This window comes from Podarcis tiliguerta (genome assembly GCF_965153285.1).
Source record: "Podarcis tiliguerta genome assembly, chromosome: 12".
Classification (NCBI taxonomy): Eukaryota; Metazoa; Chordata; class Lepidosauria; order Squamata; family Lacertidae; genus Podarcis; species Podarcis tiliguerta.
In genome coordinates, this window is record NC_139545.1 from 9,589,185 (window position 1) to 9,657,775 (window position 68,591).

At 44.0% G+C, this 68,591-nt stretch overlaps 4 protein-coding genes across 8 annotated transcripts; 2 read left to right on the forward strand and 2 right to left on the reverse strand.

The window, feature by feature from the left end:
* Nucleotides 1-262: 262 nt before the first annotated feature.
* On the reverse strand, nucleotides 263-5,797 carry LOC310661210 (small ribosomal subunit protein uS2). Of its 2 annotated transcripts, XM_083406968.1 has the most exons (7): nucleotides 5,679-5,797; nucleotides 4,392-4,558; nucleotides 3,132-3,250; nucleotides 2,682-2,927; nucleotides 2,035-2,163; nucleotides 627-798; nucleotides 263-412 (listed from the first exon to the last, which is right to left on the reverse strand). In XM_083406968.1, exons 2-7 carry the CDS (start codon nucleotides 4,522-4,524, stop codon nucleotides 318-320), a joined length of 894 nt encoding a protein of 297 aa, XP_083263094.1. In that variant the 5' UTR covers nucleotides 4,525-4,558; nucleotides 5,679-5,797; the 3' UTR covers nucleotides 263-317. The 2 variants fall into 2 exon arrangements, 1 of the variants encoding a protein (XP_083263094.1); XR_014503832.1 differs by lacking the exons at nucleotides 263-412; nucleotides 627-798 and adding an exon at nucleotides 1,285-1,397 and having other exon boundaries at nucleotides 1,811-2,163.
* Nucleotides 5,798-9,734: 3,937 nt separating this feature from the next.
* SLC25A38 (solute carrier family 25 member 38) lies at nucleotides 9,735-24,655 on the reverse strand. 3 transcript variants are annotated; one of them, XM_083406970.1, is made up of 8 exons: nucleotides 24,320-24,618; nucleotides 23,489-23,863; nucleotides 19,548-19,669; nucleotides 18,726-18,810; nucleotides 17,782-17,961; nucleotides 17,480-17,648; nucleotides 16,061-16,227; nucleotides 9,735-13,315 (listed from the first exon to the last, which is right to left on the reverse strand). In XM_083406970.1, the coding sequence occupies exons 2-8, from the start codon at nucleotides 23,555-23,557 to the stop codon at nucleotides 13,193-13,195; spliced, it is 915 nt and encodes a 304-aa protein (XP_083263096.1). In that variant the 5' UTR covers nucleotides 23,558-23,863; nucleotides 24,320-24,618; the 3' UTR covers nucleotides 9,735-13,192. The 3 variants fall into 3 exon arrangements, with proteins under 3 accessions (XP_083263096.1, XP_083263097.1, XP_083263095.1); XM_083406971.1 differs by lacking the exons at nucleotides 23,489-23,863; nucleotides 24,320-24,618 and adding exons at nucleotides 20,319-21,321; nucleotides 22,685-23,038 and having other exon boundaries at nucleotides 19,548-19,917; XM_083406969.1 differs by lacking the exon at nucleotides 23,489-23,863 and having other exon boundaries at nucleotides 24,320-24,655.
* Nucleotides 24,656-27,366: 2,711 nt separating this feature from the next.
* LOC310661209 (CX3C chemokine receptor 1-like) lies at nucleotides 27,367-41,078 on the forward strand. 2 transcript variants are annotated; one of them, XM_083406966.1, is made up of 3 exons: nucleotides 27,367-27,430; nucleotides 27,823-28,048; nucleotides 38,589-41,078. In XM_083406966.1, the coding sequence occupies exon 3, from the start codon at nucleotides 38,602-38,604 to the stop codon at nucleotides 39,652-39,654; it is 1,053 nt and encodes a 350-aa protein (XP_083263092.1). In that variant the 5' UTR covers nucleotides 27,367-27,430; nucleotides 27,823-28,048; nucleotides 38,589-38,601; the 3' UTR covers nucleotides 39,655-41,078. The 2 variants fall into 2 exon arrangements, with proteins under 2 accessions (XP_083263092.1, XP_083263093.1); XM_083406967.1 differs by having other exon boundaries at nucleotides 27,408-28,048.
* A 14,307-nt stretch (nucleotides 41,079-55,385) lies between these two features.
* On the forward strand, nucleotides 55,386-60,392 carry LOC310661208 (C-C chemokine receptor type 4-like). Its single transcript, XM_083406965.1, has 2 exons — nucleotides 55,386-55,497; nucleotides 58,104-60,392. Exon 2 carries the CDS (start codon nucleotides 58,118-58,120, stop codon nucleotides 59,192-59,194), a length of 1,077 nt encoding a protein of 358 aa, XP_083263091.1. The 5' UTR covers nucleotides 55,386-55,497; nucleotides 58,104-58,117; the 3' UTR covers nucleotides 59,195-60,392.
* The last annotated feature ends 8,199 nt before the right edge of the window (nucleotides 60,393-68,591 follow it).

The following is a 68,591-nucleotide window of genomic DNA, read 5'->3' on the forward strand; positions in this document are numbered from 1 at the left end:
CACCCCCTTTTCCTAAGCCGCTAAACCGCTAATAGCCTTTTAGCAGCTAATCCGCTAATCCCTTAAGCCTTTAATAGCCGCTAAACCGCTAATAGCGCTAATCCGCTAATAGGGTTGCTTCGCAAGACGGAAAAACCGCTAGACGAAGAGACTCGCGGAACGAAACGAATTAATTTCGTCTTGCGAGGCACCACTGTATATGAGCTCATGGATCTCAGAGCACACCAGGATAACACTGCATATCAGAAAAGCAAGCAAAGCCTTGTATTAAGAAAGATCTTTATTTTTCACTGTACTCATGAATTCCTGTAGATGTACTAAGACCATTCCGTGGCAGTCCCTACCCACTCAGTTGCCTGAGCAGTGGGGGCTGCAGACCAGTCTTCAGTGGCAGGCTGGGCACTCCAGTCCTCTGGAAAAAAACATACGTAAAACCACCATCAGAAATATTAAACTCAAGCAAACACCCCCAACCCTCCCTTGTCACGTTTGAGAACTAATAAATCTTGAGATTTTATCAGAGAAACCCCTGTTGGAGAAGATGGAAACACCACTGATGCAAGTGCCAAATAACTTTACAGTTCGCTGTCATCAAGAGATGTAGTTTCATCTTTCAAGATACTTACCAGCTGGGAATGTTGTCTGTATTGGCACAGACGGCACTTGCACTCCTTCAGACCAATCAGCCACCTCAGGCTGCGGAGGAGCAGTGAATTCGGGTGCAGGCGCAGTCCATTCGCCTTGGAATTCCTCCTTTGTAACCGCCTTCTCAGCTGCAGCCTGCTCCTCCTTTTCAATCTGAGAGAGAGATTAACGCAAGCTAATGTTACAGATATCTTCTGCGACGGACAAGCTATGGGCCTGCCTCCTGGTGACCCGGCAACCAATGAGAGCTGGAGAGACCCAGAGCCAATCAATAGAGAAAGCAGTTAGATGCAGAGCTTTAAGAGTCACAATAGAACCACAGAGTTGGAAGGGACCCTGAGGCTTATCCAACTCCCTGCAATGCAGTAATATGCAACTCTCCCGTACCGGGATCAAACCTGCAACCTTGGCATTATCAAGCACCATGCCCTAATCAACCGGGCCATGCACCTTTCAGAGAGGGCAGACACGGATTGTCTACAGGTTAGACAGGGATCTAGCAGATAGGTATTTGACTCTCCCTGTAGGAGTTGGGCTGTCAGTGTGAGCAATTGGGGTTTGAACCATCTGAGTGGGGATGGCTAGACAGGGCAACCCAGCTATGATCCCATCAGAGGAAATTAAATCCCAGAAGGGGCTGAGTGGGTGTTGCTGGTTAGAACACTGATAGCCATTCTAGCTGGAAAAGGTCTACCAAAGACTTGGTTCAGTAGGGCTGTTGAAAGGTTCCTCTAATGAGTTTATGTATGTGACTGACTTTGGTGCATAAAGAAGGACCATAAAGAAGGCTGATTGCCGAAGAATTGATGCTTTTGAATTATGGTGCTGGAGGAGACTCTTGAGAGTCCCATGGACTGCAAGAAGATCAAACCTATCCATTCTTATGGAAATCAGCCCTGAGTGCTCACTGGAAGGACAGATCGTGAAGCTGAGGCTCCAATACTTTGGCCACCTCATGAGAAGAGAAGACTCCCTGGAAAAGACCCTGATGTTGGGAAAGATTGAGGGCACAAGGAGAAGGGGACGACAGAGGACCAGATGGTTGGACACTGTTCTCGAAGCTACAAACGTGAGTCTGACCAAACTGCGGGAAGCAGTAGAAGACCGGAGTACCTGGCATGCTCTGGTCCATGGGGTCACGAAGAGTCAGACACGACTAAACAACAACTAACTTTGGTACCCCACTAGTGAAACCATCAAGTGTCAATCACACCTAGTGTAAACGTCAAAGAAACATTTTGCTCCAGAAGTGCCTCCTCATACTTTGAACCTCTGGGTAGGGACTGAGCGGACAGGGTACGGGTCATGCTGCTTTGCCAAGGCCATGCTCTCCTTTTCCTTCCTCGTCCTAAAACCCCAACGCAATACTGTGTGCCAATCCGAGCTTACCTCTTCAGGATCCCGGTAGAAGTAGAGATCAGGCATAACCTCCCATGGGTGCTCACGGGAAATAGTACCACGCATACGCAAGACCTCACGAGCCAACATCCACCACATCAGGCCAACTGAATGAGCCCCCTGGAGCACAGATTAGATATTTATCCATTAGGACCAATATTCTCAACAACAACAATAAAAAGAATCAGGAAATAGGGTAAATTGGCAAAAAAACCATATTTTATTAAAAGACACAGGCAATCAAGTTTTGGTAAGACTGCTCAGCAAATTCAAAAGCAGAACAATGGGGTAAAATACATTAAAAATGAGGTAGGTACGTCCCTCTATCATTTCTCATAAAGGTGTGGCAAGAATCACTATCAAACTCCACTCATTGGACTATGAAAGTCCTTATGGCGTTAGCGAAAAATCCTGCCAAGATTGATGTAGCACAGTTCCTACACTCAGGAGTTCATTGGCCAGAAACTGACCTCAGCTCTGAGCTCTAACAATGTGCACACGACCTGTTTCCCCCCTCCAAAACTAGTCGCTGCCTTCTATCAAAACAGAGCAGTAAGCTTTCACTGCAAACTTTGAAAATCACACTCAGAAAATGCCTTAAAAGAAAACCACAGATAGACATAAAATGTATACACTACCTTGTTGTTGCATGGAATTGCAATATCCACATAGCGCAGGGGAGAATCGGTATTACACAAGGCAATGGTAGGGATGTTTACATATGACGCTTCAGTCAGTGGCTGGTGGTCAGCTCTTGGATCAGTGACTACCAAGAGGCGGGGCTCACGGAAGGCAGCCTGGATCTGATTGGTGAAAGTGCCAGGAGTGAAACGGCCAGCAATTGGTGTAGCTCCAGTTGCAGCAGCAAATTTCAGAACGGCACGCTACAGTGGGGAGATAATAAGCAGGCTGAAATAGTTGCATTTCTTCTAGAATTTATGTTGCATTTTCAACAGAGACCTGGCTTGCATGGTTATTTTGAGACAAGTGTTGACACATTTGCAAAAACACTAGAGCCAACCCTATCATGATACTATGCATTTTCCTGAGAAGCTACTCAAATTGCATTCCTTGACATACTCCCATACCTGTCCAGTATTCCTGGAGGAGATAACGCTCACATCAGCCGGGTTCTCGATGGCAACAATGGCACGAGCTGCCAAAAGCAGCTTTTCCCACGTTCTCTTCAGATTGATGATGTAAATACCTACATAAAACGCAACAGTGTTTTAAATAATAGAAACCGGCAACTGGATGCACTTGTATTGAATCTTGTTTCCTGACTGCAGTTGTTTGCACTCGTTCTTTCCCCCTTGTTAGAATGATACGACTGCATGAGAATGAAAAACGGCTCCAAAAAGACATGGGGAAGTACTGATTTCATCCTCTGGTTTGCCTTCATCTGAGAAGTGACGATTCAAAGAAATGTGCAAGTGGCATGAGGGTTCCTACACTTACTGTTTTGCTGTGGTTACACTTCAGAGGACAATTTTGCAGAAGGGGGTGCTTACCTTCACACTCATAGTGCCTCAATAGTAAATGTAGAGGTGCACGTTTACAAAGTATTATTAAACATGTCCCTTCACTTTATCAAGCTTGGCATGGATGTGGCAGTGACTACTATCAAACTCCAGTCATAGAGCATAGCTCTCCTGGCGTTAGCGAAAATCCTGCCAGCGTTTACTGTAGCACACTTCCGACACTCAAGAGTTCATAGGCCAGAAACTGACCTCACCTCTGAGCTTTAATAGTGTGCAGCTAAAACCAAACATGTAGATCAAGCTGCCTGAAATATATCGAATCTTACTCAAGCCACCAAAGCTATTCTTTGTGACATGTCTCCATGATAAACATCAGAACACAAAGAAGTAAAGCAAAGTACAAAAAACCTGTCCTGAAATGTAAAGAACCCATAGATGTCAGTTTACTCCTAGAGTACTGCAAGATAGGCCAGGACAAGGAACAGGGAACCTGTGACCCTTTCCACATATTGTTAAAAGAGTCCTCCCATCAGCCCTAGCAAAAATGGCTAATAAACAGGGATGGTGGTAGTTGTAGCCTAATAACATTTGGAGGGCCAGAAATTCCCAGCCCTGGCTTAGACATAGAACAATTGACAAAAGCAATTCACTTATTTGAATAGGCAAGTTCAGCATGTGCATTCTTGGCAAGGAATAGAACTAAAGGAAGTGAAAAGCACTAAGCAGTAGTATATAGACTGAATATATAAATAACTGAACAGAAAAATGTAAAATCCAATGCTACTTTGCACTCATAAGCCACTGCTGAGTCTAGCATCGCCACACAGGCTATTAAAAAATCACCCTGACATTCTACAAGATTCTTACCATCACTTTTTCTTTTATAAATGTACTGTTCCATCTGAAAGTCAAGATTGGTGCCTCCCAAGTGGGTTCCTGCAGCAAGGAATTTGAGGACATCTTCCTCCTTCATCTGCAGAACATCAAGACCTCCGGACATTGTGAAGTTTCCTTTTAAAGCAACGACAGGAAACCTAAAACAGAATCAGCTTATATTAGTATGGGACAGGAACATCACTGTCAGGTCTCCATGCCAATCTATAAAATGGGAGCAATAGTGAACTACTGTCACTGCAGAGGCAAATATATGATTGCAAAGTCTTCTTCAATACAAGAATGATAAAAAAACCTTGGGTTCTGCATGTGATTTACAGTAACTTTGTGATTTAAGAAAGATCTTAAAGGTAAAGGTACCCCTGACCGTTAGATCCAGTTGTGAACGACTGGGGTTGCGGCGCTCATCTCACCCTATAGGCCGAGGGAGCCAGCATTTGTCCACAGACAGCTTCTGGGTCATGTGGCCAAGCCGCTTTTGGCAAACCAGAGCAGTGCACAGAAATACAGTTTACCTTCCCGCCGGAGGGGTACCTATTTATCTACTTGCACTTTGACGTGATGTCAAACTGCTAGGAGGGCAGGAAAAAGATCTGATATAGTGGCAATTGAAGAGGCAACATAATCACATTTCTGGCCTAAAACTGTTATCTAACAGCAGCCATTAGGCTGCAGCAGAGGCAGAGATTGGAAACTATGTAACGACGTCAGGATTCAGAATTGCTTCAGCTAGAGGTGAAGCAAGGAGAGATCGCAGGCATCCATTACCTTTAGGCACCAAGGAAAAATTATTCCTATACTCCATGACTTTTGGCTAACTGAACCGTCCAGGGCCATTTAAACAGTGTTCGGGTGTGTTATTGCTCTTGCTTGCAACGGGTTTGTGTTCTATATAAATATGTGTGATATATATATTTATATTTGTGTTATTAGATAGATAGATAGATAGATAGATAGCAAAGCGCTCTGCGGATGAAGGGCGGTACGGAAATCCAGTGACAGCAATGTATATATTCCTGATCTGGGCTAAAACCTCAGCACGGGTTGGGCTCGGGGCCTCTCAGGGCGCCCCTAAGACTGCGTTATTACGCTGCAGCTGCGAGGCCTCGAGCGAAGGGCCCACCATCGGAAGGGGGACCAGCCCCGTCCTCTCCCCCCAAGGGCCCCCCACGCTGCCGCCCCGGCTCCCTCTTCCTCCTCCGAAGACGCCTTTTCGCTCCCCCCCCCCAATTCCCCGCCCGCTTCCCCGCGCCAACTCACGCGGCTACAACGCCGTATGGAGGCCTCCCTGGGGTCGGAGAGAAAGAAGGCCGCGGCGCCTCGTGACGCCTATATATAGTCGACCTGCCCGCCAATCGCGAGGCGCTTCCGCCGGGAAAGGGGTGACGTCACGACCTCGGCGGGGGGAAGCGGGACGCGCCAGGAGGGAAGAGTTCGGCGACGAACGCGGCGCCGCCTCTCACTTCCGGGGCTCTGTTGGAGCGCCGCCATGTGCGGGGAAAGCGGAAGAGGGCGCGAGGCGTCGCTGAGCCACGCAGCTAGTCACCCTCCGAAGCTTTTGCGCTCGTCGGTGCCTTTTGCTGTTCATAGGCAGCACTCAAATCCGCGCGCTGGAGGAATTATAATGGGGCATTATAATTTAATTAAATTTGAATTTAATTAAATTTTAAATTATATTACATTTAATTGTTAAATTATATTACATTTAATTAAATTTTAAATTAACTCAAATTTTAAATTATATTTTATTTTATTAAAACTCGAGAGCATATAGACGCACCAGGCCCTAGGGGATCCCAAAGTTTGCAGAAGGACAAAAAATAAAAATTGCAGGGGAGTCTAAACAATCCAGTGAGGACTGAGCATGCTCTGGCCACAGAATGCTGACTTGGGCGGGAAGCGGAATGGAGTATCCTGGAAGAGGGCATGGGCAGCTGCTCAGCCCCTGAGAAACGTTTTGTTGCAAAAACCCCTTACATATTTTGTATCTCTATAGTTTAGCAACAGCATTGAGTCTAGTGGAGTACTGTACCAGTACTAGCCTGTGAGTGTCAGCAGAGGCCACTTGTTCGCCTTCCCAATATTTACCATTGCAAGTGGTGCTTCTTCTCCCATCTTCCACATCATTTAAAGAACAGCCTTGAATAAAAAGGAGCTGGCGTTTTTTGGTAGGCAGATAAGACTGCAATCCTACAGGAAGCAAGTCGTATTGAAGTCATAGATTGTGTGTGGGCAAATATAATGACATTTGGAAAGCATTTATAAAAATAAATAGATGTATATCTGTTAGAATAATAATTTCACTTACATACGTTTGTATTTGACAGGTATGTGAGGAATTTTAGTGGAAGGCTTTTGTATTTTTAAAGCACTCTTTGTTTCCCTTTTTTAAAAAAACAAAATCACTTTTAACTAGAATATCTGCTATAAAATATAAATATTTTTAAAGGGCATACGTCTGAATAGCCATGTGTGGGTCCTATTCTGTGTAGATCATTCATTTGGTAAGGCTTATTCCCAAACAAGTGTGTGTAACCTCCAGTGCTGGATTTACGTATAAGCTAAACAAGCTATAGCTTAGGGCCCCATTCTCTTGGGGGCCCCCAAAAAATTAAAGGAAAAAAACACCTGGATGTACATTTCCAAAATATAAGATAAAAACAAATAAAATAAAACCTACATACAGCAACAGTGTTTTGTGCTGTGTAGGCTCCTGTGATGTAAGTAATGGGCATAGCCTGCTCCCTAAAATATCACAGGTTTGCTCATTTCTATATATAGGGTGCCTACATTCTGCATGCACTGGTTGAATGGCAACATGTGCAAATGGCTTTAGATACCTATTAGGTCCATAAATTACCATATAGCATATACTCAAAACAAAAAAACAGTGACAATTTGTTGTTCACAAAGGACAGCTGGACATATAAAGGGCCCCGTTACCTTCAGTCGCTTAGGGCCTCGTCAAACCTAAATCCGGCCCTGGTAACTTCAGAGTGATGTGGCCCAATCCTAAAGCAGAAACAGGCTCCATTCACTCCTGCATTTAGGACTGCAATCTTCCCGACCACCTGATTCTTCCGCAGGTATATTTACAAGGTGAATGTTCCTCATCCCTTCAGCACATGCTGTGAACAAAGCGGGTGCCAGAATTCATGTTAGTTACTGTCTTACAAACCCAAGATCCAACGGGAAAAACATGTTTGGATCCAGTAGATCTTGGGCTTTCTCAGGTGTGCTGTGGCTACACCAGCAAAAGTCTAGGACCCTTGTACCTACGGGACCGCCTCTCCTGGTATGCCCCACGGAGAGCCTCAAGGTCCATAAATAACAACACCCTAGTGGTCCCAGGCCCTAAGGAAGTTAGATTGGCTTCAACCAGAGCCAGGGCCTTTTCAACTCTGGCTCCGGCTTGGTGGAACTCTCTGCCTCATGAGACCAGGGCCCTGCAGGATCTGATTTCTTTCCGCAGGGCCTGTAAGACAGAGTTGTTCCGCCTGGCCTTTGGCTTGGAGCCAATTTGATTCCCTCCCCCCCTCTCTTTCTTTTTTCTTTTCCTTCTCCTGCGATGAGGCTACATTTTAATATTTTAATGTTCCATTATTTTAATGTTGTATTTTACTTTTGTTTTTAAGTTGTAATCATTCATCTTGTTTTTATTATTGCTTGTAAGCCGCTCTGAGCCTGGCCTTGGCTGGGGAGGGCGGGGTATAAATAAAAAATTATTATTATTATTATTAAACGTCCATCACCTGGGTTCAGCCAGGGCTCAGCTAGCAGAACGCACACCACCGTAACCTGCACCAGCAAAGTCCAAAAAGTGGTGTCCGTGGGCAGAACAGGCAAGGAGAGATTTACACTGGGTCAGGTGACCCAGGGCCCAGTCCTCAAAACACGAGTCAGTGCTGTGGGTTAGTTTGTCTGGCTGTTAACCAGAAGGAACTGCTGTGGGCACGATTCCTGCATTGCAGGGGGTTGGACTAGATGCCCCTCAAGGTCCCTTCCAACTCTACAATCCGGTGATTCTTTGATCATGTCACACTCGCCAGCCAATGGTAGCTTTTCCCAGAGACTCCTGAACGGAGTTTAGAATAGGGGCACCTTAAACCTGTGTAAATTATGCCAGTTTCCTATAGCTAGGATTGCTCTGTCTGTACAAAGTTAAGAAGCAGACCAGAAAAGGTCTAAATTTTGCATCGTTGTTGTGCATACAACATCAGTAAGGGGCAAACATTTCCAGCCTTTTCTGTGTCTGTGATGAGCAAAAAGGCCTTAAACAGCCTTGCTCAGAGAAATAACGACTCTCCAAAACAGGGGTAGGCAACCTAAGGCCCGGAGGCCGAATGCGACCAATTCGCCTTCTAAATCCGGCCCACGGACAGTCCAGGAATCAGCGTGTCTTTACATGAGTAGAATGTGCCCTCTTATTTAAAATGCATCTCTGGGTTATTTGTGGGGCCTGCCTGGTGTTTTTACATGAGTAGAATGTGTGCTTTTATTATATTTGTGGGGCATAGGAATTGGTTCATTCCCCCCCCCCCAAAAAAAATACAGTCCGGCCCACCACATGGTCTGAGGGACGGTGGACCAGCCCACGGGTGAAAAAGGTTGCTGACCCCTGCTCCAAAAGAAGCTTACGCAAATCAGCATATAAAGGTATGTGAAAATAAATGCTGAGGCAGTCTGCTAACTGCAACAGTTCTGCTGTGTAAGGAACAAGCATGTGTCCTACAGTTTGCCACTCAAAAAGGACACACAACACAGGCTGCATCTTTAAAGCACATTCAAAACACACACGGTCCATGGGGTCACGAAGAGTCGGACACGACTGAACGACTAAACAACAACAACAAAACACACACACACACACCCCAAATCTGGGTACTGTGGTTTCTTAAGGGTTGCTGGGAAATTTAACTCTGTGAGGGGTAAACTAAAGTGCCCACCATTCTTTGGGATGGGGCAAATGGCTTTCAAGATATAGCCACAGGTATACTCCACTTGCCCCAATCTTCCCCTCAAAAACACAGGATATTCCATTAGGTGCAAGGTGCTGTTTTGACTGTTTGTTGCTATAGCCTCTCCTGCGGTCTGCGGCTGTTTGGGGCTGATAAGCAAAAAGCATCTCCACCCAACTTCCTTCTGATAAGACAGATAAGACAGCCTGTTCAGCAGCTGCCCCTAAGCAGAGCAGAGCTGGATTAAGACCTTTAGAGGCCCTAAGGACTTAAAAATATTTTGTTGCCCCCATATATATCGACTTCAAAATATAAAAAGTAATAAACTTTTGTTTTTTTGAAATGAAACAAAACCTAGTAAGATGGAAAATAATGATTATTTTTGTATACTTCCACTTTATTTACATTTGAAAAACTTCCTCCTACTTTTTCCTAATTGCAAACTGTTTGCTCAGATCCTCAAAACTAGTATTACGCACCGCCTCTGCTTCTATACTTAAGTCGAGATAAGGCGTCCAGCCTGCCTTGTTGCTGTTCTGTTGGGATTTTTAATTTGATCCCAGAATGTCCCACTTTTCGGTAGGAGGCCCCTATATTCCTTGGAGAAATGTCAGAGGATATGGCATGAAGCTCTTAATCCCAGGCATGAAAAGAGCTGAATACATCATTACCATCACACAAGCACTGTTTCCTCAACAGTATGCTAGCAACCATCAGCTGCAGTGCAGACTGTGTTTGAAGCTTTCTTTACCCAATTCAACTCCATGATCACCCAGTTCTACAACAATCTACTAAGCCCTTCCCATTTCAAATGTGTGGTTGGCACTTAAGCAATTTATGAACACATAAAGCACAGGTAGAACCTGCAAAGTCAACCACCACGCGTCTCTTGATTACACTAGGGCTGTTTTGATGTAAAAACGCTATAGAAGTCCTAGAATGGCAGAAATGTAGCGTTGGAGGGGACCCTGAGGATCATCTAGTCCAACCCCCTGCAATGCAGGAATATGCAGCTGTCCCATACGGAGATCAAACCTGCAACCTTGGCGTTGTCAGCACCACACTCTTAACCAACTGAGCTATCCATTGTTTCATCTATGAGACAACCACAGGCAGATTTTCTCACCACTTAGAATAAGATTGAACCACATGAACCGGGTGGTGCACATGAACTGGCAAAATCAATGACTCATTTCAGCAACGTAGAGAGCAGTTACAGCAATATAGCCTCATTCATGTTTTGCATGGATAGCCAGAAACAGACAGCAGAAGCAAAAGAGAGGGAACGTCTAGGATTCTAAGCCCTCCAGCACCTAGTTCCCTAACCACATACCCCCAGCAGAGACTGGTATCAGACACATCACGGGGCATTTGTTTCCCCCAACCCCAGAGAACGACTCCATGCTGTACATGCAGCAAGCCCCGAGTTCAAATCCACAGCGCAACCCCACTCTATACAATGTATAGGAGAGGGAAGGCTGCGAAGAGATAATCTTTATCTATTATAGTATTGCAACTTTTGTTTGTTTTGAAGTATGGTTGTGATTTTTTCTCAATTGTATTGTTTTATCTTTTTGTAAACTGCTTCGAGGTATGTTTTTTTAACAAGCAAGCGGTGTATGAATTTCATGAAAACAAATAAATATGCTGATATGTGGGCTTTGTTGCTATTTCTATGGATGTGGCTTCCATTTTAAGATTTTCCAAGTTTTGCATTTTCCACTCCCTTCTTTAGACTGAGCACGTATAGAACACAAGAGCGCATCTTTCCCTGCAACCAATATAATAAACTCCAGATTGATTCGATCTTGTCATCAGAGGCATGGCTCATATCTAGGAAGCCGTGCATTTAGTATTGTAGGCCCAACCTTCTAGAACTCCCTTCCAGTTGAGGTCAGACAGGCACCCTGGGCCCAGCTGAATCTCCATTGCCTATTGAAGACATTTTTTTAAAACTTCAGGAGGAATTTTAACATAAGTTTGATTTTTATAGTTTGATTTTATACTGTAGTTTTATTTTTATAGTTTTAATGGATTTATACCTTTTCTGTACTGTTGTATACCACATGCAGATTATTGTATTTAGACCATTTATATATTGTTGAAATGAATAAAATAAATAATTTTGTTCTGGAACTCAAGTCCATGAGACCTTGATGAGATATTTAGTTGTGAAGACTCACTTGATTTTTCACATCTGGAACATACATTTTCTGACTGCTAGAGCTTTGACTTATCCATGCGCATTGCTGAAGGCCAGATGAGTCTTTGAAAGTCAGCCTTAAGCCCAATTAAAATTACTCAGTCTCGCAGGTGATTCACAGGTTTACTACTAATCTGTTTAGGGCATTATAACTGTCAAACTTTTAACTGATGAAGTATTGGAACCACCAAAACTAAACTAGAAGAATCTAAGTTGGAAAGAAAATTATGCTTGCAAGCTTTTTTCTTTCTCTTTTTAATCAGCAATTTAAAAATTCAGTGCTTCCAATAATAAAATAATTGGCCAAAACAAGTTTCTCCAAGCACTCCAAAGTCAAACACAGTCCTTCCAGAGGCCAAAGAGATCACCAAGTCCTTTCAACATGCTTCCAAGGCCACAGATCTTTGGACCAGGTTTCTTATGAACATGGAAAGTACAGACATATGACAACACAAATATATTTTAAATGCCATTCTGTCCCCAGTTTGCTTTTCACCCACTCTAATTTATTCACACAAAAGACAACTGCAGCATGGCATCCCCGATGCTGATCGCTGGAGCAAGGAGTGCAAAGAAGGGGAAAAGTCAGGCAATACTCAGCTAGGAGAAAGCTAAATAACAGCAAGATAGGACAGCCCCCTTTGCTGAAGGCAGCTGGACTAACAGCAACATTTAAACAGATAGCTTAAGAGGGATTTGTCCCAGCATCTGACTCCTGAGTTGTGCCTTAAGTAGATTTGTTCTTCCACTGTTTTGTACACACAGAGGAAGACTGAAGAGACACAGGAGTGCTTAATGGCAACCATTTAAACTCACAGACTACAGGGTTTGGCACACTAAAGCAATCCCACAAGGCAAGGATGGGCAACCTGTATCCTTCCATCAGTACTATCAACTCCCATCAGCCTCAGCCCACACTGGTAATAAATAGTCAGGTTTGTTTTTTCTGGCAATAGTTGATGATGGGATATGTAGTCCAACAAACAGCTAGAAGGCTACAGGCTCCCTGCCCTTATTATACGGAATGCTGAATTTCTGCGTCCCATTGTTGCTTTCCAGCAATGGCACTGTTCTTTCTTACCAACTGCGCCAGACAAGCTCTGAAACAGACACGCTTCCTGTCACCTCTCCTCTTTACCCTGTTTTTGTTGGGCGTACAAGCAGAACGCATTGCTCGAGGAGAGCAGGCAGGAGAGTCAGCACACAATTTAGGAGTCACCGGTTTGGGATGCTAGGTTCAGCCACCCCAACACCGCTTTCTTGAGAGTCTTTCCTGTGTTCTCTTTGGAAGCGGCTCAGGCTGAAGAGGACTTCTGGAAAAGGGTTCTTGGGAAGAAGGTGGGCCTTAGCAGCACGTCTGACACATGCACCGGACACCCAGATGTGCAATTGTATGGCAAAGTCTCCCCTGGAATGCTCTTCCCGTCGTGACCAGAGCAGTATTTTGCTCCCCTCAGTCTCACTTATAAAAGCCTGGTCCACAGGCTTGGACGGAGTTTCCCCACAAACGGGTGCAAGTCACCTCCCATATGGATCAGACCACCAGTTTCACAAAGCAACTTCAGCGAGTGGAAGAACTAGATTAGGCCGCTTTGTTCTCCGGCAGAACTCACTCAGGATTTTAAGCCCATTTTAGACATCATCTGTTCATAGACAGTCCATGCCATGGCCGCCATCAGTGTTCGTCGCAAAGCTCTTGGGACGGCACCTCGGAAAAAGCCTATGAATCCGTAATCCTGTAGGAGGAGAAAGAAGCAAGTGCCGTTGATACTCTTAAGCATGCAAACCCTTCAGCAAGGCACATTGATGCTGCAGCAAATGTTCAGCAAGTTTGATTTTCAGTTAGAAATTAAAGGTTAGGGTGGTTAAAGGCTTTTCTAAGGAAAAAACCCCAAACCTGAATGAATAGTCAACGTTTTCCAAAGCTGTCACAGCTGCTACCATTTCTCCTATCTGCTTCTGCATCAGGGGTTTTTATTCTGTCTGGAGACTCTCCCTCTTTGTAAAAAACCCCAGAAGCTTTCCTTTTGGGAATTATAGGGAGAGAACTACCCAAACTGTATAGAAATTTATTAATGTATGTGACTACAGTGGCAAGAATGTTACTTGCCCAAAAATGGAAAGAAGTGGTCCCAGCAAAAGGAGAATGGATACAAAAACTTATGGAATACGCAGAAATGGGAAAACTTACCAGAAAAAAAAAGAAATCCAGATAACAAAGTTTTTATAAAAAAATGGAAATGGTTTGGTGAATATTTACAAATAAATTGTAAAGAGATAAGAACATTGGCAGGATTACTGTAATAACCTGCAGTTTTATAAGAGTATATACTTAAAGTATGTAGATGAATAAATGAGTAAATTAAGTTAATTTGGATATGCAGAAAATATTAAAAATAAGTTTAAGGAACCGCAGAAAGAGGAGGAAGGAAGTCAAGTTTTGAAATGTCAAAATGGTTATAAAATTATTGAAATATATAAAATTGAAAAATCATAAAAAAGAGACACTCCCTCTGTTACCTATGGGTTTAGCATTAGCTAGGCAAGGATCACGTAATGAAAATTATCACATGGTACTAGGTGTTAACAACGCTCCACATTCCTTTCCCTGGGTTTCTTACTAAAGCTGGATGAAAGAAATCTGGGGGGTGCTCAAACTGTTTCAGAAGCGTGTTTAAAGGAAATCCAGGTTTCTGAAACGGAGTTGTGTATATTTTTGTCAGGGTTAAGAATGGTCAATATTATTATTATTATTATTATTATTATTAGGAGCAAAACAGCAGCCAGTAGGCCTGGTCTTTATTCAAACGACTGTTGCAACAGGACTTCCACGCACCCCACAGAAACAGCAGGAAGAAGCCAGAATGGTCAATATAATTATGACCCTAGCCAGGCAGGTGAGAAGAAAGGAAGGAAATTCATGTGTGCATTCATTAAGCAGGTAGTCCTTTGAGCCAACCCTATGTCTTGCTCTTGTTCCCTTAACCTAGATAGCAGTGTGTCTGCACCATAACATCAGAGTCCCAAGTAAGGTATTCTCATGTTGCAGGATGATAAGCAAAACATATACCAAATGCTTACAAAAAAAGGGGGGGGCAAGCATTTGCCTTATGGACACAACAATGCTTAGGCACAAATGCTGATGAAGGAATTTGACAGATTCTCTCGCGAAGACAAAAACATTTTGGATGGCTCCAGCTGATCAGCATAGAAACCTAACAAAAGAAACTGTTCAATAGCTACTTTTTGAACGATGCTAGGAATTATTCAACAGGATATACTTGTGCATCTAGACTCAAGTGCATCATTCGGTGATACCTTAGCTTAATGAAATATTTCTAAACTAAATAAATTTCTTGGGAAGGGTTGTGTGATCTTTCTCCCTTTTAATTGTGTGTCCAAAGGACAAAGATATGGTTTACAACCATTTGTTCCCAGAGCAGAGCTAGCCCAGAATTGCTTCTATCTGAAAGCAAGCCAAGAGTGATAAAAAAAACCTGAAAGTAGCACATCCAGATCCTATAATTTAGCTAGTTCATGAAATTATATCTGTCATCAAAGTACGCTCTGCCAGTTTAAGAGCCAAAGTACTCTTTCAGACCTGGTACAGTTGTACTTCGGAGGTCAAACGGAATCCGTTCCAGAAGTCCATTTGACTTCCAAAATGTTCAGAAACCAAGGCGCGGCTTCCGATTGGCTGTAGGAAGCTCCTGCAGCCAATCAGAAGCCGTGCCGGGTGTTCGAGTTCCAAAGAACATTCGCAAACCGCAACGCCAATTTCCAGGTTTGTGGCATTCGGGAGCCAAAACGTACGAGTGCCAAGACGTTCAACTTCCAAGGTACAACTGTATTGTAGTGGGCAATTTCTCTACAGGTAGGAAGATGTCAGGGATACACAAAACAACACTCTCACAATTTTGCAACACCAAAACAAAGTTGTAAAGTCAGAACAACGTGTGCTAAGTCCAAAAGGTTGATGTGCAGTGATTCTATATATTTGTAAAATTCAGTATAGTTTTGGAGGGGAGAGTGAGGAGATAGCAAGCCTAGAGAATGGGTTACAATGTGTGAACAGGGTTTGTATGTAAAAGTTCCCAATTTCAGTACCTAAACAATACTGAGCTCTAGGTCCAATGGTCAGATATAGTGGTATAATGCACCTTTCTGGGAAGAGACCTGCTCACTCACTAGCAGTTTTGGGGGGCTACAGATAAGAACAAGCTGCGAGGCCAAAGTCTTATCCAAGCTCAAACTGCGTTTCTGAGAATCTGTTATTATTCTGCCTTTTCCCCCTAAAAGGGACTCAAGGAGGCTAGCAGATAAAAATAAGAACAGCTGATGACGCCAGTGTGTGTGTGTGTGTGTGTGTGTGTGTGTGTGTTTGAGACGCCTGCCTCAAACATAGCTGGAAAGCCTTCAACGGCTTAGAAAAAAATAACAGTATAAAAATGTGATTAGTTAATGAGCAAACTCAACCTTACCCTGAAGATGAAGGCAATGGCTTGGCGCATCCGGAGGTGTTTGTCGGATGACACCTGCACGTGGGTTTTGATGACGTCAGCAGGCTGAGTTGCCAGCGATGCCAGAATTCCTGCAAAAGTCCCACAGCCAAAGTTCACTAAAGGTGAGAGTGCCGGGTCCACTTGGTCTGGAAAAGAACAAGCAAAAAACCATTTCACAATTAGCTTTCGGCAGGAGAAAAGAAGGATCACAAAGTCTTACGCCAAATCTTTCTTAATCAACTTAAAACCTCAGTAACAGCCACTTATTCCACCTAAAAAGTACTTGGGTAAAAGGAGATTTCAGCTTCCTTAAGCAACTTGTCACATTTGCCTAACTGTTCCCCCACTTAAATCTAGCTTCATTTTATATACAGAGCTGCTTGCTCCATCTTCCTTATCCTATCTTTAAAATTATCCCAAAACTAGCCAGTCCCCTTACCCAAATTTGCCTATTCCTCCTAAACCTTGCCACGTGCCTTGCCCTATTCTGAGCAAGTTTTTACTCAAAGCAAACCCATTGAAATAAATGAACCTAACATAGTCCTGTTCATTAAATGTAGCTGAATACCATCCTTATGACTTTCTAGTTTGATTTCCCTGCAGCATGCTTTCAAAGTGGCTCTGACATTTCGAACAAGTACTAACCAGCGTTGAGCATTTGTCACAGTCCTATTAAGACATACAAGTAAATAAAGTAAGAGGTGTCTGCCAAGCCAGCTTCAATGGCATTCAACTTCATTGTGGCATCATCCCATTGCTGACTCAGAAATGTGCTCTGCTGTAACTTCCTGGACCTTACAGTGTTCAGTGCTAATCTGAACTTAGGTAGCTGACTAAACAGATTACTCAGCAGATTACATCATGGTGTTTCCCCCCTGCGGAGTAAGGCTACAATTCTATTATGCAACAGACATTTTTTTCTTTTAAGTAAACATGCTTAAGACAGGGTTGCAAAGAGACCAGGCATAGAATAGACTATAGGCAAAGGACTATGTTTAAAGGAGTGTTTTAGAAGCAGCATCCACCAGGATGAAATTTCAATCACAGAAACAATTGTGCATAGAAATATTCTTCACCAATTAGCAGGTGACAAGAAGATGACACATCTCCAAAACTCTGCCAACTCTCTCTTGTGTAGCAATCTGCAGTTATGTACACCAACAATGACTGGTGCATAGCAAATATTCTCCAAGCAAAATTACATTGCTACAAATATTGAAATGTGGCCTGTCAACCCACCATTCAGTCATGCAGCTCATTCTCTGGTCAACCAGGTGAATAAATACTTCAATGGCTCATCCTGATCCTGTTGAAAATGCCTGATGTACCTTATCTAAACCCTGCAAATTAAATTCCGGGAACATGAAGCTGTGAGGACAACATTACAACCACCCTTACCATACGGTGCTATCTTTTTGGTTTGCATGTAGAACATCAGGTAAATGCCAGAAAAGGGCGCATCACGCAGGAGTGTTGCAGTCAGACCGCTAAACAAGCCCTGGACACTTTCTGACCGATAGATGCTCCTCAGGGCTCCATAAATGCTTTCATAGCCGTACCTTCCACACTGCAAACCAAACACAAAAGTGAAATTTAACACCTAACAATGAAAGTGTCCTTGGGCTGTATAGTTGAAGGGCAGCAACTGACCTATATAGTACAGCAAATTTTTTTATTAAAAAAAAGGTTACAAAACTCACCTCATACCGTGTTTTCACTACAGTGATAGGCAACATGCAAACCACAGCTACAGTACGTGAGGTTCCACCCAGCAAAACAGACTCCAGGGCTGTAGGAGAACGATCCAGCAGAAAATGCTGTTTTATCATATATAAGGTGCTGAAGTAAATCCCTACTCCTGGGATGCATCTTGCAAAGGACTGTGAAGAGATGAAAGGGCAACAGTGGGGAGAGAGAAAATATTTAGTGGTAAGACCACAACGGAAATTCTATTGCATATTTACCGTATTTTTCACTCCAGAAGATGCACTTTTTCCTCCTAAAAAGTAAGGGGAAGTGTCTGTGCGTCTTATGGAGCGAATGTGTGGTCGATCGCTGGCTCCCTTTCCGGCCCCACCCCCTTGCCCAGGCCTCCATTGTTGAATGTTCTGCAGACGGAGGCTGTTTCCACAGTGACATGTGACTGGCTGATTAGTTTATCTGCCTGGAAACTGTAGAAACGGCTCCCTTTGCTTTCCTAAAGAAGCTGCAGAACTGTGAGTTGAACCCCATAAAAACAGGATTTTTTTCCTTTGCAAAGTAAGCTCAACAACTTTGAGCTGATCCTCAAAAAAAGGGGCTTTTCCCCTTTGCAAAAGAAGCTGCGCAACTTTGTGCTGATCCTCAAAAAAACAAGGCTTTCCCCCTTTCCTCCTCTAAAAACTAGGTGCATCTTATGGGGCGAAAAATACAGCATTTCTTTTCAAGCTACGTGGCCGGCTCACAATTCAAGACACCATAAACATAAGGCTACATTTTCTACAATCTTAGACCTACTCAGAGCAGAGCCATGGAGATTAATGGAACTAAGTTAGTCATGTTCATTTATTTGTTAATAGGGTGTTCGTCTCACAAGGAGACAAATTAGGTTAACTCCAACGAATCCAAAAGAAAAGAAAAACACTGTTTTATTTAGGCAACTTACCGGAGAAACACCCTTCCACAGCCCCAGTATACTTTCTGTGCGAACCACCTTAAAGAACAGAGTTACCATGCCAACACGGCCTGATCTGCAAGGAAAACCCAATCAGAGGTTAAAAACAGGCACACATAATCACAAGTCTGTTGATAGGAAACACACTGCAAAATAATCCTTTCCTCCTTCCATTGGCCAAAGCCCTCCAGAGATGAGCAGGTATACCAAGCCATTCCTGCTTCTCTGAACAAGTTATTTGATGTCCATTTAATACACAAAGAAGCTTGAATCCTGCCATTCTTCTCTATTTACCACTAACGTATTAGTTTATGGAAACACCACGTGAAAAGGCCAATACATTACTTTGGCATGTGCTTACATTTTAGTTCATGGTATCTAGAGTACTTGCTGTTTCAGTGGGAATGGCTTTTCGGGGCTTCCAGTAAAAATGATCCATGTTTTTTAAGATAGTTCTAGCTAGATCAGTCACTCAAAACATGACTGGCTCAGACATACAATCGGGATGATTTTTTTAAGTTTGGAAACCTCATTGTAAGCCAGGGTGATTGCACAGTCACAGCCCATAATCATAATTACTAATTATTAATCATCCTGGCTATCTACTGACTGAGACCACCATATAAATGCATTTATTAGATTAAAAACTGAGGCTGAAATATGCTCTTTCCCCTCATGGTCTTGCAACACCTTTTGGAAGACCTTTCCTACTTCATTTGCCAAACACTTTTCACCCTCTTCTGTTCTCATTCTGTCTCTATTCCAAACCTCTAACAGGCGTAAGCGTCTCTTCTTGAAATATCAAATGCTTACCCATTGACAGATGGCTGTAGGGTCTGCAGGCGGGTTTTAAGCAGGTCTAGAGGCTGGAATAGGAGGGTAGAGCAGGTCCCACTGATGGAGCCACAAACAAAGGCTTTCAGCACAGGGTGCATCTTCAAAGGAAAACAGTGCAATGTTAAAAGAAAAAGCCTTTAAATGGGACATATTATCGCCAGCAAAGACATAATATATATTTTTAATGCTCAATTCAGGATTTGCTTTCATAAATGGTATCGGTCAAAATGCTCAACAAGTTGCAATTTAAAGCCAATGTCCTGCAATGCCTCTCACATGTTTAAGCCCGTTGGAAGTCTTGTGACAACTGTGCATGATTTCAACTAGTTATAGAAATGGAAGGGACCTCAATGCAGGTCAATTGACCTCGAAGGGGCTCAATGGGGATGGGGGTGGTGCTGTGGGTTAAACCACAGAGCCTAGGACTTGCCGATCAGAAGGTCGGTGGTTCGAATCCCCGCAACAGGGTGAGCTCCCGTTGCTCAGTCCTTGCTCCTGCCAACCTAGCAGTTCGAAAGCACATCAAAGTGCAAGTAGATAAATAGGTACCGCTCCAGCGGGAAGGTAAACGGCGTTTCCGTGTGCTGCTCTGGTTCGCCTGAAGTGGCTTAGTCAGGCTGGCCACTTGATCCAGAAGCTGTACGCCGGCTCCCTCGGCCAATAAAGCGAGATGAGCACCGCAACCCCAGAGTCGGTCACGACTGGACCTAATGGTTAGGGGTCCCTTTACCTTTACCTTTAAGGGACCTCAAAGGCAACCTAGCCCAACCCCGTCAGTGCAGAAAATCCACAGCTACAGCATCCCTCATGCCAATACTTATCAGTCTCACCGAAAAAGTGTCTACAACATTCCAAAGCTATCTTTTCCACTGTCAAACTGCTAATACTACCAGAAAGTTGTTCCTTGTGTCTTGAGGAATGTGTTACTTTGCAGTAAATCTCTCAAGAGAATACTTATATGGGTGTCTTCAGTTATACGTCACCATCCTTAAATGAGCATCTCAGGAATCTCATGTAAAACCTCACAAAATATCATCCTGGTTTATTACACGTAATGTACCTTCCGAATACATTAGTCTGTTATGTTGCGTTTTTGGTACACTGACACTGCAATCCTATGCTGCATGTAATGAGGCTTACTCCTAGATAAGCACAGCTTAAAATCCCAGTGATAGGCAGGATTGGTGTCCTTCTGCTGGCAGGTGAAGATCTTCATATTCCAGCAGGCTTTGAGGAACTGACCGCTTTTAATGAGAGGGCTCATGCTATGCCGTTTTTATTATTATCTGTTTTTAATACACATACAGTTTTAATTCTATTAATGTTTAATTGTTTGTTAATCATTCCCCCCCCCCAATCTTTTTTGCTGTTCTTATTTTATTCATAAGCTGCTTTGTGTCCGTGTCAAGGCAAAAGGCAGGGTATAAATCAACAGAATGATAACAACAACAACAACATGAATATAACAACACTCCCCAGCAACCATTATTCAGAGGCTAATCCTAAAGGTAGTACATAACCCCTCCATAGAGCAGTCAGTAGAGCATGGGGCTCTTAATCTCAGGGTGGCGGATTCATTGGGCAAAAGATCCCCGCCTTACAAGAGGGTTGGGCTGGATGACCCTTGGGGTTCCCTTCCAACTCTACTATTATACGCTACCCTAAGGAGGAGCCACAGAAAGCCTGTGTCCTCCATGCGCTTGCCTAGCGCCTCCTTTTCTATGCCCTTTCCTCAACGCACAACATGAGGCTGCCAATTCCCAACTTGATGGTTCCCTTCTGTATTTGGGGTTTTGTTCTCTGCTTTGTGGACCACCTCAAGATCTTTGAACCGAGGGGCGGTATACAAATTAAATAAATAAGTAAATGTAGAAAGGCTTCACTCTGTAGCCCCAGCCAGCCAGCTGAAGACCAGAAGCGGTTCATCACCACCCCATACACCCCACCCCCCTCCAACCCCTACCCCATGCCTCTATACCCCCATGCCCTATACCCCCTATCCTCCTACACCCCAGGTATACACGTTTAATAATAATAATAATAATAATTTATCAATTATACCCTGCCCATCTGGCTGGGTTTCCCCAGCCACTCTGGGCGGCTTCCAAAAGAATATCAAAATACAACAGTCTATTAAACATTAAAAGCTTCCCTAAACAGGGCTGCCTTCAGATGTCTTCTAAAAGTCTGGTAGTTGTTTATCTCTTTGACATCTGGTGGGAGTGCGTTCCACAAGGCGGGTGCCACTACCGAGAAGGCCCTCTGCCTGGTTCCCTGTAACTTGGCTTCTCACAGCGAGGGAACTGCCAGAAGGCCCTCGGAGCTGGACCTCAGTTTCCAGGCTGAAAGATGGGGGTGGAGACGCTCCTTCAGGTATACTGGGCCGAGGCCATTTAGGGCTTTAAAGGTCAGCACCAACACTTGGAATTGTGCTCGGAAACGTACTGGGAGCCAGTGGGGGTCTTTCAAGACCGGTGTTATGTGGTTTAATAAATAACAATGGAGAAAGGCTCCTGTCCCAACTCCCACCTCCCCTCAGCCAGAGACCAGAAGCGGTCCCTAACCCTAACACCACCCCATACACCCCAACCCCTTCCAACCCCTACCCCACCCCCTATACACGCTACCCTCCTATATCCCCGGGTTTACAAGTTTTATAAATAACAGTGAAGAAAGGCTCCTGTCCCGAGTCCCACCTCCCCCCAGCCAGAGACCAGAAGCGGTCCCCCACCCCCATACACCCCCCTCCAACCCCTCCTCAGGTATACAAGTTTAATAAATAACAGTGAAGAAGGGCTCTTGTCCCGAGTCCCACCCACCCACCCAGAGATCAGGAGCGGGCCCCCTCCCAACCAAGCTGTGAGGGCCTGCAACTCTGCCCGTGCTTATGCGGGAGCAAGCCAAACCACCACCTGGTAGAGGCGCCGGGCCGCCTTACTTCGGGGGGGGGGGGGGTGGGATGCCGGCTAGCAAAAGATCCCCGCCTTACAAGGGGGTTGGGCTGGATGACCCTTGGGGGTCCCTTCCAACTCTACCATCCTACGCTACCCTAAAGAGGAGCCACGGAAAGCCTAGCGCTTCCTTTTCCATGCCCTTTCCTCAATGCACAACACGAGGCTGCAAATTCCCAACTTGGTGGTTCTCTTCTGTATTTTAATTTTAATGTTTTAATGTTGTACAGTATTTTAACCTTGTTTTTAAGCTGTATTTCAATCAATTGTTTTTATATTTGGTGTTAGCCGCCCTGAGCCCAGTCTTGGCTGGGGAGGGCGGGGTATAAATAAACTTCTTATTATTATTATTATGGGTTTCGTTCTCTACTTCGTGGACCGCCTCAAGATCTTTAAACCGAGGGGCGGTATACGAATTCAATAATGAAAAAAATGAAGAAAGGCTCCACTCCAGAGTCCCAGCCAGCCAGCTAGAGACCAGAAGCGGTCACCCACCACCCCATACCCGCCACCCTCAACGAACCCCTACCCCACGCCCCTATACCCCCACTCCCTATACCCCCTACCCTCCTACACCCCCAGGTTTACAAGTTTAATAAATAAGTGAAGAAAGGTTCCTGTCCCGAGTCCCACCTCCCCCCAGCCAGAGACCAGAAGCGGCCCCCCACCCCCATACACCCCCCTCCAACCCCTCCTCAGGTAGACAAGTTTAATAAATAACAGTGAAGAAGGGCTCTTGTCCCGAGTCCCACCCACCCACCCACCCACCCAGAGACCAGAAGCGGCCCCCTCCCACCCAAGCTGTGAGGGGCTGCCACTCTGCCCGTGCTTACTCGGGAGCAAGCCAAACCACCACCTGGCACAGGCGCCGGGCCGCCTCGCTGCGGGGGGTGGGATGCCGGCTAGCCCAGCCCAGCCCAGCCCTCCCCCCGTTTGAGTAGGGGGTGCCCCCCGTCCCCCACTGACCGCCATGACCTCTCGGGCCCCCGGCCAACTTCTCCTCAGCTCCGCCTCGGGTCCCGCAGCCGAGGGCATCCCACGCAGCTCGCCGCCGGGCCCCAGCCGCGCCGACGCCTCCGACGCCCGACCAATCCCAGGCGAGGGGAGGAGCCTGGCCACGTGAAGGGGAGGCGGGGCTTCGCCCGACGCCCCGCCCCCAAGGCCAAAGGACCGCGCGCCAAAGAGCGGTGATCACGGAGAGCGCGGCGGAGGCTTGGAAGGGGGATCTCCCGGGGTCATCTAGTCCAACCCCGCGCGCAGGACAAGCGGCTAAAGCGTCGCCTGGCACACGGGCGCCCAACCTCGAAGCAGAGGAAGGAGGGTTTGCAACCGGCAGCCCCCCTGCAAGAAAGAAAAGAAAAGAAAAATGAAATGAAAAAGGGTGAAGAAAGCAGGGTTTGCAGCCAGCAGCGCGCCGGTGCCTTTTTTAAACTCACTTTATAGAATCCTAAAATCGGAACTGCAGAATTGGACAGGATCCCGAGGGTCACCGAGCCCACCCTTTTGTGGGAGCCCGATTTTGGCACTGGAAACAAACAGATTATACTTATTTTTATATGTAATCTCCCCAATAAAAGTATTTGGTGGTGTTTATTTTCTTGACACGTGCTTTATATAAATAAATTCTATTTCTAGGTACCAAGCTGGTTTCCATGATCACCGCAACTCCGCAGACAAAATGTATTTGGGGTTTTAATCCCTTTGCAGCACAGCCGCGGCTTGGTGGGGAATTTATAACGGTGTTTTAAATACCTATGACGAGCAGCCCGATCTTAGGAACCTGCCTAGTTTTCTTACCACTGAAGAGTTCCACCTTGTTTCCTGCTTCGCGTTTGCCTGGAACATGGCAGGTGGTTCATTTAAGACTCTAACGGCAGATGCTGATGGAATTGAACCTAAAGATTACTAAGGATCTGGGAATTGAACCTAAACTTTATTAAGGATCCTAGAATTAAACCTAAAAATGATTGAGGATCCAGAAATTAAACTTAAAAATTACTAAGATCTGGAATTAAACCTAAAAACTGCTAAGGATCTTGGCCGTTTTCAGCTCCTCTCTGTCAATTCTGCTTCGATATACTGTATTGCTATGAAACGGTTTGGGTCGCCAGATCTTGTCAGACTGCAACTCCCATCATCCCAAGCACGTCGCTTGGAGATGACGAAAGAGCCCGGGTACAGAAGGGAAGGCGGGTGGTTAGCTCATTACCGCGGAGCTAGGGAAAAGTGTAGAGTCACGCATCTCCATAGGTTGAATTTCAGCTAGTTTTCATAGATGAAAGCACATTATAAAAGCTTAGGAAAAACAATTGGATTTGGGAAAGAACTTGGAGCCTAATTCTGGTACTGAAAAGAAATCCCCAGGCTACACACGAGTTTAGCCTCTTTCCCAGGCTTGTTGTTGTTTAGTCGTGTCCGACTCTTCGTGACCCCATGGACCAGAGCACGCCAGGCACTCCTGTCTGAAAACTGCCTCCCGCAGTTTGGTCAAACTCATGCTGGTAGCTTCGAGAACACTGTCCAACCATCTCATCCTCTGTCGTCCCATTCTCCTTGTGCCCTTCATCTTTCCCAACATCAGGGTCTTTTCCAGGGAGTCTTCTCTTCTCATAAGGTGGCCAAAGTATTGGAGCCTCAGCTTCAGGATCTGTCCTTCCAGTGAGCACTCAGGGCTGATTTCCTTCAGAATGGAGAGGTTTGATCTTCTTGCAGTCCACGGGACTCTCAAGAGTCTCCTCCAGCACCATAATTCAAAAGCATCAATTCTTCGGCGATCAGCCTTCTTTATGGTCCAGCTCTCACTTCCATACATCACTACTGGGAAAACCATAGCTTTAACTAGGCTAAACATACGCAACTCCTTCAACCATTCCTCATAAGGCTTGGTTTCCAGACCCAGACCCTTGATCATCTTGGTTGCCCTCTTCCATAATGTTGCTGTGTGTTTTTAAATCTGTTTTTGGTTGATCCTTAATTCTTATTTCTTTTAATTAAATAGTTGTTTTAAACTGCTTTTACTGATAATTTTATTCTTTTGTGTGTGTTTTTTTGCAAAGCACAAAGACGTGGATTTAAAAATTAAGCAGTACAGGCAACCCGCCATTAACATTACATTTTGAGGCACCACGTGCATCAATGAAATTGTGTGTATTTGAAACACCGTTGGGAAAGCCCCCCAACCCTCTGTTCTGCCCCCACCCCGCTCTGCCCCTCTGGGTGACGTTTTTGACATTTATCAGTCACTTCTGAGTTATGTGCGTGTCCACAGTTGCACACATATTGAACACGTGTTCATGGGTGGTCGCCTAAATATAAATGGTATGAAATAAAAGAATAAATAAACTGCAAGCTGTAGCCTGCTGTCTGCCTTCAAGAATGTATCTTTAAGAAAGTATTTTAAAGAATGTATCTTTGTATTTTAAAGAATGTATCTTTTAGAACATGGGTAGGCAAACTATGGCCCAGGGGCCGGATCTGGCCCAATCACCTTCTAAATCCGGCCCGCGGACGGTCCGGGAATCAGTGAGTTTTTACATGAGTAGAATGTGTCCTTTTATTTAAAATGCATCTCTGGGTTATTTGTGGGGCCTGCCTGGTGTTTTTACATGAGTAGAATGTGTCCTTTTATTTAAAATGCATCTCTGGGTTATTTGTGGGGCATAGGAATTCGCTCATCCCCCCCCCCCAAAAAAAATATAGTCCGGCCCCCCCACAAGGTCTGAGGGACAGTGGACTGACCCCCTGCTGAAAACGTTTGCTGACCCCTGTTGTAAGATCTTGAGTGGTGCTAATGGAGATGTCATTTGTTTGAGATTGGGAGCAAAAGGTGTTGAGCTGTTTTTCCTTTTCAGCAGATCTTGGCTAATAGTTCTGTTTTTCCTTTTTTTACAGGAAAGAATACTGGAGGTTCTGGGGTGATCAGCATGCAGATTACATGATTGACTGGATTTTTGGGAAATGGTTATCAGTGGTGCTGTGAAGTTCTGTTCTGCATACTTTTATTAATTAAACTTGGTTTCTGTTTGCATTTTGTGTGTATTCTTGGGTTCATTTGTAGACTCAGTAGGTGGCGCTGTGGTGCTACAAGGTTTGACAGTTTGTGAGTTTGACAGTTTGTGAGTAGCAGACAATCATATTCACAGATTGGTTATACACTATTGTAGTAATACAAAGGCATAAAACAGGGAATACAGGATATGAGGGCATTAAACTATACAGCGATACAAAGACAAGAGTTACGTTCTTTAGTTACATTTTAAGGAGCGATACAAGGTAAAGAAATACAAGTAAAAAGATGCATTCTAAAACAGGAGTCAGCAAACTTTTTCAGCAGGGGGCCAGTCCCCTGTCCCTCAGACTTTGTGGGGGGCCGGACTATATTTTGAAGAGAGAAAAAAATGAACGAATTCCTATGCCCCACAAACAACCAAGAGATGCATTTTAAATGAAAGCACACATTCTACTCATGTAAAAACATGCTGATTCCCGGACCACCTGCGGACTGGATTTAGAAGGCAACTGGGCCAGATCCGGCCCCCGGGCCTTAGTTTGCCTACCCATGTTCTAAAATATACATTCTTTAAAGTACAAGTTAAAAAATACATCCTGAAAGATAGAAATGAAGAGGTATAAGTAAAAAGAGTCATTCTTGAAGTCAAAGGTACATTATTTCTCAGAAAACGATATTCTCTGATAGCATACATATACCCAATACAGAATATAAAGCAAATACGAATATAGACAGTGTCATTCTTTAATTCCCCTTTCTGATCATGGTTTCTCTTATAACATCTGCACTAAGAGGCTGGCGACAGACACCAACAGCAAGCCATTATCGGGAAGAAGTTAGTGCACACAACCTCATGCCAATGTGGAAGTTACTGTCAGCTGTCAGCTGTGTAATATGAGGTAATGCATGTTTTTTGTACTTTTGTCCATTTACTGCATTTATTTCCCCCGCTTTGAACTATAGAATGGTAATTTTCTTGAGTCAAAATGAGAGTACCCCTGAACATTTTTTAGGGGGGGGAACCCACTGTATCTATTTATCCAAAATGACATTTATTTATTTAAAAGTTTTTATACCCTGCCCTTCCTTTCAGAGTGGAGCAGAGGCATGCTTGCAACACAACACATGGCATAAACATTACAAAACAAATGAGAAATTATTGTTGGGAGTCAAGCCCATGGCACCCTGAGGAAATTAACTTTCCAGGGGACACTCTTTATGTCACATGATTCATTCATCTCAGAATCTGGTGGGTGTTCATGTCATAATCCCACCCCATTTTTTTCCCCAGCCCAGCAAGAGCCCAGTTAAACATGCATGCAGTCCTGGTCAGCCTATGCAAGATCTTCTCGGAAGAAGCAGTTCATTTCCCTTGCAGAGCTGGGTTGCAATTGAGGAAACAGTTGCAGCATCTGCAGTCTATGCTCTGGCTGCATCAGTCTAAGGCAGAAGAGGGAGCAATCACCCTGATCAGATTTGAGCACATTTTCATTCAAAGCAAGACAGAGCCTATTAAGGTAAGAACAAGAAGCACCATATAATATCTGAAGGGCCATAGCACTCCTGCACCTTTAATGTATTGTTGTTGTTGTTGTTTAGTTGTTTAGTTGTGTCCGACTCTTCGTGACCCCATGGACCAGAGCACGCCAGGCACCTCTGTCTTCCACTGCCTCCCGCAGTTGGGTCAAACTCATGCTGGTAGCTTCAAGAACACTGTCCAACCATCTCGTCCTCTGTCGTCCCCTTCTCCTTGTGCCCTCCATCTTTCCCAACATCAGGGTCTTTTCCAGGGAGTCTTCTCTTCTCAAAGTATTGGAGCCTCAGCTTCAGGATCTGTCCTTCCAGTGAGCACTCAGGGCTGATTTCCGTAAGAATGGATAGGTTTGATCTTCTTGCAGTCCATGGGACTCTCAAGAGTCTCCTCCAGCACCAGAATTCAAAAGCATCAATTCTTCAGCAATCAGCCTTCTTTATGGTCCAGCTCTCACTTCCATACATCACTACCTTTAATGTATAGGAGAGGGCAGTTCAGTAGGCTACCTCGCATGACAAACTACTGTTAAAGGTACAAAAGCCTGATGTCCTTTTTACCTGGCCATTCTAGTTCATAATATTAGCTCATGTAATCTTGATCTCCTTCTCAACCAACAGCTACGAAAGTAAATATGACGGCTGACAACTGGTTAAGGATGTGTTATCATCGCATCATATGTGAGATTTGGCTGCAGCGTGAAACATATTTACTTTGTTTTGTTTATTAAAAAATAAACTCTCTCTCTCTCTCTCTCTCTATATATGTATATATATTCCATTTTATAGATAGATAGATAGATAGATAGATAGATAGATAGATAGATAGATGATAGATATTCCATTTTAATCTTCAAAGCGGAGGGGGCTGTCTCATTGTACAAGCAATCAGAAAATCAAATTATTTGCCACAGAGATTTCAACAGTGCCAAAATAGTGGACTTGAAACATCACTTCCAGTTTGTGGCATGGAAATATCGACTACTGTTAGTGGGGAAGGAGCTGCAGGAGAAATCCTTCGAAGGCTATACCTTGAAATCATGTTTTTTTAAAAAAAATTATAACAGCAGAATCCTGTGTATGCCTGCTCATAAGTTCACCCCAAGAGCTCAACTGGACTTACTCTCAGCTTAGGCAAGCATGTATCAGATTTTGGATTCGGGAGAAATTTGATTCAGTTCACACTTAAATGTGAACCAACCTAAGTCACCATTTCAAAAACAATCAAACCTTTGTTTAAAACTGTCGCTTTCCCCTCTCTCAATTTCTATCCATTCCTGCTTTACTAAAACCTCTTCCTATGTTTTTAGCTATTCTTATTTTATCTGTAAGGCATCTTGAGTCTCTGATGAGGAAAAGGTTGGGAATAAATAACATATATTATTATTATTATTATTATTATTATTATTATTATTATTATTTATTATTAATAATAATAATGTTATTGTTTAATGATACAATTTCCCTGTCAGTGTCTTTCCCTACTCACTGAATTCTCCCCCCTCCATTCTTCTGTTGCCCCATGTGAGAGAGATAGTACCTCCACACAATGTATTTCACTTCTGACACCATGTGTTGTCTTTAGCATGAATCAATGTAGCAATTTAAAACAGATATTTCATTAACAAGCCAATGTCTGTTGCGTGTACAAAATCCATCAGCTTCTTTAACCGACAAGATTGCTCTTAAGAGTCGATTCATCTTAAATATACAATGTTGTGCAAAACAGGCAACAGGAGGCATGGAAATGAGGGAGATCTGTGTGCAAGGGGGAGCTGAGAAAAAAGGGGGGAGGAGTGGAAACATGGTGAAAATAAGGGGGTGCAAAGGGAGGCTGTAGAAAATAACTTGGGGTGCATTGGGCTGCATAACGGGATGGCAGCTGGTAAAAAGAGATGTTAGTATTGCATGGAGTGGAAGGAGAAACCCTAGGAGTTAATATGAGGGGGAGATTAACATGTGGAATGAGTGGGGGGCAGAGTCCCTGGTTATTAATGAAATCAGAGTCACAACATGGCCACAGTTCAGCCACATCTAAGCACCTCCACTCATTTCAGTGTACGGGATTTGCAGTGTTAGCATAAGCATGTTTACTCAGAGTTAAGTCCCAGTAGTTGTAATTTGGAGTTACTCCCTAGCAAGTGCGTTTAGGTTTGCAGCTTCAGGCTGCAATCATTTAGGCAGCTTCCTCAGAGTCAGCCCCATCAAGCTATATGGGACATATTTATTTCACGATTCATTTATTTCATGAAACTTACCGTATACACCGCTTGTTTGAAGAAGAAGAGAGAAAAAACACCTCAAAGTGGTTTGCAGAAAGATAATAAAATCGAGACAAATCTACAGACATACTTTAAAGCATGCAAAAGTTAAAATACTGAAACAGATTAAAATGACCTCAACTTTATATTATTTTATTTACTTATGATTAGGCATGTGTAAGGTTGCACAAGGGATGCGGGTGGCGCTGTGGGTTAAACCACAGAGCCTAGGACTTGCCGATCAGAAGGTCGGCGGTTCGAATCCCCGCAATGGGGTGAGCTCCCGTTGCTCGGTCCCTGCTCCTGCCAACCTAGCAGTTCGAAAGCACGCCAGTGCAAATAGATAAATAGGTACCGCTCCAGCGGGAAGGTAAACAGCGTTTTCGTGCGCTGCTCTCATTCGCCAGAAGCGGCTTTGTCATGCTGGCCACATGACCCAGAAGCTGTCTGCGGACAAATGCCGGCTCCCTTGGCCTATAGAGTGAGATGAGCGCACAACCCCCGAGTCGGTCACGACTGGACCTAATGGTCAGGGGTACCTATACCTTTACCTTTAAGGTTGCACAATTAAGATTATGCTTACCTTTCCAATGTCGCCAGTGGAATCCTCTTTCCTGAGGCTAATAGCCTCTCCAGGGAGAGATTTTTGTTGGGACTGTGGGATGGTGGTGGTTCTAATCCTGCCCAACCCACCCTGTGGTGGTTGTAGACATTTGTATAAACTGCACACAGTAAGTGTTTTTATGCAATTAGCACAATGTGTCATTTGAAACTTAAACATGCTTTTGCATGGTCGTGACCTAAAAGTATTTGAATACCCTAAAAGCATCGGAAAGAATGCTTTTCAAACCTCCCTTATCTTGCCCAAAGTCTATAGAATCAAGAATGATTTGCACTGAAAAATTCAAGAAGAGTGGAATCCCAGCTGATGTGAAGGGAGATGTATTCTGATTTTTGCAGGGTTCAGGTGTGGAAGATAATTTGTTTTACGACCTGTGGTTGTACACTAAACTATATTATTACAGCTACAACTCTGGGGTGATAAGCCAACATTAGTCATGCTAAGAGTAGACCAATTCAAATCAATGGACTTAACTAGTCTACTGATTTTAGTGGTTCTATGTGGGTTTGCCTGACATTGGATATCTCCTTTTCCAAAGCATCTCTAATATAGGGCAGTGTTCCTATTTCTGTAGTTCGCTAGGCTTCCTCCAAGAACTTTTTCTGTATTGAAACAATGTTTAACAATCAGTTCCTGGGACGCAAATTTTTGAAGCCATTAGGAGATTCTTCATCACCCTAATAGGAAATCATATGAATCAAATTCAGCAAAATCTCTTCTAGCAATGCGATCCTGTGCATGTCTGCTCAGAAGTAATTCTGAGTTCAGTGGGACTCCCTTCGAGGCAAGCGGGTAGCAGGTGGCAGCCCTGCAAACTGGAATTCCATGCGTTACCTTGATTACAAAATCTCAATTGTTTGAAAATTTGGGGCAATGTCACCACAAACGTAAAAGTCCATGTTGAACACAGCACACCTTTGCGCACCAAAATTATCAACCCTTTAAACCCTGTCCTTTTCCCGTTGTCTCAGATACCACCTATGGATCAGAACCATCTACAGATCATCTTTAACATGACAATTTATCTTAGTACAGTGGTACCTCGGATTACATACGCTTCAGGTTACATACGCTTCAGGTTACAGACTCCGCTAACCCAGAAATAGTACCTCGGGTTAAGAACTTTGCTTCAAGATGAGAACAGAAATCGCACGACGGCGTTGCAGCAGCAGCGGGAGGCCCCATTAGCTAAAGTGGTGCTTCAGGTTAAGAACAGTTTCAGGTTAAGAACAGACCTCTGGAACAAATTAAGTACGTAACCAGAGGTACCACTGTATTACATTCTCTTGGTGTTAAGGTATAACCAGGTAATCATAGTTCCTTAGCTGTGGCTGAAAATGGTTTAGCCTTCCTATAAACACCACTTTTCTCTTGTCTTGTCTTGTGCATTACCCATTTGCGAAATCCCAGCAATCTGTCTTCAGCATTAAGTCCCATCTGAAGCATCCTTAGATGCAGGCCAATGAAATAATCATAGAATTGCAGACTTGGGAAGGAATGCCAGGGCTCATCTGGTCCAACCAACTGCAATTACAGGAATCTCAGCTAGATCATACATGATAATGACTGGCTCCAAATAACTATTTAACAGTAGATGCTTGTGACAGGCTGGAGATGGGGGTGTACCTTTTTGAGAACCGAAGATAGCTTGAAAGAGACAGGATATTGTACTGTGGCTTGTGGCGTTTGTATGCTCTTCCACTTTTTGTATCACTTATTTTTATAAAAACCGATAAATCAGCCCACCACGGGAAGTGAAGCTTTCAATCTCTCGTAACAACTGACTCTTCCAAACATCAGCCATTATCAAGCTGTTGCTGGCAATCTATCAGTTCCATCAAAGGGTCTCCAGACCCTTTCTTTTACTGTCAAGAAAGATCCAGCAGCCATTGTAGTCAGAGAGATGGTCTTTAGCTTAGCTGTGCATTTAATAGGTGACGTGAGGAAAGCATGACTGCTGTGACACGGTTCCCTGTCCTCAAAAGGCTGATAAAAGGACTGACTTGGAGGTGAAGAAGGAAGCCTTCTCTCTGAATCTAGAGAAGGTGTAGCCTTGCTGTTGTTAGACCAGAGCTCTCATCACCCCCGAACCTGATGGTTGGATCTGACGGGAGCCCAACAATATCTGCAGGTTCCCATGTTGACCTGATCTATAGGATCTCTACCCATAGTAAGCTGCCTTACAGGCCCAAGCTCAGTCTTATCTACACTGGTTGGTAGTAGGCTTGCCCTGTTGTTGCTGTTTAATCGTGTCCGACTCTTCGTGACCCCATGGACCAGAGCACGCCAGGCACTCCTGTCTTCCACTGCCTCCCGCACTTTGGTCAAACTCATGCTGGTAGCTTTGAGAACACTGTCCAACCATCTCGTCCTCGTCCTCTGCCGTCCCCTTCTCCTTGTGCCCTCCATCTTTCCCAACATCAGGGTCTTTTCCAGGGAGTCTTCTCTTCTTATGAGGTGGCCAAAGTCTTGGAGCCTCAGCTTCAGGAACTGTCCTTCCAGTGAGCACTCATGGCTTATTTCCTTAAGAATGGATAGGTTTGATCTTCTTGCAGTCCATGGGACTCCCAAGAGTTTCTTCCATCACCATAATTCAAAAGCATCAATTCTTCGGCGATCAGCCTTCTTTATGGTCCAGCTTTCACTTCCATAGGCTTGCGCTATGTCACAAAAATTCATGACATGTCCTGGTTTTTGGATGTAAAAATGGTGTCGGGAAGGAATTTTGCCGAACCGGCAAAATGTCAGGGAAAACCCAGATGTATGGCAATGTGCTGAAAAAAAGCAGCTCCAAAAGCTTAAAATCACCCAATAATTTGGGTTTGTTCCCAAATGAAGCTCAACAGTTTGGGTAGGTTTATCAAAAAATACCTTCAACAATTTTGGTGGTTGGCAGTGTCAGAAATTTTACTTTTTGAAATAAGGCAGCCCTCGTTGGCAGTCTCTCTCCAGGGTTTTCCCTCAGTCCTATCTGGAGACGCCGGGGCTCAAACTTGTGCTCTGTGACTTAGCTACATACCCCAAAGGCCTTACCCCAACATATGCTATACACATTGAGGGCAGAGCCGGGCAGTGCCCATTCTCCCCTGCCCTCAAAATGCTCGTACCCCATGCACATTGAGAAGAGCATGTGGGAGAGGAGTTGATGCGCATAGTCTCTCCTTCCAGATGGTCTTCTCTTGGAACAGACATCGTGGGGTCAAGGCGAGACTCAAAAGTGTGCATACCTTTGGTGTGGGGTCAGCAGCGGGGCCCAGCTATGCCTTTCATGCATCGGCTACACATGTGAAAAGGGCTTTTGCAAAGAGCTTTTGCAAACACCATGCATTTAAAGTGCATTCAAAGCACATGACTTCCCCCAGGGAATCCTGGAACTGTCATTTGTTACAGTGGGTACTGGGAAGAGTAGCTCTGTGCTTTTCCAAGTTCCCAGGATTCTTTGGGGTGGGGTGGGGGCATTGAGAGAGAGTCGTGTGTTTTCAATGTACCGTATTTTTCGCTCCATAAGACACACTTTTTTCTTCCTAAAAAGTAAGGGGAAGTGTCTGTGTGTCTTATGGAGCGAATGCGTGGTCCCTGGAGCCGAATTGCCCAGGGGCAAAAAACAGATCATGCTTTTAAAAAAAAATAGGATGCAAAAATGTGGTTACAAAGCACGGATCCACATGGATTATCAGGATTTTTGCATTGGGCTACCCCAAACTCACCGTCAAATCACATGTCTGTGGCCACAGCATGAACCACAAAAATCATACATCCACTGTTTCGTTCAGAATATTTTTTTTCTTGTTTCCCTCCTCTAAAAACTAGGTGCGTCTTATGGTCGGGTGCGTCTCATGGAGCGAAAAATACGGTGCTTCAAATGTATGGTGAAACATTTAATTCCCATTAAATATTTTTCAAAGTCTTGGGTGTTTCAACACGGTGTGGTTTTCCTGTGCATCCAACCCTACAATACTCTGTGTTCCTTTTTCCTCCTCACCCCAATTTATACTGAGAGAAGGTGGGGGGGGCACACAAAAGAAGACATGGACTGTCCCCTGTGGGCAAGAGGGGACGAGAGGGCCAGAGGTGGCATTTGCTGTGTGGGGAGAGAGAGGGACGGAAGCACCACAAAAGCGAGCTCAGCGCAATATGCATCTTCTTCCCACAAAGGTCAGCAGACGCAGGCCTTTTGCAGCATTACCACTTCCACCTGTCTTCTTGCCCCATCTGCGTGGGAAGCCTCATCCTGTTGTCTCTGGGCTTCTGCAACCATCCTTGCCTGGGCCAGCAAGATAAGATAGCAGAAGGCTGCTTCTGGGCAAAGGGAGTAGCCGGGGAGGGGAACTAAGGATTAACCGGCAGCAGTTCTCAACCTGTGGGTCCCCAGATGTTGTTGGACTACAACTCCCATCACCCCTGAGCTCTGGCCTTGCTAGCTAGGGGTGATGGGCGTTGTAGTTCAACAACATCTGGGGACCCACAGGTTGAGAAAGGCTGGCTTAACAGGTTAAAGCAGTGCTTCTCAAACAAAACAAAACAAAAAATTCCCCAGGTCACCCTTTCAGAATAAAAATTTGCTCACACCACACCAAGTTTTCTATTGAGAAAAGATCCATTGGAAAGCGATAAGAAACCATTTCTAGCAGTGCTTGATTTATAACATGGAACATAACTGCTTTATAGTATGGGACATCCAGGAAACAATGCAGCTACATAAGAACAGGAATCATTCCCAAAATATAATGATAAATGAGCCTCTTACATATGTACCTTAAGCCCAGACCTTCCAAGTGCTCCAGGGGCAGTCCCAGATTTACAGAAGCCATTCCGATTTTTGATTTGACCCCAGAATGTCCCACTTTTCCTTAGCACATCCCTATTTTCATGAGAGAAATGTTGGAGGGTATGGAGTTATGTGACTCCTGAGACAAGGAGATACAAGCTTTGGAAGACATCTGAAGTGCAGCCCTGAATAGGGAAGCTTTTTAAATGTTTAATGTTTTATTGTGTTTTTATACATGTTGGAAGCTGCCCAGAGTGGCTGGGGTAACCCAGTCAGATGGGTGGGGTACAAATAATAAAATTATTATAATAAATGGCTGTATACAAACTCAATGAGAGGTATGGCTGATCTCATTTATATTTGGTTTCATTTGAGACAAACAAACTCTCATCTCCTCAACAACACAAAGAAGCCTTTCCCGATCTTTCATATTTGTCAAAAAAGCTACAGTGGTACCTCGGGTTATGAACTTAATTCGTTCCAAAGGTCTTAATTCGTTCATCCTGAAGCAAAGTTCTTAACCCGAAGTACTATTTCTGGGTTAGTGGAGTCTGTAAACTGAAGCATCTGTAACCTGAAGTGTCTGTAACCCGAGGTACCACTGTATTTTGAAAAGCTATCAACCCATATTCTCTCTCTCTCTCTCTCTCTCTCTCTCTCTGTGTGTGTGTGTGTGTCTGTCTCTCTGTCTCTGTGTGTGTATGTGTAAAACACTGAAATGTTTGCCTGTTTCTTGTTCTTGAATCTTCCTGCCACCCTTGCCATCAACTCTTGCCTGCCACACCCTTTGAGAACCACCACCTTACAGCAACCTAATGTCTGGTTATCAGGTCTGGCTTGAAACTAACACTATGAGTGGGAACTATCAAAATGTGACTGCTGAAGTTTCCGTATTGTGGCAGAGGAGCTGCTTTTCAGTGAATATGAGTGAACCTCAGAGAAGAGGGCGCCAAAAGATTTCCCAGGCTTCTAATAGCTGAGGCTGCAACTGCGCATCATATGAAATACAAGACAGGCTTTTCTCTCTTCTTGTAATATCTAAGGATGCCTCCAGATTGAACAGCTTCTAGATTTATCCAAAAACTCTTTCTCACTAAACCTCGTTCCACTTGCACATTGTTTTTCCAATCGTTTCCTTCGTCTCACTGGCTTCCAGTGTTCTGCTGTACTTGGTTTTTCCACTGTAAAATGACAAGCATCTGTAAATGTTTACTCAAAGTTCATTTTATTGATTTAAACGGCCTTATTTCAAATTCAGTGTGTGTAGGACTGCAGCCCCATATCTCCCTGGGATTGCAAAAGGAACACATACACACACACCCTCGCCAAGTCTTGGTCATGCTGCACAAATTTAAAATACCACTTTAGGCTGATGAAATGTGTTATGTACTGAGTTGAATAGGATCCAAAATGCAGCAGTCTGATTGGTCCTAGAACAATAGGATTCAGAATGCAGCAGTCTGATTGGTCCTAGAACAATAGGATCCAGAATGCAGCAGTCTGATTCGTCCACAGGAGCCACCCAATCCAGCTCCAGGTGGAAGTGAATCCGCAACCTGATTGGCCTACAGGAGAATCCCAGAATTAGCCAATCACGTGGGGCCCATTGTGTAAATAATGTATATAAAGCAGACGTTCTGGGGGAACTGCCATTCCTCCTCACCACTATGAGCTGAATAAAGAGCATGAAATCCACTCCTGACTACGAGTATATTTCAAAATGTTTCTGCTGTCTACTGGAAAATTGGCTTGAATCACCTTTTGACAGATTCCATCCAGGGTGACCTATCATAGAAAAGAATCAAATTTTACCTTTTCAGAGAAAATGATAGTTACCTTGGGAGTCCACTTAAATGGCACAAATGTACATATGGTAGTCTGGAGACTGAACGAACTCAAGCATTTTAATACCTGTGAATATGTCAAATAACAAGACATCCATGATTTGATCTGCCATGTCTTCTTTTTTCTCTTGGTAAAGAGCTGCCACCACAAGGCCCAATTGGTACCACAACACGGGGGTTGTGATGTAGAAAAAGGAATGAGAAGTTCTGCCACAGAGCTCCATAATCTTTAGTGTGGCTCTCTGGCAAAAGACTTGCGAGCCTCACAGGCAATCTCAACTTTGCATGGACAAAAGGGGCACATGTTATTTCCCCAACTAGCACTTGGGAAAGTGCTTCCACAGTTAATTTATGTTCCGGTAATCTGGGTCTATCTAGAAATAGCACAAAATTTTAAGGAAGTTAACTGTAAACAATAATGCAGACGTTAAAAAACAAAAACCCTCAAAACGGTGGCATGCGGCAACATGCACAGGGTTTCGCCCAAAGAATTAAGGGAACTGGGACACGGGTGACGCTGTGGGTTAAACCACAGAGCCTAGGACTTGCCGATCAGAAGGTCGGCGGTTTGAATACCCACAATGGGGTGAGCTCCCATTGCTCGGTCCCTGCTCCTCCCAACCTAACAGTTCGAAAGCACGTAAATAGGTACTGCTCTGGCAGGAAGGTAAATGGCGTTTCCGTGCACTGCTCTGGTTCACCAGAAGTGGCTTAGTCATTCAGGCCACTTGCCTGCCTTCTCCAGTTAGCTTAGTTGGTTAGGTGCTGGTAAAACCAAAGTCACAGATTCAATCCCCATACAGACCACCTGCATATTCCTGCATGACAGGGAGTTGGACTAGATGACTCTTGGGGGGGCCCTCCAACTCTATGATTATATGAACTCTAGAATTAGTTAGCTCTGCCTTCCATTGGCTCTAGCGCCACTTACTGTTGGCCTCCCTGCCAATTCCAATGGACACCATCCACCACGGGAGAGAAGTCCATGTCTCTCTTCCACGGCTAACTGTGCTTCTCCTTTTCCTTTTTCAGGCAAGTATTCATCATGGCTGAGGACCATCTGGAAGTGGTCACTGAGTATCTCTATGAAGAGCAGGCCATAATGTGCGAGAAAACAGACATCCAGGCATTTGGCAAAGTCTTTCTGCCAATACTGTACGCCCTTGTGTTCACCGTAGGGCTGGTTGGAAACGGCCTGGTGGTTCTGACCATCGTGCAAGGTGGGCGCCAAAAGAGCGTCACTGACATATTTCTCCTGAACTTGGCCATTTGTGATCTCCTTTTTGTCATTTCTCTTCCCTTTTGGGCTTCTTACATCGTAAAAGGTTGGACACTTGGGAACATTCCGTGTCGGATCGTTTCCTCTTTCTATTCCGTGGGCTTGTACGGAGGGATGTTTTTCATCACTGTCATAAGCATCGATCGGTACTTTGCTATCGTCCGGGCAACTTGCATCATGAAAGCCAGAACAATCCGACATGGATCTCTCACTAGCCTTGCAGTCTGGACCCTGGCCATTTTGTTTGCAGCTCCCCATTTCGTGTTCATCCGAAATATAGGTATAGAATGCACTTCTCTGTATCCAGAACACCTTGAGGAAATCTGGCCCATTTTCACTTACATAGAATATAACGTCATTGGTTTCCTTCTCCCGCTGTGCATCATGAGTTTCTGCTACCTGATGATCGTCAAAACCTTGATGTCCTGCAAAAATCACCGGAAAAGAAGAGCCATGAAGCTGATTTTATTAGTGGTGGTTGTGTTCTTCCTGTTCTGGACTCCATACCACATATCACTTTTCCTGCAGATATTGAGGCTCTCCGATTTCTTTCAGAGCTGCAGCTCAAGGAGGCTTTTAGATTACACCATGCAAATCACCGAATCGCTGGCTTTCAGCCACTGCTGCCTTAATCCCATCATCTATGCTTTTGCCGGTGAAAAATTCAGAAAGAAGCTTTCTCGCTTGGCTCTCAGATGTGTCTCGTTCTTTTTCTTCTGTGCGCCTTGTGATAGAGCTCCAGTTCCTGTTCCAGAGGTCACCATAACCAGCAACCATACACAGAACACCAGTGACCAAGATGGCTCCATCCTTCTGTGATTGCTCCCTAGAGGCCAGCCCGGAAGAATATTTTGTATACTGAATGCTAGCCTACAATTTGACCTAGATCTGAGTGAGCGAATAGGGTTGGGTCCAAAGATCCGCCCATGGGGAAAACATCATGGGCTTCCCCTGTGGAGGGAGCAAAAAGTACCTCTGTCCAATTTTCTGCTCTCTTCCCCTTCTGCTCCTTGCCAGAGGCTCTGGATCTCTGGGAACCATTAATTGCAAGTTGAGGGGGGCTGAGAGGGGGGGGGGAAGGGAGCAGGAAAGGCTACTTATAGCTGCCCCCTTCTGGGGCCAGTTCTCTGGGTTCATTTGTACATCCCATAGGTTTTCAATATTCATGTTCTGCCACTAAGAACCAGAAATGTGTATATATATGTATTTGAGGACTGGATAAGATTGTGGAAAGTGAATTTGAAATTTACCAATTGTGTATTGCTGAAGGAGAATTACATGAAAATGATGTACAGATGGTATATCACGCCAGTAAAATTGGCAAAAATGTATAAAACAGAACAAAAGAACTGTTGGAGGTATAAAGAAGGGGAAGGTACATTTTATCATATGTGGTGGGAGTGAAAGATTATCAAAATATTTTGGGAAATGATATACAACAAACTGAAAAGAATGTTTAAAATAACATTTGTTAAAAAACCAGAAGCCTTTTTGTTAGGTATTTTAGGACAACAGCTGCCAAAAGAAATACGGACATTATTTATGTATGCTACAACAGCAGCAAGAACTCTAATAGCACAAAATTGGAAGACTGGAGAAGTACCATCTAAAGAACAATGGCAAGAAAAATGGATGAAGTACGCAGAATTAGCAAAGTTAACGGACAAACTGCGAGAAAAGGACAACAGGGACTTTGAAAAAGAATGGGAACCTATTACAATATATTTGCAGAAACATCCAAAAAAATTGGACTCATTGGCAGGATTTAAATAAACATTTACAATTATATTTACATAAAACAAGGAATATAACACTGTGATAACTTAGTATTGTATATAAACAGCAGAACGTATCATTTGATGTAATAAACCAGAAATGGAAGCTGAGGGAAGTCAATGGGGGGGGGGATGAAAAAGCTAATGCTTAGTATTGATAGTGGATATTTGTTTTGAAAATGGAAAATCAATAAAATCTTTACCAACAACAAAAAAGAAATATATATGCACACACACATAGCATGCCCCCCCACAAACTGGTATCTGCTTGTGCATTAGCATTAATGCTTAGAAAGTTCAGGTAATTTTAATTTATTTCAGTATTTTAACTTTTGTAGGTTTTGAAGTATGGTTGTAATTCTTCCTCATTTTTATTGTTTTATCCTTTAGTAAACTGCTTTGAAGGTTGTTGTTTTTATAATCAAGAGGTGTATATATTTTATGAAATAAATAAAGGATTCTTATTAAGCCATACAAATTATTCAACTATCCAGCATAAGAAAAGAGACATTGCACGTTCTTTTGTAATTCAAGAAAATCTTTAATAAAAATTATTTCAAAACAAACAAACAAAAAACTATGCAGCATATAGTGTCCTGTAAAATTTGTTTTAGCCATCATAGAGAGTCATTACCAGGAAAGAATATAGTGAAAGCCTTACTGTTCAAGATAGGCGTATCTGCAGATAGTTTCATATTGTATATTGGATAAATGGCAGACATCTCCGTTGTCTCCCAAGACAGGCAGATGCTAATCAACCAATTGGCCAGCATACTGCATAAAATTTGTCTATGGATAATCCTTGTAAAGCCTTCAAGGTTTGAGCTACTAATAGCCAAGCAGCCACTAAAAGAATAGTCAATAAATCCTTCGTCTTTATATTAAAGGTAGGTACCCCTGCCCGTACGGGCCAGTTGTGTCCGACTCTAGGGTTGCGTGCTCATCTCGCTCAAGAGGCCGTGAGCCGACGCCGTCCGAAGACACTTCCGGGTCACGTGGCCAGCGTGATGAAGCTGCTCTGGTGAGCCAGCACCAGCGCAGCACATGGAAACGCCGTTTAACTTCCCGCTATAAAGCTTTACCTATTTATCTACTTGCACTTAAGGGTGCTTTCAAACTGCTAGGTGGGCAGGAGCTGGGACCGAACGATGGGAGCTCACCCCGCCGCGGGGATTCGAACTGCCGACCATGCGATCAGCAAGTCCTAGGCACTGAGGTTTTACCCACAGCGCCACCCGCGTCCCTTCGTCTTTATATTATCATGTTGTAAATATATTCAACACTTTTCTAACACCTGCTTTACTTATTAGTGCGGAACTATGCATTTACAAGGGACGAGGGTGGAGCTGTGGGTTAAACCACAGAGCCTAGGACTTGCCGATCAGAAGGCTGGTGGTTTGAATCCCTGCGATGGGGTGAGCTCCCGTTGCTCGGTCCCTGTTCCTGCCAACCTAGCAGTTCGAAAGCACGTCAAAGTGCAAGTAGATAAATAGGTACCGCTCCGGCGGGAAGGTAAATGGTGTTTCCGTGCACTGCTCTGGTTCGCCAGAAGCGGCTTAGTCATGCTGGCCACATGACCTGGAAGCTGTACGCTGGCTCCCTTGGCCAATAAAGCGAGATGAGTGCTGCATCCCCAGAGTCGGCCACGACTGGACCTAATGGTCAGGGGTCCCTTTACCTTTACCTATGCGTTCCTCCTCCAGGTCCGGAGGCAGCTGTGGGACTGGTTTGCAGGGTATTTACCGTATATTTTTCAATATATAGTCCAGCCCCCCACAAGGTTTGAGGGACAGTTGACCGGCCCCCTGATGAAAACGTTTGCTGACCCCTGACTTACATCATAGGAGCCTACACAACACAAAACACTGTTGCTGTTTGTAGGTTTTATTTTATTTGTTTTTTATCTTATATTTTGGAAATGTACATCCAGGTTTTTGTCCCTTTAATTTTTTGGGGGGGACCCCAAGAGAGTGGGGCCCTAAGCTATAGCATGTTTAGCTTATACGTAAATCTGGCACTGCAAATATGAACAACTAATAAACATTAGGTTGTTTAAAGCAGTTATCTCCTTAACTTGTGTCTGACAATTTCTTCTAGTCATATCTTATTGAAGGGGAAACTGGACGCTATCCTTGAACCTCTAGGATCGCAAAATGGTAGCCACAGCACAAACAGAGAGAGGGAAGGCAGCAGCTACAGCACAGAGCTGTAGTAACTCCCTGTCAACCAATTCCTGGCCATGCTGCAAATCGCCCAAACCTCGGAGGGATAAGGTGCAGAGTTTATCTTCCTTCCATCCCTTCTCCTTTTGGCAGGACCAGAGGCCACAAGCCTGCGAATTAAAGGACACAGTGATTTCCTGAGCTGCTTCCATGTAACAGCCGTACAAATAAATAAATAGCAGCCATTAAGCTGACTCAGCTCAGAACAGTATTAAACTTTGCACTGCTGTGCCCAAAAGTGAAGAGAAAGAAAGAGGAGCAAGTCAGAAAGTTTGTGTGTGTGTGTGTGTGTGTGTGTGTGAGAGAGAGAGAGAGAGAGAGAGAGAGAGAGAGAGATGGGTTTGTTCGATGCGAGACACCCTAAATTCCTTGGTCCGATGAAAGTTAGAATTAATCAATGTTTGGTGAGTGAAACTGTGCCAAACAGCTTCTGTTCAAAATAGCTCACCGAGTGGGATGAAAGCCTGATGATGGCCAAAACCATTAACCTAACAAAACTGTCATACAGCCAAATGGGGGAAGCCCCTCCCTGAGTCCTGGATTTAGTTAGTAAAGTAAGACAAAAGTCCAGGAGGGAGATGTGCAGGATTGCAGTTTGCCTGGTAGGGTGAAGAAAAATCCTGTTCTGTCTCTTCTCAGTGACAAGTGGGAGTGGTGGAGGTCACAGCATGAGAAGGGCAGACTGCTTTGGTGCTGCAGAAAGGAGTGCGAGAGCACTGGGGGTGCAATGCTTTGAACCCCTTCGCAGTAGGCTCAGGTGTGTAAATAAACCACATTGGGTAGGAAGATGGCTGCCGAATGCTTGAAGCAGGGTTTTGAGCTCTAAGGCCAACTCTAAGGCAAGCTTCTGCTCTATAACCGACCCTTAGCATTTGTTTTTATCCCCTCTTCCATTTTATTTCTTAACTCCTTTTAGTGCTTCCTTTTGTTGTTTTAATTTGTTGTTTTATCTCATTGTTTTATTGTTCTAACTCCCCTAAACTCTGAGGCTGCATGAAGCTGGGCTGGGCTGAGCACTTTGCTAGGCAGTGCCAAATGCAAGGTCGAGCCAGATACATGATACTAGTTATAAATTAAGGAAGAGAAACATCTTGATAATCAGAACTGTTGACGAGCGAGCCCAGGTGACAGCTGCAGAGAGTCTCTAAAACACTCCCTTCTGCTGGATGGCACTGACTCCGGACTCAAAAATTCAAGGCTGCCACATTTGGAGATAATTGATTTCTGCAAACTGCCAACAAATATTCATAATTATTACGGTACTTACTAGAAAGAACTGCAAAGATCTGGGAATCATGCCAGATTCGCTGAAGGAGACAGTGAAATCACATATTATTTTCTCCAAAAGGAGGAGAGTAAGAGGGAGCTGAATGAGTTAATTCTAGATGAGGCCATTCCTCCTCCTTCCACTGTTCTGGACTGGTCAACTCATCTTAAAGGGCTCCAAGAAGATTCCGAAAATATTAACTACCCAACAAGCCTGGCTCAAGAACTGGCCTTAGCTGAGAAATCCTATAAGGCAAACATAACTGATATAATGACCCAGAGGCCACCTTCTGAGCTTGGAAAAAACTTTCAAAGTCAACAGGTTACTTCCAAATGTACTCAAACAGAGGAGAGAAACGGCTATCTTCAGGACCAGTTCCACTTGATATGCACGGACCTCTCCAGCATGAAAAAAATTCTAATGATAACAAATGGGCTACTTCTGACCCTAGTGGAAAATTTTACACCTCAAGAAAGAGGCAAATGACACTGACCAAATGAACAACCAACCCAAACCAGCACTGTGCCTCACAAACCATGGGTAAGACCCAGGCACCCTGGGATGTCACACAGCTGTGGAGATCGGGGTGCCATGTAGCTATCTAGATCTATCTATCTATCTAGCTATCTACCTACCTACACACACACACGTACGTACGTAGTTGCTTTTATAAAATGAAAGAGGAAGACAAAGGCAGAAGTCCCATCCATGCCACAACCAAGGAAGTCAGCAAAAGGAGAAACAAAATAAACTTCTTAGGCAAGCATTGAGCCCCTACCATGTGCATGAGGTTTTGGCAACTGCTGAACAAAGCGGGTAGACAAGACAAAAGGCAACCACTTCTGGTTTTGTCCCGTAGCAGACTAATAATGATCTTCCGCTTTGAAACCGCTGCACGCAGGAACCTGGCTTCAGAAAACGAAGAAAGCATATGTTGCGTAAGGCCACACAAACTCTCCTTCTCTCTCTTCGCCTCTTTCCTCTTTTCTGGCCTCGCCAACAAACTGGGGTCAAGCTCTTGAAAGAGAGAAGTATGCTGTAAATCAGGGATAGGCAACCTAAGGTCCGGGAGCTGGATGCGGCCCAATCACTTTCTCAATCCAGCCCGCGGAAGGTCCAGGAATCAGCATGTTTTTACATGAGTAGAATGTGTCCTTTTATTTAAAATGCATCTCTGGGTTATTTGTGGGGCATAGGAATTCATTCATTATTTTTTCCAAAATATAGTCCGGCCCACCATATGGTTTGACCCCTGCTGTAAATGTATGCCTCAAGTTTCACTGTGGTGCGCTCAAAGCAAGCATTGTATTCATGACAGGGCACTTTGTAGCTTTCTTCCCCCTTTGAAAATGCATTTGTAGGGGCATGGATCTGAGGCAGAGGGCTTTGGCTTACTGGCAGACCGCTCCCTGTTTTTAGTATAAGAGTTCTCCCCAACTGAATTACCACGGGCTGGTACCAGACAGGGTGAGCTTCTACCCACAACCCTGGACCAGGCTGTTCAGCTGTTTCTGAAATTTCTGAACCCAACTGCCTGGTACTCCTCTCTTTCGCCCACCTCTAGAAAAAACAAAGAAAGCTTAGTCTGTCCTTTCCCAAAGCCCATATGAGGCAGACCTTTGCAAGACCTTTTGAAATACAGTGGTGCCTCGCAAGACGAAAAGAATCCGTTCCGCGAGTCTCTTCGTCTTGCGGTTTTTTTTGTCTTGCGAAGCAAGCCCATTAGCGGCTTATCGGATTAGCGCTATTAGCGGCTTAGCGGGCTTAGCGGATCAGCTGATAAGCGGCTTAGAGGATCAGCTGATAAGCGGCTTAGCGGATCAGCTGATAAGCGGCTTAGCGGATCAGCTGTTAAGCGGCTTTGCGGCTTGGGAAAAAGGGGGGGGGAGGAAAAAAAGCCCCGCAGGAACTCGCAAGACATTTTCGTCTTGCGAAGCAAGCCCATAGCAAATTCGTCCTGCGAAGCACCTCCAAAACGGAAAACCCTTTCGTCTAGCGGGTTTTCCGTCTTGCGAGGCATTCGTCTTGCGGGGCACCACTGTACCTTTAGAATGCAATGAGCAGCTTTAAATCTTAACTGTGTGGTTTTAGCTCATGGGGAAGATCTGAATGAGAAATTCCTTTTGAAACCAATGAAGCCAAATGTCCAAATATAAAAGGAAACTTATTTGGAGAATTGGGGGGAAATGAAGGGAACACACACACGAACACACACACACAAACTTAAAATGAAGCCTAATTTAGTAGTTAGTTACCTGCTTGAGCATAGACTAGATTTTCAGGACATTTGCAGAGTTCCTTGCAGAAGGGAGGTTTTAGAAGAGGGCACATTTAAACTACTAATTTCCCGGACAAGAACCAAGGGTAATGCTCTCAGATAGAAACAAAACAAAAAGTGTACAGGTGCTTTAATGCAACTCTAGTCATTTAAACAGTGGTTGCTCATTCTAAGATGTGCTCAATGTTTCTTAGTATTGATCTTCTACCTGTATAATTCCATGCAACATGAAAGTTTCATGTAAGAAAATTAGCACATCAGAGGGTTCTTGTTTCAAAGGCAACTGAAGGCAGGAAGTTGTGTCTGTGTGTAAATGATCCACAATTAAACATTACAGTGGAACCTTGGTTCTCGAACGGCTTAGTTGACGAACAAATCGGTTCCCAAATGCCAAAAACCCGGAAGTATGTGTTCCAATTTTTGAACTTTTTTTGGAAGCCAAAGGTCCGATGTGGTTGTCAGCTATTGTTTCTGGGGCATCTGTGCCAATTGGAAGCAGCACCTTGGTTTTCAAACGTTTCAGGAGTTGAACGGACTTCTGGAATGGATTAAGTTCAAGAACCAAGGTTCCACTGTGCTGACAAGTGTGTTGGTAGGTCATTAACATTACCCAGAATTACAACATTACAACCACAGCATGTAGAGTCAATCGTATGGACCAAGTGTCTAATAATAATAATAATAATAATAATAATAATAATAATAATAATAATTTATTTATACCCCACCCATCTGGCTGGGTTTCCCCAGCCACTCTGGGCGGCTTCCAACAGAATATTAAAATACAATAATCTATTAACCAGGGCTGCCTTCAGATGTCTTCTAAAAGTCTGGTAGTTGTTTTTCTCTTTGACATCTGGTGGGAGGGCGTTCCACAGGGCAGCTGCCACTGCCGAGAAGGCCCTCTGCCTGGTTCCCTGTAACTTGGCTTCTCACAGGGAGGGAACCGTCAGAAGGCCCTCGGCACTAGACCTCAGTGTCCGGGCAGAACAATGGGGGTGGAGACGCTCCTTCAGGTATTCTGGACCGAGGCCGTTTAGGGCTTGAAAGGTCAGCACCAGCACTTTGAATTGTGCTCGGAAATGTACTGGGAGCCAATGTAGATCTCTCAGGACTGGTGTTATGTGGTCCCGGCGGCCACTCCCAGTTACCAGTCTAGCTGCCGCATTCTGGATTAATTGCAGTTTCCGGGTCACCTTCAAAGGTAGCCCCATGTAGAGCGCATTGCAGTAGTCTAAGCGAGGGATAACTAGAGCATGCACCACTCTGGCGAGACAGACTGCAGGCAGGAAGGATCTCAGCCTGTGTACCAGATGGAGCTGATAAACAGCTGCCCTGGACACAGAATTGACCTGTGCCTCCATGGACAGCTGTGAGTCCAGAATGACTCCCAGGCTGCGCACCTGGTCCTTCAGGGTCACAGTTACCCCATTCAGGACCAGGGAGTCCTCCACACCTGCCTGTCTCCTGTCCTCACAAAACAGTACTTCTGTCTTGTCAGGATTCAACCTCAATCTGTTAGCCGCCATCCATCCTCCAACCGTCTCCTGACACTCACACAGGACCTTCACTGCCTTCACTGGTTCTGATTTGAAAGAGAGGTAGAGCTGGGTATCATCCGCATATTGATGAACACCCAACACAACCCCCCTGATGATCGCTCCCAGTGCCTGCATGTAGATGTTTTGAAAGCATGGGGGAGAGGACGGAACCCTGAGGCACCCCACAAGTGAGGGCCCAGGGGTCTGAACACTCATCCCCCACCACCACTTTCTGAACACGGCCCAGGAGGAAGGAGCGGAACCACTGTATAACAGTGCCCCCAGATCCCAGCCCCTCTAGATGGTCCAGAAGGATGTTATGGTCGATGGTGTCAAAAGCCGCTGAGAGATCCAGCAGAACAAGGAAACAGCTTACTGATACTTTCAGAAATGTTCTCCTTGTTTCTTCATGCAGATCTGTCAGCAGTCTTATAAGCAGAAGTGTCAACATCAAGATGCAGATATTGGCACTGCTTTCACACATGCAACACCCAGTGCCACCAGCTCGTAGTTATTTATAAACCCAGCTTCAGCTTTGAGGTTTCCAATGAAGGCCCACCCAAACAAGACTTGCCGAATGAGTTCTGCAAAGTGTGATGGCCAAAGACTTCTCATCAGCCATGGGTGTGGTGTGTGTGTGTTTTAACTTCTTTGTTGTGAATCCACTAACATTTCCAGAAAATGCAGCTTATTTGAGGGCTTCCACTTCTCTAGGCAGAAGGAAGTACCGAGGCTATTAAAGTTGACAAGCAGCGAGTGCATGAGACTTAGCAATTTTCATTCTTCTACATTCTGTTTATTTACAGGCGTTTAAGCTGAGTGAGGGACGCGGGTGGCTCTGTGGGTAAAAGCCTCAGCGCCTAGGGCTTGCCGATCGAAAGGTCGGCGGTTCGAATCCCCGCGGCGGGGTGCGCTCCTGTTGTTTGGTCCCAGCGCCTGCCAACCTAGCAGTTCGAAAGCACTCCCGGGTGCAAGTAGATAAATAGGGACCGCTTACTACCGGGAAGGTAAACGGCGTTTCTGTGTGCGGCTCTGGCTCGCCAGAGCAGCGATGTCACGCTGGCCACGTGACCCGGAAGTGTCTCCGGACCGCGCTGGCCCCCGGCCTCTTGAGTGAGATGGACGCACAACCCTAGAGTCTGTCAAGACTGGCCCGTACGGGCAGGGGTACCTTTACCTTTTAAGCTGAGTGAGATCCAGACACTGTGTTTGCCTTGAAAACAGCATCAGTTGCACGCTCAAGCCAGTGCCTGGTGCCTCACCCCTGCATACACAGTACAAGATTCTTGGATCGAAACAGGCCACAACTTTATTGATTACAGGTGCATGAAGCATGAAGCTCAGGCTTTGGGTGATTTCTTGCTCAGTCAGCCCATCTGACATGAGCGAGCCAGCAGTAAATCACACCCTGCAAGTTAACTATTTATTAGCAAGAACATGATCTGCACAGATGTGGCCAAGTGTCAGGCCTAAGGAGCATAGCAGCTCATCCCCCGGCATGTCTTGCCCCATGGATTAGTTGCTGAGGCTGACAGTCCCCACCTCCCCACAGTTGTCTAAGGGTGGATCTAAACATGGAGGGGGACACACTATAAATAGGTCAGAAATTAGATCGTTTTAACAAAAGAAAAAAGTCTCTATGGAAAATGGTACTTTAAAATTTCCTGCTCTCTGGCACCATCTGGTGTTGGATATTTATAGAGCATTCAAATCGCGGTTTCTTTACTAATGTAGCTGAGTCCTAAGTTCCCTCGTCTCCAGGGTTTCCCTCAAGCAATCAGAGACTACACTTGCATGAAGCTAACTTCTCTGCTCTCTTCATACCTCTTCTGGTTCTGAGAGACCAGGGGGAAGGGAGCTGTTCTCAGCAGGAGGCGGAGACACCTGCGACTTTTCACCAGCTTGGCATATCTCTGCCTCTTGGCCTGTCTCCTCCTACTCTCCTGCTTCAGCTTCTGCCTCTGATTCTGAACTCGTCTCTGTTTTCTCTCTGACCACTAAATGTCCATGACACTGGCTGCCGACTGCTTCCCAGAGGGCTCACCATCACTTCTAGTGTCACCTTTGTATAATGCACTTAAAACATTATATTTGCAGCTACATTCTGGAGAAGTGAAAAGTTTGCTCGTCATTTTGTTTTTCCTAATCAAATGTATTGCTCAGCTTGGGCATCCTTTATGTTTGCAACAATGCACTGGCAGATTGCATCTCATTAAAATTCCAGTGACATTTCTGCAGCATTCCATATTATGTAATTAAAATGTACATTTAATTTTTTTATGTACTTGGAGCATTGATATATTTATCATGGCCATATACACATTTCTGTTTACTCCGGCTCCTGTGCACTCCCACCTGGTGTTTGTAGTTGTGTACACATAACTTTAGACCACAGTCTATATCTACCCTGTTAGTTTCTAGAGAAATACTGCAGTTACATGCATTCCCACACCCCCATTCCCACCCCCACCCCCCAATCAGCTTCCATATGCTTTGAAAATGTTAACCACAATCACTTTGTGTCCTGTCTTAAATGTACACACCTCAGCTGAGGTATGTACATCTAAGACAGCCATTGCACATGTGCAGATGGCAACTTCATGGATAGGAATTGAGGAGAGCAGTGCTGCAGCAGGTATATGAACCTAGGGTTGTCATACGTCTGGAATTTCTCAGACGTAGCCGGAATTCGGCTGTCAGAAATAGCATCCGGGCAGAAAATTGGTAAAAATGCCTGGGGAAACCTGTGCGCATGGCAACCCATTTTGGAAGTGTTGGTTTTTTGGCGAATTTCCTAAAAAGTTGCTGAAAAACTTTAATTTTTTATGAGATTTGGCAAGAGAGAGAGAGAGAAAGAGAGAGAGAGAGAGAGAGAGAGAGAGAGAGAGAGAGAGAGAGAGAGAGAGATTCCTTCTCTCTCTTTGGTGTGCATAAAGGTAAAGGGACCCCTGACCATTAGGTCCAGTCGTGACTGACTCTGGGGTTGCGGTGCTCATCTCGCTTTATTGGCCGAGGGAGCCAGCATACAGCTTCCGGGTCATGTGGCCAGCATGACTAAGCCGCTTCTGGCGAACCAGAGCAGCGCACGGAAACGCCGTTTACCTTCCCGCCGGAGTGGTACCTATTTATCTACTTGCACTTTGACGTGCTTTCTAACTGCTAGGTTGGCAGGAGCAGGGACCGAGCAACGGGAGCTCACCCCGTCGCGGGGATTCGAACCGCGACCTTGTGATCGGCAAGTCCTAGGCTCTGTGGTTTAACCCACAGCGCCACCCACGCCCCTTGGTGTGCATTGCAATGTGCTAATGCAGCTTAAAACACAACAGGGGAGAATGAGCTCACTGTGTATTAAGCAACTAATATGTACATGGCCTAAATATAGAACTGTAATGGTTTGGAAGTAAATGAAAGAAAATAACTGGGGGTAGCTTGAGCTTCAGGTGTGATGCAAGTCTCCCATCTAGTGGACACAGCTCAAAGAGCTGCATTTGCTGTGTTAAGACTTTTGCTGCTAAGAGGAAGCCGCAATAACAGGAAGGACACCATCCTGCTCTTCTGCTGCTTGAAAACACCTTGTGGTTTTGTGGGTCTTTTGTGGGCCTCGGGATCTGTACAGCTTTGCAGAACGGGGATCGTGTTTTTCACAAGGTTTCTCCAGCTAAAGGGGCAGAAGAAGACATTCTGGAGCCTAGGCATGAATTGGCAGATTAGATCAGTATTTCTCACTTTGAGCTCCTTAGAGGAAAGGTGGGGTTGTTGTTGTTACGCTACGAATTGCGTGTTTCTCTACTGTAAGCTGCATTGCGATCTCTGGCATAGCTGTCAACTTACAGATTTGAAAATAAGGGACCAGCAGCCTTGAAAATAAGGGACCAGCAGCCTTGAAAATAAGGGACCTGCAGCCTCACCTGTTCCAGGCACTCCAGTCTTCCTGTCCTCCTGCAGTCTGGTCAAACTCATGCTGGGTAGCTTTGAGAACACCGTCCAACCAACTTTTTTTTTATTAGTATTTTCCACACAACAACACGAAAAATATCAAAAAAGAACAATACACAACACACAAAAACCAACATTCGAAAACTAAAGAAAGCAACAACAACTAAAAAACAAAACAGAAAATCCATATCTTACAAGTTAATACTATAAATACTAAAATAACAAGACATTGACTTCCACCAATCCCACAGCACCTCCTTTATCTCTCATTGTGTCTTCCTGTTTTCCTTATCATCTCTATCCTAACATCTAGATATAAATCCCTCTTTCTTATCCTTTCACGTCACAAGGTTATTCCATACTTAGCCAGATTTCTGTCCTGGAACCTTGACTTTTGAGGTATTCATTTAGGCACTCCCATTCTTTTTTTACTTCACTTTTTGGTTTAGCCAAATTGACAGACATAATAAGACAAAAACCAAAAAGTGAGGCATCGCAGAGTTTTTAAAAGAACCCATTCACATAGCATTTCAGTGTTCTATAGTTTCGTACGTGTGAAGTTGCTTGTCTTCTAAGAAAAATAACTCACCTCTCAGATCAGCCTCTATACCTGAGGAATGGAAAGCATCCAATGTAACACCATTTTTAAAAAGGGGGGGGGGGGGTTGGGGGATCCTGGAAATAGCAGGCCAGTTGGCTGAACATCTGTCCCAGGAAAACTGGTGGAAAATATTCTTAACAAAGCAAGCCCAAGACGTTTTGGCATCTGAGGCAAAACACAGAAGGGTGCTTCCCTCCAGCAAAGAAGAGGATAGTAAAGATCTCCATCATGGTGGGTTTTTGTGGAATAAAGACCAACAGGGGGTCTGATCTGGCTACCACGGAGCAGGAGCAGGAGTGGCCAGGGTGTTTGTTGGAGGCTGGATCTGCTGTCCCCATGCCTCCTGCTGCCCAAAGCAGTTGCCTTGTCTTGCCTTATGGGTAAGCAGGCCCTGGCTATTAAAGATAAAATAATTATGCATATTGAAGAACAACCGTTAATGAGACAGAGGCAGCTTGACTTCTGCAAGGGCTATTAGCGTTCTTTGAGGGTATCAGCAAACATACAGATACAAGAGATTGGTTTGGCACATAGTACTTGGTACCTCATCAAAGATTCCTGAGTAAGCTTAGCATCTGAGGAATAAGAGGAGAGGTCTTCTTGTGGATCAGGATTTGGTTAAGTTTCAGCAAGCAATGGGTAGCAATAAATGGACAGTTCTCCGAATGGAGAAGGCAGGAAGGGAATGTGTTGAAATTTCGAGCTCTCCTGTACCATCAAACTAAGTCCTTGGGGAAATCCATTGAAATTAATGAACCTATGAGAATCATAGAATTGCAGAGTTGGAAGGGACGCTGAGAGTCATCTAGTCCAACCCACTGCATTGCAGGAATCTCAACCGGATCATACATGATAAGTGGCCATCCAAGCTTTGTTTAAAAACCTCTAATGAAGGAGAGTCCAAAGAGAGTCCATTCCACTGTCAAGCAGCTCTTACTGCCACAAAATTCTTCCTGATGGTTAGTCAGAATCTCCTTTTTAACTTGAATTATTTGGAGCAGGAGAAAACAAGCTTGCTCCACCCTCCATGTGACAGCCCTTCAGATATTTGAAGATGGCTATTATATGTCCTCTTGGTCTCCTCTTTTCCAGGCTAAACATACCCAGATCCTTCAACCGTTCCTCATAAGGCTTGGTTTCCAAACCCTAAATCATCTTGGTTGCCCTCCTCTACACACATTCCAGCTTGCCAACATCCTTCTTAAACTGTGGTGCCCAGAATTGGACACAGTATTCCAGGTGTGGTCTGACTAAGGCAGAACAGAGAGGAACTATATTTTCCCTTGATTGGGATGCCATACTTCATGGCTATTAACGTCCAGTGATGTAGCGTGTTTTGCCAGCTCCCGGGGCCACATGGAGGGCTGTGTGTGAGGGAGGGTATCAGACCGAGTACACATGCGTATTCAACTGCTTAACGGTGTCCATGTCGCCCAGGAGATTGCAGCTGCAGAGATAAGAAAGGAAGAGTCGTTCTGTTGCCTGAAAAGGTCACTTCCTGGTTTGTATGTTGAAATTGTTTTGAATGGAGCCCAGCAATGGAATCGCTCAGCTGTATTGAGGTAGCACCGGGTGTTGAAGTTTTGTGCCCCTAACAATCTTGCGCCCAGGGCAACCTTACGTGTGGGCTCCCCCACACTATGCCACTGTTGACATCAAAGGATCTACTCTGAGTGGAAGTAGCATTGAATACCACCCACTTATGTCAGAATACTTGTGGTGGGAGGAGAGATAATTTTGGAAGCTTTGGTTGTGCCTTGCTCAGGGCTTCTGTTGCTCTCTGATACGAGTTGCACAATTCCCTGTTTAGTTTGAAAGAGATTCTTTAACAATATCATCATCAATGTCGTGGTAGGGTTAGAATTGCAGCCTCCCTGTGTGTTTCTCAGTTCCCCATTTACTCTGGAGATGTTGCCACCAATATCATAATCAATAATCATTGTAGTACTGCGATCTGTGTGCTTTGCTGAATGCTTTTATTGTTCCATCATTATCATCATCGGACAATAAAACACAGTGTTGTTGAATGAATGTTTTGTCAGCCTCTTCATCGTTATTATTTTGATGATCACAGCACATAAAGGTGAACGATGGAAATTAATGGCTCTAACTAGTCATTCATTTGTCAAACAAGCCAACAAACAACCAACCCTCAGAGAGAATTAAAGAATGAAATCATCAGTAAAAATTGTTTTAAAAAAAACCCAATTTTTTAAAAAACAATTCTTCGAAAGATAAAATCATCCATAAACTAAAAACAGATTAGTTGCATAATTAATTGGGGTCGTTAGAGGAAGCATCTTGAGCTCCGTGTCTGTTATGTGGTTTTTATTAGTTTTTACTAGTTTTATCAGCTTTTTATTAGCTTTTATCAGTTTTAGTATTTTATTGCTCGGTATCTTTTTCTTATAATCACAAGTTTAAGCTAAAAGTTTTAGAGAAAGCCCTGGAAAGTCTCGGGAAAAGCCTTAATTAGTTCCAGCTCGACTCAATCTACCAATTTTTTAAAAACCAATTCTTCGAAAGAGAAAATCATCCATAAACAAAAAACGGATTGAAACATGCTACATGTCTGGATAGGATTGTCTAAACAAAAATCTTTTCAGTAGGCACCCAAAGGAGTACAGTGAAGGCTGTGAACTATAAGGCATTTTCATTTGTTCAATTCAACTATTTCTGAATATATGCTAGAAGGAAATTTTAGGCAACAGGACTCATGGCATAGGTGCAGCCTATTGAACCCCTGTTTTCATTCCTCCTCCTGCCAATTTTAGAAAAGCAGTGCCTCCGCAGTGCTAAAGGGCTTGAAGAAGCAGGCTCAGAGGTGGGCGGTGATGCTTGCTATGACGACTAATTTTAAAAGGTCAGATTATAATTTAATCTTCACAAGAACCAGAAGCAATTACGTGGATCATTCCATGCCACTACACTTCCTCATTCGCTGACTTCTGTTTATCTCACGAAGTACACCACTTCCTTAGAGAACAGAAAGTACAGCACCCTCAGGCAAGACACTTCTCAGCATCTAAGAAAGGCAAAAAGGTATGTGTAAAATATGCCTCATATGTACTTTGACCATTGCTGGATGATTGCACCATTTTTATGCTGCTGCATTACTTAATTACTTAAAATTATACACATAATTGTATATAATAATGTGTGATGGAGCAAGGGGAGCTTGCAAATGTAAATATATTTACAGCAAGGGATATTTATGCTTTAATTGTATTAACTGAAATGTATGTAAATGGATCTTTATTTTTTGTTTGCGGCCTGATCCTATTCATGTTCCTTTGGAAATATGGGGGTTTTCAGTCCCATCCAATGCACGTCGACTGAGAAGTAAGCCCTACTGAGATCAGTCAGACTTATTTCTCCTGGTAGGCATGTCAAGGAATACAGCTAGGGATAGCATATAAATTTGATTCGGGATGCGTTTAAAGTCAAATCTGCCAAATCTGCGCTTTCCAAGACAATAGGTCAACTGAAAGAAGAGCTATCCCTCGAAAGTCACACTTATCTGAATTTTACAATGCAGTTTTCGGAGCAAACAAGGTTTACAAAAATGCCCATATGTGGGGCAGGTGTGTATAAAAAAGTGTTAGATTAGCAAAAACTGCTTGCAAAAATGTGCACATGAGTCAAAACTGCATACAAAAATGTTTATTAGGAGAAATTCAAACCCACAAATGGGTGGATTTTCATGGCCATTTTTTTTTTAAAAAAAAAAGCTACGGTAATTGATTTAAAATGTAGAGAAATGAGAAACTGAGAGTACTAAAAGTGGCAGATCTTTCTATCCCTAATTGCAGCCTTATTCATATGTAAGTGTGCACAGGGTAAGTGGACTAAACCTGAGAATTACATCCATTTCAGATACACAGTTCAGCATAGCAAAGCTCCTTTACAGAGCCACTTCCTCGAGGTTAACAACTACTTAATTTCTATGTACATTGGTCCTCTTTGTTCATAAAATAAAAGTGTGCATCCAAGGAAAAAGACAGTTAAGTCTACTCACTTGATAAGTGGGTGATTTGCAGTGGCGTAGCGTGGGGGGTGCAGGGGGGGGCGGCCGCACCGGGCACAACATCTGGGGGGCGCACTCGCACTCGCAGCTCTCTGCCCCTACCTGGCTCACTCACTCTCTCTCACTGTAGTGCTGGCTGTGCAAATCCGATCCGAGCTGCCGGGTCACCGCTCACTGTGGAGGGGGGGTGCCAGGCATGTGGTGCGGTGCGGAGAGCGAGCAAGGGACTATCTGGGGGAGGGACAGTGCAGCGGGGGGTGCAAATTACTTGCCTTGCCCCGGGTTAGGGGGCGCAAATTACTTGCCTTGCCCCGGGTGCTGACAACCCACACAACGCCACTGGTGATTTGTGAGTATCCACACAAAAAAAGCATTTGGAAAAATCTGCACATGGTAGCCGTAACCTCTGATGAACCATTTGTACTCACCTGGTCATGTGCGTAAACTGTCATGCATAGCAGTTGATTTTTAGCTTCTGGAAAAAACAGTGTTTTCCAAACACCCACAAACCCTGCATTTGGCAGTGGATGCACATGACGTCCTTTTCACAAGGAGGGGATTATCAGGCACAGATTTCCCCCATGCAGCGGGTGGACAGCTTCTGCTTCTGGTTTCTGAACTACACCTGTGGTAGCAGGTTGACATGCTTATAATATTAGTATGTGACAATGTCAATTTCCATGCCATTAAAAGTTTTGATCTGTAGAGTCCTGCATGTCAACCGTCTGCTACAGGCTTTGGAGAAATATTTATCAGACCCATTGACATCCTTACCATATGGTAATATGAAGAGGTCACTGCTGAGACCATGCCCTTACTGGTTTCATTGGCTATCTCCATCAGTTCTTAGCTTTATCTCTTTATTTCATAGAATGGATATATTGCTGGGTGGTAAAAACTGTGAGTACAGCAAGGTGAATTAATGACAGACATCAGACTGTTTCTCTGTCTGGCAGAACCCTTCAAAACAAAATTACGAGCCCTGAAACAAGCTCAAGTAGGAGCAGTTGGAAGAAGTCTGTGTGGGTTAGCCATTGCATATGCTCTATCTCTCAGTAAGATTCAGCACTAGAAATAGTTATGCTCTAGATATTTATGAAAGAGGTGAAAAGTTCCTGAAAATAATCGCCAAACCTATAAAGCAACGAGAAAGCATAAGATTAAGAAAGATAAGCCAAAATTTCTTAGCCCCTCTTTGGTCAAAAACTGGCCATTGCACAAAAAGACATTTATCTATTGCCAAGTTTCTATTGTTTTATTTAAAAGAAATATTTTTAAAAAATCTAAATTCTTTTTCAGAAATCCTTAGAAATCCCTGGCAATCAGCTCTCTGTGGAGCTGTAGGCTTCTCACTCCTGCATTCTCATTCTGTTTTTTAAATCTTTGCTCAAAATAATCTTTAGCAAGTTTATTCAGAAGTAAATTCCACTTTCCATGGGATTACCTCTCAGATAGGTGTGCACAGGATGGCTTTAGCCATAACCCCATTTATTTAGCAGTAAGCCCCATTGCATTCAATAAGGTTATATTTCTGAACAGACAAGGATTGTGCTGTACGTTATCCTGGGTGGATGGGGGGGGGGGACCTTTCAATTTTGACTCACTTCATCCTTCTATTTAGGTTCCAAAAAGAAAATGACCTCTACTGACGAAGCATTGGCTGCCACAGGGTGGGACGCATCATTTTCCACCTATGATAGCTACGAGGATGATCCTGAACCATGCAGAAAAGATGAAGTGAGGCATTTTGAGTCCTGGTTCCTTCCCACGTTTTTCTCACTCGTGTTCCTGCTTGGCTTGGCAGGGAACGCCCTCGTTGTCTTGGTCCTGTTCAAATACAAGAGGCTCAGGAGCATGACAGATATTTACCTGCTCAACCTGGCCATCTCTGACCTTCTTTTCGTCTTTGCTCTTCCCTTCTGGTCGTATTTTGTGGCTGACAGGTGGGTGTTTGGAGACGGCTTGTGTAAATTTGTCTCTTGGGTGTACAAGATTGGATTTTTCAGCGGGATCTTCTTCATCATGCTCATGAGCATCGACCGGTATCTCGCCATTGTTCACGTCGTGTTTGCCTTGAAAGCGAGAACCGTCAGCTACGGCAGCCTTGCCAGTGTTGTTGTGTGGCTAGTGGCCATCACGGCGTCTGTCCCAGAGCTGATATTTAGCAAGTCTGTTAGCTACTATAACTACACCGTGTGCAGGGCAGAATATCCTAGGAACGACACAACTTGGAAACTTTTCACCTCCTTGGAGATCAACATTTTAGGCCTTCTGATGCCATTCATTGTCATGTTATTTTGCTACACAAGGATAGTCATGACCTTGCTCCACTGCAGAAATGAAAAGAAGAAGAAGGCTGTAAAGATGATATTTGCTGTTATGATTGTGTTTTTTGTGTTTTGGACCCCTTATAGCGTTGTAGAATTCCTACAAAGTTTGGCTGAAGTGGGCATTTTTGAAGGATGCCTGACCAGCAAAAACTTGGACTACGCAGCTCAGGTGACTCAAACTCTAGCATTTTTCCATTGCTGTCTCAATCCTGTTATCTACTTCTTCATGGGACAGAAGTTCAAGAAGTACATCAGATTGTTCTTTAAGAAGTGTGTCTTCTCGAAAATATTTTGCAAATCTTGTGGACGCCCCGATACATTCACCTCTGAGTCATCAGGCTCAATCTACACTCAGTCCACAAGTGATGAAGAGCCCCTCTGAAAAGCCTGAGGTTGTCTCGTGTGAGATCAGGCCAAAATGTGATGCTATCTCAGGTATCAGAACAATTGTGAGTTTGTTTTGCCCGGACCCAGAGGCTGTGTGATGACAAATAACCACATCGTAATCGTAAAGCTTTGGACATGGAAAAGAAAAAGGAGGAAGCCATCTTGGGAACAAGAATTCTCATTTTACTCCATTTCAGTTCTGCAGTCAACTTAAGCACCTGAGCATTAGGGATAGGCAAATTTCTCAATATCTGTTTATTGTTTTTCCTATCTCAAGTCTACTTCTCCAGGTTTCCACAGTGTTCTGACTAACGCCTTGGAAGAAAGTACTTGTGAAAATTCATCAGGATTTTGGCATGAATTTTCCCCAGTACCCAATTGTTGAATTCAATTTTTATACACATTCTTGGCTGGGGAACCGTGTTGCAAAATTCAAAAAAGGGCAAATTTCAAGAGATGGTGGTGTTTCAGTTGACATATTGTTTCGGAAAGTGCAAATTCTTCAAACTCGCCTTTAAATGCAAACTGAATCACATTTCTCTGCCATCCCTTTTCATCATCTTATGAGTCATCACATGAGATCTACTTCCCAAGTCCTTTTTGGGCTTCCACCCACCTCCTTTCAGTGAGAGGATCACTTTAAACCACTCATAGTTTATTCTTTTTCTAAAAAAACACACACCACCTGTTAGAGTCATGTTAAGCTGTAAGGCAATTCTGAGAATGTACATCTCAAAATTGCCTTACAGTTTAACATGACTCTAACAGGTTGTGTTTTTTATTATTATTATGTTATTAGCTATAATACTTCTAAATGTGATCTGAACTGATCTGTATCTCCGGTCTGGCTGTATAATATAAAGTTATTTTATTTGCCCATGTTGGCTCTGTAAACTGTCAACTTATTCATACCTCTCAACTGCCCAAAATATGAACTGCATTCTTTTGCATAGGTATGTGGTTAAATGCAAGTCCGTGGGAACATAGGACTCACTAGGTATTGCCGCTGTTTCCAGGTTAGAATGTCTCCCTATTAATATAGGGCCATCTACATGATGTACTCCCCTGTTGTCCCTGACCTGTCCCCCTTGGTGTGGATGGGTGTGTTGGCTATTTTGGACTTTTATTGAAGTTATTTCAAGAAATTAAGGGATACAGAGAAAAAAAGAGGGAAAAGTGAGAGGGAAAACAACAACAACAACGATACATATAAAAGTGAAAGTATGCACACACACACTCTCTCTGAGAGATATTCCCATACATTCTTGCATAAATTGTCCCAGTGCTTGTGTAAATGTTAAGAGCCTACTACATTTTGTATAAACTCATTCCAAATATCCATTCATGAATTTGGAAAGTTGTAGTCCCTTGCATATTGTCAGTTCATTGACTGAAGGGTATCATACCTTTATTTTTTTCCAAATCCTCTTTATCAATCTCTTGGCCACCATTAGGGCATGAAAAATCCATTTCCGTTGTCCCGTTGATAATTTCCACACTGCAGGTATATGCTGTATTTTTCTGTGTATAAGATGCCCCCATGTATAAGACGCCCCCTATTTTGGGGGACTTGCCAGAGCCAACAGCAGCTGGCAATTGCATGCCCAATTGACGGCAGCCAATCCACAGCAGCCCTTGCCGCAGCAACCAATCACCCACCAAATCGCCAGACAAGCTCCTGCTCACGGCTGCAACCAATCACCAGTCCCCCCTATGCACTATCCGTGTATAAGACGACCCCCGTTTTTTAACATTATTTTAGAGTAAAAAAACCCTCGTCTTATGCACGGAAAAGTATGGTAGTTCAATAAGATATTCTCCAATGAAAAATTTAACTTTTTCTGCATAGTCATAGTTACACAGTCCAGCACTTTCTTCCAAAACTTAGAAGAAGAAGAAGAAGAAGAAGAAGAAGAAGAAGAAGAGGAGGAGGAGGAGTTTGGATCTGATATCCCACTTTATCACTACCTGGAGAAGTCTCAAAGCGGCTAACATTCTCCTTTCCCTTCCTCCCCCACAACAAACACTCTGTGAGGTGAGTGGGGCTGAGAGACTTCAAAGAAGTGTGACTAGCCCAAGGTTCCCCAACAGCTGCATGTGGAGGAGCGGAGACGCGAACCCGGTTCCCCAGATTACGAGACTACCGCTCTTAACCACTGCTCCACACATAGAACACTGTGCGGACATATGTTTCAAAGAGCCATTGTCCTTGCCAAGGATTAGGAAACCCTCCATTTAAAGGGGACAAGGTCTGGGATAACACTGGAATGGGGGTGATGTCATGTGGACACCCCTATATTAAGGAGGAGATAAGCCAGTGGAAATCCACATTTTGCTCTGGTGTGGACATGTCCATAGAAATAACCTTAGAACTGGTACAAGGTCCTCTCTCTATGGACGCAGTTTGGCTCTGCACACAAAGACTTTCTTGCATACATAGCTGATCTTTCTCTTCCTCCACCACCACCCAGATTGCCTTTTCAGAAACCGAAATAAGAAATCTTGATTGTTTGTGTTCACTTTAAAACAAATATTATTAATAAACAGCTAAGCATATTTAGTGATTTCCTCATAGCCAGCATTCCTGTCATTCGACAGAAATGTTTGTTTTAACCTATGAACTGATATCAAAAGAAAAGTATAAGTTGAATGAACATCTATTCACAAACGTTTGTGTTTCTGCCTACTTATAATTGCCATCTTTCTTTCTTTTTTAAAATAATTTTTATTAACAGGCCAATCACATCACATTATTCAAATCATATTAGTTCCAAATTATACAGCCAAATTTTAAATTTTTTTTTGGGGGGGGGAGCCATACATCAAGCTCCACACGAGTCCAAAGTTCCGGATAACTCCAGGCATCACTTATTTTGCTGCTTTAATTAGACAGTTCCATCCAGTTCGATTCGGATAGTCCTTTATTACTTTCTTTCTCTTCTTGTTGTTTTCATATATTCCTTTCTTTGCGATCTCTGATGATTTTCACAAACAGGTTGAAAATTTGGCTAATTGCCATCTTTCTTAAGTAAACGCTTTGAAAAAGTTAGATTTATGGATGAATTTGTCCAGACTTTGTGCAAGAATAATGGGAAATGAGTTACAAACACCTTGAACTAAGTGACTGGCATAGTTTTTTGTTTCGTGAGAAGGAAGGGCATTGGGTGAGTGGAATGAGAGCAATTGATGTTGATGAAAAGCTGGAGCTAAGGCGGTATACACTTGTATAAGAAACCCCTATGAACCCCATGTAGGATGTGTGGGGAACGTTTGGTCTTCCCGATGTTGTTGGACTCCCACCAACTCATGCCCTTGGTCATGCTTGCTGGGGCAGATGGGAAGCGTAGTTTAGCAACATCTGGAGGGCCAACCGTTCCTAACATCTGGTGTAAAAATAAGCTACAGGTTTAAGCTTTTTTAAAAAACAAAATTATAAATAACTGACTTGTACTAAAACTTTGTGCCTAGGGCTTGCTGATCGAAAGGTCAGCGGTTCAAATCCCTGCGGCGGGGTGCGCTCCCGCTGTTCGGTCCCAGCACCTGCCAACCTAGCAGTTCGAAAGCACTCTCGGGTGCAAGTAGATAAATAGGGACCGCTTACTAGCGGGAAGGTAAACGGCGTTTCCGTGTGCGGCTCTGGCTCGCCAGAGCAGCGATGTCACGCTGGCCACGTGACCCGGAAGTGTCTGCGGACAGCGCTGGCCCCTGGCCTCTTGAGTGAGATGGGCGCACAACCCTAGAGTCTGTCAAGACTGGCCCGTACGGGCAGGGGTACCTTTACCTTTTTACTAAAACTTTGAACTAAATTATACTGACTTTCAACTAACTTGTACAAAAAATAAAGTACACTGACTGCAACGTCTCTCTCTTTTTAAATTTTTTTATTCAAAATTAAAACAAAACATATTATCCAAAAACATATCATCTGTATTCCCCCCCATTTTTCCTCCCTCCCCCCACCCTCCCACACAAAACCCGCTCACCCCCACCTCCCGACTTTCCTCACTTCCAGTATTTGGTTTCTCTGAGAATGCTGTTTTCTGCATGTTACAAAGTTGTATAGATCCTCAAACTATTTAGGTGATTATTATCAATAAAAAGTTTGTGAATGTTTATTCAAAGCCAGCCAAGGAGTCCAGTTCGCTTTGTTGCATCTTCAAATACTTTGTAAAGGGTTCCCATTGATCCTTAAAGTCACAGTTATCCTTGTCCCGTAGCTTATATATCAGTTTTGCCAGTTCTACATAGTCCATCAGTTTTTCTTGCCATGATTCTTTATGCAACTTCTTATACATAGACATCCTGAAGAAGTGTGCATGCACACGAAAGCTTATACCAAGAACAAACTTAGTTGGGCTCTAAGGTGCTACTGGACATTTTTTTAAAAAAATTAAATATATTTCGACTGCATCAGACCAACACGGCTATCTATCTGAATCTATAGGCATCTTATGTTTACCTTCTTTGCTTTCTCCAAACCCTAATGTTTGTAGCTTCTTGATGGGTATAACATTCAATACCCTTGGACGTGGGTGGCGCTGTGGTCTAAACCACTGAGCCTCTTGGGCTTGCCAATCAGAAGGTCGGCGGTTCGAATCCAGTCAAAGGCGACTATGGGATTGCAGTGCTCATCTCGCTTTTTAGGCCAAGGGAGCCAGTGTTTGTTCACAGACAGCTTTCCAGGCCATGTGGCCAGCATGACCAAACAGCTTCTTGCACAATGGAGGACCATGATGGAAACCAGAGTGCATGGAAACACCTTTTACCTTCCTGCGGCAGTGCTACCTATTTATCTACTTGCACTGGCACGCTTTTGAACTGCAAGGTTGGCAGGAGCTGGGACAGAGCAAAGGGAGCTCACTCCATCGCAGGGATTCAAACCTTCTGATCAGCAAGCCCAAGAGGCTTGGTGGTTTAGACCACAGTGCCACCCGTGTACTAGTTCCATTAGTACCATGCGATGCAAAGGAAAATCAGTTAAGGAAATCAATATGAAGGGATATGATAGTTGTGCTATCCCATGTATCAAATCTTTTAAACAAGAGTATCTGTCGGGGACTGGGCTGAGGAGGAGGAGGCTGGAGAGGGGGGGTGATGTCAGGGACTGCACAGAGGAGGAATGGTGGAGACCACTTCCCCATCCTGACTCTTCCAGGGAAGAGGACGAGGAAGACAGTGTAGATTTACAACAGGGGTTTGAAGGAGGTCACAGCTCAGAAACAGATGAAGGGGAAAGTTGGGAAATCATGGGAGAGTGGGAGCCGCAGCTGGCTGACACGTCATTCCAGACCCACCCTCTCCCAGAACCCGGCGAGCCTTAAAAGTAGGAGAGCAAAGAGCTTGAAGACAAAAGGCAGTTGGTGGCACCCATAGAGGAGGTGATGAGAATGATGAATGAGGAAGTGGGAGAGACAGCGGGTGGAAATTCACTCAGGACAACACTATTATCCAAGAGGCTGGGTTCTATAGTCTCTCTCTGTGACTTTGAAATAAGAAAAAACGGTAAGGAACTTTTCCTTGTCTTTATAACTTTCCTGGGCAACCAACTGGGAACCGCCGACAGCTTCCTGACAGTATCTCAACCGACATCACTTGTGGTCTTACCAATGTAAGATAGACAGAACTAGACACACTAACATTATTCGAGAAATACATCAGCATAATTATACTAACAACCAGTGGCGTTTATTTGGTTTCTTCGAGAGCAGGCAACGCCTTGCTAGTGAAAGACGTGTTTTGAGTCAGAGAAGCAACAGCCATCAAACATTTTCTGTAAAAGTGGGCTGGCTGAGTAATTCAGGTTACAGTTTAGGAAGGAGGGGAGGTTGTCTGGTTTGTCTAGACTAGTGGAAGAGAGAAGGAATGACTTCTCTAGTGGGGCATCCCCTTTTGGGACAGCGTTTCAATCTTGCTGGAATGTTGGGTTTATAATCTAAACATTTTGTATGTTATACAATCTGGAGTTTATTTTCATCAGGCATAGGCAAACTCTGGCCCTCCAAATGTTTGGGACTACAATTCCCATCATCCCTGACCACTGGTCTTGTTAGCTAGGGATGATGGGAATTGTAGTCCCAAACATCTGGAGGGCTGGAGTTTGCCTATGCCTCATTTTCATTATTTGAAATTTGGATACAGATGGGCTAGAAAGCTAAATTAAAACTATGTACTTTCAGTTGCCATGAATCAACGTATACTGGTTTTCAGTAAAACTTCATTGTAATGTCTGTGTACTGGGGAAAGTCAATGAACACTATTCAGAGCTTGTTTATTTAAAATAACACATAGGGCCAGTTTTGCTGTAGGATTTGCTGTATGCTCATATCATTAACAATGATGAACAGATATTGGCAACACTCAACCATTACAAGCAGCTTTCAGAGAAACCTTCCTGTTATTGAATTAACATATAGCTAGTTTGGGAGGAAGCAACATTTTGTACCTTACCAAGAAATCATTTTCATGGTGGTGTCAGGAGTAGGATTCCTTGTACATATCTCATGAATGTAGTAGAAACAAGGTTTTTAATGACTAGTTCCTGGGCAAAGTTCTTGAGTGCGTGGTCATAGTCTTTCTTGGATGAAACTGATTTTCTAGATTCATTTCACGCTTTAGGCTTGGCTTTGACATGGAAACTGCCTATATGGTGGCCTTCTTGAGAGAGACAGGAGATGTGTGTCCCTATTAATTTTCATTGTTCTCTCAATGGCTTCCAATACCATTGACCACTGTATTCTTCTGGAGTAGCTGTCCAAGTTGGGCGCTTACAGTACAGCTTAGCCATAGTTCCAGTCCAACTTGGATGATCGTCTTCAGAGGAACTGCGCCTGAGGAGTGTTATTCGGCCCTCAAGAGCCTTCAGTATGGGGTGCCCCAGTGTTTTAGTTTATCTCCCATGCTGTTTAACATCGACAGTACATGACAACTATGAGCGGAGTTGTTGTTGTTGTTAACAAATGTCAGCATTGTTTTTTCTCCAAACATACCAGCTTTGCCTCCAATAGCTTTGACAACCATTCCTCCATACTGAGCAACAATAAAACTTTCCATCTTTGTCCACAGAATAGTCTCTCTGTCATGATCATACGTCGAGACACTATTCCACAGTTCTTTTCTTGTTATGCATTCATTAATTTGCCGTAGTTCCGTATCTTCAGATCCCATTTCCTGTTGTATTTGACGTGGCTTTCCATCTTGATTTTGTGGGAGAAATCCCTACCATTTACGCTTCTTCCATTCTTTTTTTTTCGAGAAAAGCGCCAGAAGTTTGATAACTTTCCCCTCTAAATTCACTCCAAATTGTACACAGAGTCCTTTCTCTCTCAACTCTATCTCTGCCAGCTCAGGATGCCACACCATCGCTCCATCGTTGGCTTCATTCCACTCCTCCCACATCACAAGCCAATTTCTCTAATACTCCACCCCGTCCAATTTACTTCCACACCTCACCTCACCAACCAGCTCCTAACTGTGCCCCTCTCACTCTGTTGCTCTCCAACTGTCTCTCCTGGACAGTTAACTGACCAGCTGATAGGAACTTCCAGCCTATCAGATTCAAATTTGCCTGATCCAAGCCCCGCCTATTAAATCTTAAAGCAGTCCTGCTCTCTCTTTCTCTTCCAGAACCTGCCACCTAAACAGGCCTGTAACTATTGTAACAATACGGGTATCAAGCGTATAGGCATAATTGTGGAAAGCTTGGATGACACTTGGAAAGATACCACATGACCCAACTGTCCAAAGCTGGTGCTTAGCGGGCTTTGCCCCCCATGCAAGGTGGAGAGCTTTTAAAGGCTCTTGCTTTGCTTGCTAGGCTCTGGGAACATCGCACAAGGGTTTCTCACAAGGTGTCAGACAGTCCTTCTTGTGGGTTTTCCCTGCTTTCCTGCCCCTTTTTATTTTTAAATTTTCCTGCCATCCACATAAAGCTGTGATCAAGTGTGTAAAACTGGTGTAAAATGAAATCTACCTGGCTTTTCTTCCCCAGCTGGAACTCACTGGAACTCAGTTCTGGCACCTCTCAGGTGGGTGCCACTGCCATTAGAGAACAAGGAAGGTGTTCATGGTGAGTTCTGGCACCTCTTTTTCTAGAAAAATAGCACTGGTGAAGTTACTAATGTCCCTCTATCCCACTGATTTCTTCTTTTCTGCAGTTCCACAAAGCTAATGGTGCAACACAGAATGGTTGTACATGAAACTCTTTGTAGCCAGATATATATATATATTTTAAAGGTACCACATGGGAGTATTTCTGGCACATACCGTTCCACTGCTGAGGACTACTCTAATGCTGACCAAGAGAACGGATTTCTAGCTCTGTGTAGCAAATGTGCCTTCAGACAAATGAGGTTATTCTAGGGTTATCGTGAACCCACCCAACTTCACTGAAAATGGCACTTTTCCCTGTGCAGTATTCAAATACAGGGGTGGGGATGTACGCATGAGTTGGCAGCCTCACAAGCTTGTCTACAGCTGCTACAATAACCGAGGAACCTGATTAGGACTCCTACTCCCCACTTATCTAGGAGTAAACCACACTGAATTAAATAGGATTTACTTCTGAGTAGAAAGGGTTAGGTTCACACTGTTATGCCTCTAGTTTAGCTTGGAAAGACCACGCAGGCAATATTCTAGCCAGTTGCTCGGTTCATTAAAAGTGATTCTGTCCATCCGGATTCTGGACACACAGTGAGAATCAAAGGCAGCAATGATGCTCAGTTTTCCTTCCATTGTATATCCAGGGAAGAGGGAGGAAAAAAAGACTTCTGTAGTTGCTTCCTTTGTCAATTACAGCAGTTGTCTAGAGTTGTCTACCTGGTGGGGAAGGTGCATGTGCATTCTTAACTGATTTAAGCGACTGCTTTTCTGGGACATGGTATGTCCATCTCTGTTACTGAAAAATAAACTCTGCATAGTAAGGAAGAATAGAAATGGCTTTAGGCTTCTTAAAAGTGCAGTGGGTCATTCCCCATGTCCTCACTTTACGCAGTCTGGTTCTAATAGATAGATAGATAGATAAATAGATAGAGAGAGATATAAAGATATATAGATATACAGTGGTACCTCAGGTTACATACGCTTCAGGTTACATACGCTTCAGGTTACAGACTCTGCTAACCCAGAAATAGTGCTTCAGGTTAAGAACTTTGTTTCAGGATGAGAACAGAAATTGTGCTCCGGCGGTGCGGTGGCAGCAGGAGGTCCCATTAGCTAAAGTGGTCTTCAGGTTAAGAACAGTTTCAGGTTGAGAACGGACCTCCAGAACGAATTAATTCCTTAACCCGAGGTACCACTGTATAGATAAATATATAAAAACCCACAGCATTATTACTATGGGGTGGTTGGAAATCGTTCTGTCGAAAACCACCACAATTTATGTTGCCATTTTGGAT

Coding starts and splice junctions, on each gene's coding strand:
- LOC310661210 (XM_083406968.1), bottom strand. CDS start 4,524: ATGTCCGGAGGTCTTGATGTTCTGCAGATGAAGGAGGAAGATGTCCTC. Junction 799..2,034: donor TCTACCGGGATCCTGAAGAG/GTAAGCTCGGAT, acceptor TCTCTCTCTCAG/ATTGAAAAGGAGGAGCAGGC. Junction 413..626: donor ACAGACAACATTCCCAGCTG/GTAAGTATCTTG, acceptor GTTTTTTTCCAG/AGGACTGGAGTGCCCAGCCT.
- SLC25A38 (XM_083406970.1), bottom strand. CDS start 23,557: ATGCCCTCGGCTGCGGGACCCGAGGCGGAGCTGAGGAGAAGTTGGCCG. Junction 19,670..23,488: donor GGGCCCGAGAGGTCATGGCG/GTCAGTGGGGGA, acceptor TTTCCTTTGAAG/ATGCACCCTGTGCTGAAAGC. Junction 17,649..17,781: donor TAGTGAAAACACGGTATGAG/GTGAGTTTTGTA, acceptor TTTGGTTTGCAG/TGTGGAAGGTACGGCTATGA.
- LOC310661209 (XM_083406966.1), top strand. CDS start 38,602: ATGGCTGAGGACCATCTGGAAGTGGTCACTGAGTATCTCTATGAAGAG.
- LOC310661208 (XM_083406965.1), top strand. CDS start 58,118: ATGACCTCTACTGACGAAGCATTGGCTGCCACAGGGTGGGACGCATCA.